Source organism: Protopterus annectens, chromosome 2.part1, assembly GCF_019279795.1.
Source record: "Protopterus annectens isolate FY-2018-M chromosome 2.part1, PAN1.0, whole genome shotgun sequence".
Taxonomy (NCBI): domain Eukaryota; kingdom Metazoa; phylum Chordata; order Ceratodontiformes; family Protopteridae; genus Protopterus; species Protopterus annectens.
In genome coordinates, this window is record NC_056729.1 from 1,393,689,043 (window position 1) to 1,393,761,131 (window position 72,089).

Below are 72,089 nucleotides of genomic sequence, written 5' to 3' on the forward strand. Positions count from 1 at the left end.
CAGCTAAGGCTATAGCCTATCCCATATCCATCCTTATCAATAGAACTATTACTGAAGGTACCATACCTGACATCTGGAAGATCTCACACATTATACCCCTACATAAAGGAGGTAACTCCAATGAATACTCTAATTACAAGCCTATAGCACTCTTATCTCCCCTAGCTAAAATCATGGAAAAATGTGTCCACTACCAACTAATGAACTACTTAACTAATAATAACATTCTAACGCCCTGTCAACATGGCTTCAGGCCTTTTCACAGTACTACCACTGCTCTTCTTTCCTTTACTGACTTCATAAACACAAACCGCAATAATAACATTCTTTCTTCTGCACTCTTTATTGACCTGTCCAAAGCCTTTGACATGGTTAACCACCCCCTCCTCATAAAAATCCTAGAATCTCTTGCTTTAGAACCTAAGGCTATCCTTTGGTTTACTTCCTATCTCACTAACAGGAAAAAGGCAGTCCTCTGGGAAAACAAACTCTCCTCTCTCCTTCCAATTTCTATCGGTGTCCCACAAGGCTCTATTCTTGGACCTTTCCTTTTCTCCCTTTTTATAAATGACCTACAAGCAGCTATTCCACAAGCTACATGCATACAATATGCTGATGACTCCACTCTTATTTGCTCAGCTAAAAACATTCCAGAGCTACAAACTATTACTCAAAATGTATTCCACACAGTAGAAGCATGGTTCTTAAAACGCTGCCTACTCTTAAATGCTAAAAAAACAAAACTCCTCCTCTTTAAACCTACTACTAGGTCCCCCACTTTAGACTTCTCCATCTCATCTATTAATGGCACCCTCATATCAGCTGACTCCACTACCAAACTGCTAGGAGTCATGATTGACAACAACCTTACCTATGATTGTCACATCAATAATACCATTAAAACTGTAAACAGAAAACTGGGCTCTCTCTACAGAATTAAAACATTCTTAACCCCTGCAGCCAAAGCTACTCTTGCCCACTCTCACCTTATTTCAACTCTTCTCTATGCCTCACCAATTTACACTAACCTGAAGAAAAACAATCTCTCAAAATTGGCTAACACATATAATAGTATTGCTAGATTTGTGACTGGCAATCAATTTAGAACTCACCACTGCCTGAACCTTCAGCAACTTCACTGGCTTGAATTAGAAAATATGTTGCTTCTTTCCCAACTCTCCTTTGTCCAAAGAGCTCTCTATCAACCTAATAACACTCCTGCACTTTCCAAACTTCTGACCCCCTACTCTAACCTGAACTCACTTCGTTCCTCCAGTAAACTACTAGTAACTTTAACTAAATCCAACAACCTTGCTGGTGACTCCCTTTTCTCTAACGCCCTTGGTAAACACTGGAATCAACTTCCTACTGAACTTACTTCTATTCCAACTCCTATTCTGTTCAAACAAAAACTCAGAACTTACCTTAAAAATCAATGGTTATGTCCCTGCTGTAACCCCGACTAGATCTCCATATTATCACCTCTACTCCTCCCTCTCCCTCTCCTTCGTCCCTCTTTTCTTCTTCTAGCTTTACTACCATCACTTGATAAGCGCTAGCTCTCTAATATCCTTCTCCTCCTTTAGTTGCATTTTCTTTTTACTGAAAGTATAGATTTTACTGATCTACTCACTCTTTTTCTGTATATTTCTCTTTTCTCTTTTACTCTCCTTATATAACCTTCCTATAAAATAATGTGAAATAAGTTTAAATGTTATTCTTATTGTGTGAGAATGATGAATCCTATTATATTATGTTATGTTAATATTAAATCTTATGATGTCTTCCTGCATATTTGCATATCCCCACCTCCTTCTCCTTTTTACCTCGCTCATTTTTTGTATATTATGTAACTGTGTTTATCTCTATGTGGAGCTTTTCTCCCCGGGCCTCTACTGAAAATGGAAATATATCCAGTTAGACTAGCCTGGTTAACAAATGTAAAATAAAATAAATAAAAATAATATCAGGGACAAGGGAAAACTTGAATGATTATCTAATAGCTAGAGGAGATCCAACAGTGACAGTAGTGGGAAAAGGCTAATAATGGTAGATTTGCAGCAGTAAGGGGTCTATCTCATTTCCATGAATGGCTACATTGCCAAACAACACTGCATCAAAAATGGAGTCCGTCAAACCATTCTGACTGAGACTGCATTACTGTGTGATCAGGAAATTTGTCCTTTTCCCCACTGTAGTGCAATCTCAGCATCGGTATATATAATTAGCGGGAGTGTGGGGGTTCAACGGACTGCATTTTCAATGCAGTGCCATAAGACAATGTGGCCATTCGTGAAAATGACATAGACCCATAGTAATGGGATTTTAGCAAGGTAGGAGGATTATGCTGGCATGTATTTATTTTCCACCAAAAACTGCTATTATGGAGTTTAATAACATTTTTGGAATAAATAATCAGCCTTCAGCAGGGAATATTACTTAAGGTGGGAAATGGAACTCTATTTACAGCAGTCAGCATGTATCTGGAGGACCTAGAAGGGAAGTTATAAAAAACAGGATACATTTCTGAAGAAATTTATGAAAATATTTGGTATGGAAGACATGAATTCAGTATCAGGAACTCAGAATTTAAATATCATTCCCCAAAGTACTATAACTGGGCTACACTAGATTAGATAGAAATTATATTTCACAGGAACATGTGTATTTAATTGAAAGCTTCGACATGCATCCAATAACTATTTCAGACCATGCACTGATTGTGAAGCCTGCCATCCTAGCTAGATAGAATTTTGTTAATAATTCTATGTCCTTGTAAATATTAATATGATCCACAGGCTTGTTTGACAAATGTAAGAAAACTATGTATGTTCTGAGCTTCAAAAATGCAACCACAGTGCACCCTGCTGGAAGAAAGCTAATGAGTAAAGCATTTTATGACTGTTTGATCTCAAGCTAGGAGTCAGGATGTCTGGGCTAAGAAATTCTTTCTATTGTTCTAAGACAAAGATAATTACTAGATTTTACACGTAAAGTGTATTTTATTGCTGTGGCTTCCTGGCAGGTGCAGATTACAAAATGAAATGTTAAAATTTTAAGTTCTGTGAGCCTGGGAAACTTAAGTAGAAGTGTCAAGAATGATGTAATCTGAAATGACTCAGCAGTACTGTGCATTATCAATTTAAGACTTTCTCAGAGAGAACGATTAAGCATTTTCTATTTTGTTTTGAATCTGACAACTCACCAGCAGTGTGCCTTGCTCTGTAAGTAGGATCGTACATCTTAATATTTCTCTTAGAGAGAGATAGAAATATAGCCAGATTAGTCTATTTGTTTTCTATATTTATGTCAGACTGTCCTACAATGCTGTTTTAAAGTATTTGCTGTGATTTCTGAACTCTCTAATGTCATTGTGTTGAATTAATGAGTATTGTCTTATGTTTTTATTATTTATTATTAAATATTTTAAACCTTTTAACTGTGGCTGTTTTATGTAGAGATAATTTAAGCCCTTAGAGTACTTGCATATATTTGGTGATACTGTATACGCCATTCATAAATAGCCTTCAAGTCTCAGTCACACTTACCAATTGGATAACAATAACATTGCACAGTAGAATTGGACACCCTTTGCTAAGGGCCTTTATAGTAGCTGATAAGAGTAGTTAGTGACAGTGGATTACTACATTATAGCCTGGGTAGAAGGGGGCATAGCTAGTGAACCTGTGTCAGCCTTCACCAGGAGTGTCTGTGTGTTTGTATATAAATCAAATCTCAAAGTGTGTGTGTGTGTGTGTGTGTGTGTGTGTGTGTGTGTGTGTGTGTGTGTGTGTGTGTGTGTGTGTGTGTCAGCTACTTGGGCAGGGACACGAAGCACTGCTTGTACAGAGAGGGTACTGGAGGTTTTGGCTTGAATACTCAGCTGAGATCTGAACCCTATAGCTGTACCAGTGGGAAGTCTTATTGGGGATCTGGAGAGAAATGGAGAAACCAGCCCCAGACTGACTGTGATCTCTGTGTGCTCTTAAGGGAACTTGTACTTTACTGTGTGTGTGCTTGTTATCCTGCCAATGTGGATGCCCCTCACTGGTGCTAGTGGTGAGGATTAATGCTCCTTGATTACTGGGCCACAACATGCGTGTCACGCTGATAAAAACTAAAATAAAAATGCAGGATAATGATGAAAAAATGAGACAATGGCACTTTCCCTCCTACCTGTTAAAAACATAGGAATTTAAGAAATGGGTAGTAGAAATCATTCAAAAATTTTTAGGGAAGATAGAAAGTTCTTCAAAATGTATAGCTATTGAGTGGGATAAAATGAAAATGGAGATAAAATAGGAAAGAAATAAAAGAAAAAGAGATATGGTTAAGGAGTAATATGAATTATTTAGAGGGTTTGACAAAGGTTAAAGTACTGCACTGCAGAATAAGGGGAATCTCACAGAACAAGAGGTGCAATTGCATGGTGCTAAAGAAAGAATAAGGGAGTATCTGGTTAATATGCATGAGATTAGAAAGATTGCTGTTAAGAAACTGTTTTTAATAACTCCAGAGCAGAAATCTTTTAGCGCAATGACTTAGGCAACAGAAAGTAGAAAGGGAAGCTGCCAAACTTAGGGACCTTATAACACAAAATATAACCAGAGATCCTGTAAACGAAATATAACCAGAGATCCTGTGGCGGTATTAGACATATTTTGGAAATTTTAAGACAATTTGTATAGAGCAGAGAAATATGGAAATCAAGAAAGAGCGCACTTGAAAATATTTATGGAAGACTTAAGTAGGACAAGTTTAGAAGTACATAAGGATCAACAATTAATAGGCAAGATAGGAGAAGATTAGATAAAAAGGTGATGTTTAATCAAACTGAAAGTAAGTTTCGAGAAACAGAAGGTATTTTTGTGGAAGTTTGTAACTTAGGAGAGAAGAAATTGATAAAGATCTGGAAGGTTTTGTTTACTGGTATTTTAAAAGGATGGAAGCACTGACATCTTTGAAGAAAAGCTGTGGTGATAGTAATACCTAAAGATGGTAAAGATGCATCAGACCTAAATTCATATAGACCCATTTCAATTTTAAGCCATGATTGCAAAGTGTTTATGTCTATAGTAGCTAAAAGAATGGCAAAAGTGTTTCCAAAATTGATAGATATATTGTAGATCAAAGTCTTTCCATGGGGGGGCAAATATTTGACAACATTAACAGAACAATGATGATCCAGATGGAAGCAGAATGTAAGAAAATGCCACTGTTGCTAGTGGGTCATAATGCAGAGAATGCATTCCACAAAAGTAAGATGGGATTTTACAAATAGGGCAATGGAAGCATTTGCATTTCTTGATTTAATAATAATAACTTTAATTCAGAGTATATATGAGGTATGGGAGGAAAGCATTAAAGTGGGAAGGTTCTTCTCAGAAAAGTTGTGTTTGAACAGAGGAAGCAGGCAGCGGATCAGGAATTCAAGGATATAATTGGTACGGTAATCGAGGAAAGTTGTCTTTATTTCTAGACAATATTATTTTGTACCTGATAAATCCAGAAAAGGCCATGTCAGTATTGTAGAATATTTTGAGACAGTTTCAAGTCTTTTCAGCACATAAAATTAATAAAGATAAAACTAAAGGCTGTAGATGTAAGTGATGTACCCATACATGAATTTGTTCAGCAATACCCATATTTATGAGACAAGATAAGATGAAGTATTTAGAAATATGATTAAAAAAGACTTCTGTTAAGCAGCTAATGATATTGGAAATAGACTAAACAGAAGATAATACAAAACAGAGAAACTGGAACCTCTTACTTATGGATATGGACAGTATGATACATGCAGTGAAAATGTTTTTAGTCCCTTTAGTTTCATATACAACTCAGGCATATTTCTATCTGCAAGAGGAGGTATTGTGGGCAATACTTAATCAAGAGTTGAATGAATTTATCTAGGAGTGGAAGAAGGCAAGGGTTAAGTGGGATAAGTTGATCCTTCTGATAGAACAAGGTGGTTTAAGATTGTCTTATACATACACAAGCAGAAAGTTATAATTCAAAGTGGAAAGGGATGATGATGAAGCTGGGGGGGGTCAATAAGTAGTATTTTTAATGTAGATCCTTATGAAGAATAACAACAGTCATACCGAATATTATATTTGTAAAGTAGTACAAAGTATACTAAGAGCTAAGCCAACACAGAAATGGGGAAAGGAGATTTTTCTGATAGGGATGACTGCAGTTAGGGGTACAGAGGACAGACAACAGGAGTCTGGAATTTGTTGGAGGAAGATGGCAAAGAAACCAAGGTCCTGGGAACAAATAACTAGAGAAGGGAAGGTGTTTGAATAGGAAGAGGAAAATAAGACATTTGCATTGCAGGCTAGTGATTGACTTCCCTATCAGGGATTGATATCAGAATGCAGACAAAGAAAAAGGGATAGGGGGGTCCTTAATAAAAGACCTGCACTGGTTGAGTTTTATTTGAATCAAGAACAGAAGCTGCAGTTAAAAAGGGATAATTAGTAGGGCATATAAAATACTGCACTGTAATTATAGTAATCAATCAGAAGAGGTCAGAAAAGATTTGAAAGCAAAATTAGATATGCAATTCACAAAAAAAACATTGGGCAGATATGTATGGTTCCCAAATGTACAACAAAATTTTGAAGGTTTAGGATTTTTGCCTGGAAGTATTTGCATAGATACTTTTATACCTCAAGCAGACTCCAAAGATGTTAGAGGTGTTATGGGGAAGAAAGAGGTATCTGGGACCATATACTCTTGAGGAGTGTAATGAGTTGGCAAACTTTTAAAATTACCTACAGAGTACTCTGTCAAGACTACTGGGTGAGCGAATAAGTGTAACTAAGGAAATTATTTTTTGACTTAGAATACAGGATCTGAACTGCCTAGACATAGAAAGGCCTCTGGTGACTGCCAAAAAAGCAGTTACTAGAAAATGGAAATCAAAGTCCAAACCAAGCATACTTGAAGTAGTGAACACTGTAACACAAATAAAAGAACAGGAAGTGAAATCTTTAGAAAAGGGTAGAAGTAAATCGCATAAAAAATATAAACTGTGGGAACAATACACACAGAAAATGTTTTGGAGGAGGAATGAGATTTCAGAGATGGCAGGAATTTAACAGTTTATGTAATAATGGTATGATTATATCATATAGAACTATATATGTGATGTATAATGTTTGTAAATGTGAACTTGTTAATATGGTTTGATTATTTATTTTATAAGTTTGCCTGTGTCACAAGTATTTAAAAAAATGGAATAAAGAGAAAAAGAGTGGGATTTTGGATGCAGACCCTTAAGGAAAATAATTTCAGCCATAAAGAATATTATATTCATAAGGTATTAGAAAGTTTTCTAAGAACCAAGCCAACACAAGAACGGAGAAAGGAGATTTTGCCAATAGGGATGACTTCAAGGTGGGATACACAAAACAAGCACAAGGAGACTGGAATTTACTGGAGAAGACTGGCAAAAGAACCAATATATCGAGAGTAAATAACTAGAGGGGGAAAGGTATTTGAGAAAGATGAGGTTAACATGAAGTTTGGACTGCAGGCTAGAGACTGCGTCCTCTACCAGGAATTGATATCAGAGTATTTTTTATTTTTATTTTATTTTACATTTGTTGACCAGGATAGTCCAACTGGATGCATGTCCATTTTCAGTGGAGGCCCGGGGAGAAAAGCTCCAAGGGTAAGCAGATACAGCATTACATAATACCAGCATTACATATTACAAACAGACTATTTACAGAGATTACGTAAGTAAGCAAGTTAAACAAGTTCCACAGGTTACAGTTAATCCTGAGCACAAGTCAGGATTAAATTAAATTACACAGTAAACTGGTTAACAGATTTTTACACATTCTAGAGAGAGTTAGCCAGGCTTGATACATTGACATAGCCAGTAGTGACAAATGTTGTTTGAGTCTAGTTTTAAATTGACCTAAGGTGGAAAGTAAGATAATATCATCTGGAAGAGAGTTCCAGGATCTACTTACAGAGTTTGCAAAGAGAGAATCACCGGCTGTGTTATTAATTTTGCTAGTCTGAATTAGTAGTTTGTTAGAGGATCGAAGCGGTCTAGGATTGTTATAGGGGGTGATAATATTTTTAAGTGCACGAGTATTGTCCGAATTATAGATGATTTTATAGGCCACAATCAGTTGGTTATACTGGATTAGGCTGGGTAGTTCAAGCCACCCAAGCTGATTTAGATTGATGCAATGATGTGTCCTAAAAGGCAGCCCAGTGGCAAACCTGGCAATGTGGTTGTAGCAAATTGAGAGTTTGTTAAGGACAGTCTTGTTTGAATTCGAGAGTAGAGGGGATGCATACAGAAGGGTTGAAAGAAGGTGAGAGCGAGCTATGGCAATTTTAGCTGGAGGTGTTAGGAAGGCTTTTATTCTGTAAAGTGACCCTAGTTTTTTATTGATGGTTTTGATAGTTTGGTTAACATGTAGGTCAAATTTTGGATTACTGTCTATGATGACACCCAATAGTTTTGTAGATAGGTCAGGGGAGATTATTGTGCCATCATTTGATTTTATGGTAAAGGTGAAAGCTGTAGACCTACGTGTTGGTGAAAATAACAGTATTTTAGTTTTTTTGGGATTTAGGATCAGATGATGTTCAGAAAGCCAGTTTTCTATTGTATTAAAGGTGGTCTGAGTAGCTGACCATAACTCTACTGGAGATGTGGCTGAGCAAATCAGAGTAGAGTCATCAGCATATTGGATACAGCTGACTTTTGGGATGACAGTATAACGGTCGTTAATGAAGATGGAGAACAGGAAGGGCCCTAGTATAGAGCTTTGTGGTACACCAAGGGTGTTAGGTAGAAGGTTAGAGAGTTTGTTCTGCCAGAGGACAGCCTGCTGTCGACCATTCAGGTGGGATTGAAACCATTGGAGGTCTCCAGTGTCTAGACAGAATGTTTGCAGGGTGTGGATTAAAAGTTGGTGATCAACCATATCGAATGCCTTGGAAAGATCCAAAAAGAGGGCTGAGGATGTATAATTATTGTTGCGATTATGGTTTATGGTGTTAGTAAAGGCTAAGAGGGCTGAAGTAGTGCTGTGATGAGGACGGAAGCCATGCTGAGTGTCTGCCATAAGGCGATTTTGGATTAGGTGGTGCATGAGTTGTCTATGAATACATTTTTTCCATAATCTTTGCAAGTGGAGAGAGTATAGCTATTGGCCTATAATTGGAGAATTCAGTAGAGCTGCCTCCTTTGTGAAGTGGGATTACATAGGATATTTTCCAGATGGTGGGAATTTTAGCTTCTACTATGGTTCGATTGATCAGTATTGAGATGGGGCAAGCAATAGCATCAGCTGATTTTTGTAGGTACTCGGCAGGGAGTTGATCAGCAGAAAGTGTAGTGGGTTTTAATTTTTTGATCAAGGTATGGATAAGTGAAGTGGTGCCTGGTTGGAAGCTGAACGCGAGTAGGTTTCTAGGAGTGCTACTTTCAGGACCAGGGGAGCTAGGAGGTAGATGGCTAGCTAGGGCTTGAATTGTCTCAGTAAAGAATTGGTTAAAACTATCAGAAACATCTTCAGGGGTTTTAACAATAGTAGCAGCAGGGATTGGAGTTGAAGTTTGTCGAGGATGTAGTAGATTATTTAAACCTGCCCAAAACTTCTGAGGGTTATTTTGATTTACTGTCTGTAAATTACAGTAGTATTGTTTTTTGTCTTGTAAAATTGATTTTTTGGTTTCGTTCCTGGATTGCCTGTATTTAATGTGATCTTGAGGGTCTTTAGAAGAATGCCATAAAGCCCATGCTTTGTTTCTAAGGGTAACTTTGAGTTTAGACTCTATAGAAAGCCATGGTGCAGTTTTTGCCTTGGTTCTCTTTGAATGAACAGGTGCATGCAAATCAAGGATCTCAAGGAATTTGTTGTTAAAGTATGCTATTGCTTCCTCTAAGGGGAGGTGTTTTAGAACAGACCAATTACATGAGTTTAGTTCTTGTTGGAATTTGGCAGGGTCATAGTTTTTATTTAACCTTTCTGAGTACGGGTTGTTGGGAATTAATGGTTTTGTGCTTAATTACATATGTGAGAAGGTGATCGCTTAGGACATTAAGGAGGGTACCAGAGGCGTACAGTTGGGGGTGACTGTTTATGAGTACCCAGTCAAGTATACTTTCTTTTTGGTTGGGTTTACCTATCCTGGTAGGGGTGGATATGATTTGTGTAAATGCATGCAGGTTAATATGAGTGGTTGGGGATTCTGAGGAACAGGTGCCCCAGTCTATGTTAAAGTCTCCAAGTAGTAGGGTTTCTTGGGGGTAGTGACATGACAGCCAGTGCAGGATATCTTCAAATGTAGATATATTGTTACCTGGGGGAATGTACATACAGATGATATTAATGCATTTATTTTTATTAAGTTGCAATTTGGTGGCAAGAATCTCTGAGTTATTAATCTGAGGAGGTTGTATTACATCTATGGTGACATTCAACTCAGATTTACAGAGTACAAATACCCCACCCCCCTTCCTCGAAGCATGATCCAGCCTGTGTATGTTGTACCCAGGTGGTAACACTTCATTGTCTTTAGTGTTAGGTTTTAACCAGGTTTCAGATAAACAGAGAATCTCAGGGGAGTGGACATCCAGAAGTGCATGCAATTCATGTACCTTGTTATTAATGCTTCTAATATTGAGATGACAGACTAGGAGAGAGTTAGTTGGCCTATTAATTGTAGGTTTGTAGCTTAGATTGCAAGTAGAGGGGGTATGTGTATTCTGAAGTGAGTGGGCCAGGGTTGGGGTGAATATCACCACCAAGTATTAGGTTGAGTCTATACTTGGTGATGGACTTCAGGAATTTGTTTATTAGTTTGTGGTAGTGTTTGGATCTAGAGCTAATGTGCCTGGAGTTGAGATGTTGACAGACTGAACAGGATGTTGGATAGGATCTGGTACTGTAAGTATGGCTGAAGGTGGAAGGATTTACAGCTGGGGTGATAGTATGGCCTTTTGAGACCTGAAATCCCGTGAGAAACTGGTTTTCATACAAGGTAAGGAGGTATGGTGTGAACAAGAGGGGTAGTAAAGAGGAGTATATCATTATCTGTGATTCAGCTAGTGAGTTAAGGAATTGTTTTACCTGGTGATGCAACACCAGAAGATAGAGTGGTGAGGTAAAGGTACTGGAAGGGGGATGGGAGAATGCCAGATGAAAGCTAATAGGTGTTATTAAAATGTAGGTAGTAGAATGGAGGTGGGTAGGGGTATAGGCAAAGAGAAAGGGATACGGGAATCTTAAGTGAAAGTCTTGCTCTGTTACTGTTTTTAGTTGAATCTAGAATAGAAGATGCTGTTAAAAATGGGACAATTAGTAGAACATATAAAATATTGCATGAAAAATATAAGAATCAATCAGTGGTGGTTAGAACAGATTGGGAAGAGAGACTGGAAAAGCAATTTACAAGAGAACAATTTAAGGGTATATGTATGGCTCCCAAGTATACAACAAAGTCCTGAAGGTTTAGGATCTTTGCTTGGAAGGGCTGCATAGGTATTTCTGTACCCCAAGCAAACTTCAAAGTACTTTTCTTCAGTTAGATAGCAAATGTTGGAGGCATGACAGAGAAAAAAGAGGTAAATGGAAAAAAAGAAGTTCTGTCTTTACCATAACGCTTCATCTGTGCTGTCCATTTTCATTCATCCTCAACCTTTGGGTTTCATATCTGACACTCGGATCCGACTCAGCCACTTTACAAGCTTTGGATCCAATGCTCAAGCTTCTACTCTCCATCCCATAATGCCTCATTGCCCTTGATTACCTCAGATTGAGTTTGCTGCTAATATATATATGCAGAAAAATATCTATACAACAAAATTAGATGTAATCCCATATCTTCCATACAGAACTAAAGTATAGAGAGCATAGAGTTCAGGGACTCAAAACAGGAGAAGTGGTTCCTACTAGTATCTCCATCAGGTCTTTCATAATTATGGATGGGGGAGGGAGGGCAGGGAGGTTGAGGAAGAATGAAAATGGACAACATGGGTGAAACGTTAAGGCAAGTACATAACTTCTTTATCTGATATTGTCATTTTCATTTGTTCCTCAACCTGTGGGACAGATTCCCCAGCTACACAAACCAAGGGTGGCCCTTAATCCAGGATATTCCGAAGAAGTGCAGAGCCAAAGGCAGCCCTATTCCTGGAAATGATGTCCAATTTATAATGTGTAATAAAAGTAAGCAAATTTGACCAACATGCAGCTGCACAAATGTCATCAATTGGCACCCTTGAGGAAAAGGCTTGAGATATCGCCATGGATTTTGTAGAATGAGCTTTGACATGTCCAGAGAAAGGAATATCTTTTGAAGAATAAACCAAGGAAATGCAATCTCATAGTCATTTAGCTAAAGTGGATCTGGCAACTGCTGCCTCTTTCCTAACATCTGAGAAAGATATGAACAGTTGATCAGATTTCCAGAAATATTTTGTCCTGTCTAGATAAAAATGCAACTGCCTATGAACATAAAGAATATGCAGGGTGTATTTTCTCTTGTTTTGAAAATTTGCAAAGAAAACTGCTAGATTAATAGACTGATTGATATTGTTTTCTGTCACACCTTTGGGTAAGAAGTAAGGGTTGGTCTGCAAGGATAACATGTCTTTATGGAAATTTAAATAAGGAAGTTTAGACAAAAGGCCTATCAGTGCAGAAGCTCTTTTCGCTGAGGTGATAGCTACTAAAAACCTGTTTTCCAGGAAATAAACTTCAACTCTACCTTAACTGCAGGTTTAAAAGGGAGGAGAACCAAAGCTCTCAACCAATCAGGGACAAATCTCAACAGAATCAGGCACAACTCCTCAAATAATCAGGGACATTTTTTAAATATTTGCACTATTAACTTGAAACATTTACAGAATAAGAAAATGTGAATTAATATAGATTTTGTGAAGTAATAACTCTAAATTACTTTCATTATTTATTAAGTGCAAGTCATCACCTTTTCTTCAGCAGGGTCCTGTTTTAAGAGAGATTAAGAGGGATAGACTTAAAATGTGAGTCTAAATCAGGGACGTCCCTGAAAATCAGGGACAGTTGAGAGATATGTGGAGAACTAATGCCTGTAAAATTAAAGTTAGGTCCCTGGGGGGGGGGTTGGATCTTTGCTTGAAGGGTGAAGTAAGAAGGTAACTCTGAGAAAAGATTTGCAGAGTTTTGATGAAGCTAGCGAGGAAGAATTCTCTTCAATATGAACATTTGAAATAGCTGCCAAATTAACTTTTACAGTGGAATAGCTGGCTCGAAGTTGGAAAAGGAAAGCCAGAAAATCCAGTAGTACTGGAACAGGAGCTGTAAATCTATTAGCTTCTATTGAGAACAGCTGGAAAATCTCTTCCACTTAACTCTTGTACATTTTTCTTGAAAAATCACATAGACCACCACACTGAAAAGCAGAAAAACATTTAATTATCACAAGGACAAGCACTTTCGGGAAAACCCTTCATCAGGTCCATAAAATCATAAAAGACATCTATACATTTATAATACTTTCAAACCAATCAGAATCAGAACTAAAATCTCCTCCCCTTCAAAACAGGTTTGATAGGAGTATACAGTTCAAACCAGGTATTTTATCTGCCAAAAATTCAGCTATCCAATAGGATTCAAAATTTTCTGTTTTATTTATGATGTCACCACCCCTGGCATTAATATTAACTACCTGTAAGACCATGAATGAAAATGTATGACTAGTATTAGAAGCAACATGTTGTGCTAATGCATTATGCCTTGCTCCTAACCTAATATCTCTTAGATGTTGTAACACTCTATTTTCTAATTGCCGGTTAGTCTTTCCTACATAGAAAGAATAATATGGTGCACATTTAGCTAAATAAATGAGGTTAGTTGTGTTACACTTTGCATATAGGTGGGGTTGATAAACATGATTAATAATAGGATGAACAAACCTATTTTCAGGTGCAATATATGGGAAAGCTTTACAACAATGGCATGGGAATGTCCCACTCTTGACAGACTGGGAAACCTTCTTGTGCTTAAGCCCCTTACATAATCTCTTCTTTAAGTTCAAACAGTTCTCAAATACAAATGAAGGTTGATCTCCTGTACATTTCTTTAGCTTCTCATCTGTCAATAAGATTTTCCAATTATCCCTAAAAAAAAAAATTATAGAGGGGGGTAATTTTTTTTAATACATAGGTTCATAGGTTCTACACTTTGGGGGGATTTTTAAATAGCCCCCGTTTTTTCTTGGTTTTTAGGGGAATAACCCCTTTTTTTTCTGGCCTCTGGAGGCATAAACCTGGGGATTTGTTCCCCCCAGGCAAATTTTTTGAATAACCAATCTTGCCTCCTGTAGGATTTTTTTAACTGGGGGGTTTTGGGTTAAACATTCCAGAATCCTTTTAAAATTAAGGAAGTCTCCCCCTTTTGGTTGTACTAGATTTTTGGGTGAACTATTCTCAAACTTTTAATGGTTTTAGTTAAAAATCCCCTGGCCGGTGGACTGAATGAGTGGAGTTTTTCATCGGGGCATGGCGATTTTGAACCCTTTACCTTTTTGGGAGTGGTGAGGTAAAGGTACTGGAAGGGGGATGGGAGAATGCCAGATGAAAGCTAATAGGTGTTATTAAAATGTAGGTAGTAGAATGGGGGTGGGTAGGGGTATAGGCAAAGAGAAAGGGATACGGGAATCTTAAGTGAAAGTCTTGCTCTGTTACTCTTTTTAGTTGAATCTAGAATAGAAGATGCTGTTAAAAATGGGACAATTAGTAGAACATATAAAATATTGCATGAAAAATATAAGAATCAATCAGTGGTGGTTAGAACAGATTGGGAAGAGAGACTGGAAAAGCAATTTACAAGAGAACAATTTAAGGGTATATGTATGGCTCAAGTATACAACAAAGTCCTGAAGGTTTAGGATCTTTGCTTGGAAGGGCTGCATAGGTATTTCTGTACCCCAAGCAAACTTCAAAGTACTTTTCTTCAGTTAGATAGCAAATGTTGGAGGCATGACAGAGAAAAAGAGGTAAATGGAAAAAAGAAGTTCTGTCTTTACCATAACGCTTCATCTGTGCTGTCCATTTTCATTCATCCTCAACCTTTGGGTTTCATATCTGACACTGGATCCGACTCAGCCACTTTACAAGCTTTGGATCCAATGCTCAAGCTTCTACTCTCCATCCCATAATGCCTCATTGCCCTTGATTACCTCAGATTGAGTTTGCTGCTAATATACATATGCAGAAAAATATCTATACAACAAAATTAGATGTAATCCCATATCTTCCATACAGAACTAAAGTATAGAGAGCATAGAGTTCAGGGACTCAAAACAGGAGAAGTGGTTCCTACTAGTATCTCCATCAGGTCTTTCATAATTATGGATGGGGAGGGAGGGAGGTTGAGGAAGAATGAAATGGACAACATGGGTGAAACGTTAAGGCAAGTACATAACTTCTTTATCTGATATTGTCATTTTCATTTGTTCCTCAACCTGTGGGACAGATTCCCCAGCTACACAAACCAAGGGTGGCCCTTAATCCAGGATATTCCGAAGCAGTGCAGAGCCAAAGGCAGCCCTATTCCTGGAAATGATGTCCAATTTATAATGTGTAATAAAAGTAAGCAAATTTGACCAACATGCAGCTGCACAAATGTCATCAATTGGCACCCTTGAGGAAAAGGCTTGAGATATTGCCATGGATTTTGTAGAATGAGCTTTGACATGTCCAGAGAAAGGAATATCTTTTGAAGAATAAACCAAGGAAATGCAATCTCATAGCCATTTAGCTAAAGTGGATCTGGCAACTGCTGCCTCTTTCCTAACATCTGAGAAAGATATGAACAGTTGATCAGATTTCCAGAAATATTTTGTCCTGTCTAGATAAAAATGCAACTGCCTATGAACATAAAGAATATGCAGGGTGTATTTTCTCTTGTTTTGAAAATTTGCAAAGAAAACTGCTAGATTAATAGACTGATTGATATTGTTTTCTGTCACACCTTTGGGTAAGAAGTAAGGGTTGGTCTGCAAGGATAACATGTCTTTATGGAAATTTAAATAAGGAAGTTTAAACAAAAGGCCTATCAGTGCAGAAGCTCTTTTTGCTGAGGTGATAGCTACTAAAAACCTGTTTTCCAGGAAATAAACTTCAACTCTACCTTAACTGCAGGTTTAAAAGGGTGGAGAACCAAAGCTCTCAACCAATCAGGGAGAAATCTCAACAGAATCAGGCACAACTCCTCAAATAATCAGGGACATTTTTTAAATATTTGCACTATTAACTTGAAACATTTACAGAATAAGAAAATGTGAATTAATATAGATTTTGTGAAGTAATAACTCTAAATTACTTTCATTATTTATTAAGTGCAATTCATCACCTTTTCTTCAGCAGGGTCCTGTTTTAAGAGGGATTAAGAGGGACAGACTTAAAATGTGAGTCTAAATCAGGACGTCCCTGAAAATCAGGGACAGTTGAGAGGTATGAGGAGAACTAATGCCTGTAAAATTAAAGTTAGGTCCCGGGGGGGGGGGGGGTTGGATCTTTGCTTGAAGGGTGAAGTAAGAAGGTAACTCTGAGAAAAGATTTGCAGAGTTTTGATGAAGCTAGAGAGGAAGAATTCTCTTCAATATGAACATTTGAAATAGCTGCCAAATTAACTTTTACAGTGGAATAGCTGGCTCCAAGTTGGAAAAGGAAAGCCAGAAAATCCAGTAGTACTGGAACAGGAGCTGTAAATCTATTAGCTTCTATTGAGAACAGCTGGAAAATCTCTTCCACTTAACTCTTGTACATTTTTCTTGAAAAATCACATAGACCACCACACTGAAAAGCAGAAAAACATTTAATTATCACAAGGACACGCACTCTCGGGAAAACCCTTCATCAAGTCCATAAAATCATAAAAGACATCTATACATTTATAATACTTTCAAACCAATCAGAATCAGAACTAAAATCTGCCCCCCTTCAAAACAGGTTTGATAGGAGTATACAGTTCAAACCAGGTATTTTATCCGCCAAAAATTCAGCTATCCAATAGGATTCAAAATTCTCTGTTTTATTTATGATGTCACCACCCCTGGCATTAATATTAACTACCTGTAAGACCATGAATGAAAATGTATGACTAGTATTAGAAGCAACATGTTGTGCTAATGCATTATGCCTTGCTCCTAACCTAATATCTCTTAGATGTTGTAACACTCTATTTTCTAATTGCCGGTTAGTCTTTCCTACATAGAAAGAATAATATGGTGCACATTTAGCTAAATAAATGAGGTTAGTTGTGTTACACTTTGCATATAGGTGGGGTTGATAAACATGATTAATAATAGGATGAACAAACCTATTTTCAGGTGCAATATATGGGAAAGCTTTACAACGATGGCATGGGAATGTCCCACTCTTGACAGACTGGGAAACCTTCTTGTGCTTAAGCCCCTTACATAATCTCTTCTTTAAGTTCAAACAGTTCTCAAATACAAATGAATGTTGATCTCCTGTACATTTTTTTAGCTTCTCATCTGTCAATAAGATTTTCCAATTATCCCTAAAAAAAAAAATTATAGAGTATATAAAATACTGGTTTGAACAGTGTACTCCCTATCAAACCTGTTTTGAGGGGGATGAGATTTTAGTTCTGGTTCTGACTGGTTTCATATTTTAATGATTCTGATCGGTTTGAAAGTAGTATAAATGTATAGATGTGTTTTATGATTTTATAGACCTGATGAAGGGTTTTCCCGAAAGCGCTTGTCCTTGTGATAATTAAAAGTTTTTATGCTTTTCTGTGTGGTGGTCTACGTGATTCTTCAAGTATTTTTTCTAGTTTTATATCATTGTGTACCTTTATTCCTTCTGGGCTTTCTTTTGTTGAATTTTCTCCTTGTATATTTTTCTGGTAAATATTTTGTGGGATGAAATCAGAATCCTTTGGACTGGGGATGAAAGACTGGAATGTCTAACCATCACTGGAAATGGAGAAACCATGTAGTTAATTTTAGGCCTTGAAAATCGAGGTGAGGCTGCCCCGAGGGATGGGACAGTAGATCTGGAAGTGGTTACAGTGTCCAATGGCAGGCAGATCAGGTGAGACCAAAGGAAGGTGAACCAGACCTGGTGAGGCCAACAAGGAGCAATAAGGATTACTTGGCTCTTCAACCTAATTTGGGAATTAGGGATACTGGGAGAAATGCATAAAGTAGACTGGGGGGGGGGGCAAGCATGGACTAGAGTATCTCTCGGTGACTGTCCCTGAGGGGGGATCAAGACAAAGAACCTGCTGCATTTGTTGTTGAGGGGGGATGCAAAGAGATTACAGCAAAGTTGACCCCATTAGAAGAAGATCATTTTTGCCACTGACTGATTTAGAGACCACTCATAAGGTATCAGTAAAACTCTGCTGAGCCTGTCTGTTAGAATGTTGTACTCCCCCAGAATGTGCATTGCAGTTAGAAAGCTGTTGGTAGATATCACCCATTGCCACACTCTCATTGCTTCGCAACACAGTGGGTAAGATCTGGTTCCTCCCTACTTGTTGATGTACCACACTACAGATATAGTCCATCTGGATAGCAACAATCCCTAGAGGGAGAAAGCTGTGTAGTTATTGCAATGCTAGAAGGACCACTCCAGGACATTGATTTCTCAGGAGAACAACTTGCACATCAATGTACCTTGGACCGTCCATCCCAGAAAATGCCCCCCACCCTATCTGAGTGGTGTCCGTGGTCAGCGTGACACTCAGTGAAGGAAGAAAAAAAGGGTCATCCTTGGTTGAATTGCAGAGAATGAAGCCACCGACAGAATCTTTGCATACATGTGAAAGTTTGATCAGCTGGTTCAGTGGATAATGATATAAAGACCATTGGACTGGTAATGTCCACTGCAGGATTGTCATGTGAAAGCACTCTGTAGCTAATAGGGTTATTATGGCAGCCAACAAACCTAATGCCATGAGCACCAATTTTGCTGGAAGGTCTGGAATTGCTAGAATCTGTGAGATATGCAGCCTTAAGGTTGGCACTGTCTGAAGATAGGTAAGCCATAGTCTTGGTTGTGTCCAAATGTGCTCCAATAAAGTCTATCAGTTGGACAGGTAGTAACTGAGATTTTTGCATGTTGACAATTATGCCTAAAGTGGGAGCTAGTTGCAACAGGTAGTCCCTTGCTTGGATAAGTAGATGCTCGATTGAAGTTGTTATGAGCCAGTCATCTGGATAAGGAAACACATGGAATCCTTGCAGTCTGAGATGAACTACAACTACTGCCATGCATTTTAGTGAACACCCTTGGAGCTGTGGTGACACCAAACCAGACCACTCACAATTGAAAGTGATTGGTTCCCAGCCTGAAGCGAAGAAATCATCTGGAGCATCTGTCCATTTTGATGTGGTAGTATGCATCCTTCTGGTCTGTCAAGCACATGCAGTCATCCATCTGCAGAAGAGGTAAGATGGACTGGATCATGACCATTCTGAATTTCAAGCTTCTTCTGACTTGTTTAGAGATGTTAGATCCAAGATTGGCATTACGGCCCCCTGTCTTCTTTGGGACTAAAAAGAACCTTGAGTAAATGCCCAATCCAACTACGTCAGGAGGGACCTCCTGGATGACTTTTTTTGCAGCAGCTTTTAAATTTCTATAGCTGCTACCTCCCTCTGATTGGGTGGTACATCTGGGAGGTAAGTCCTTGGTTTGGGGAGATTTAAAAAGGGAATGAAGTATCCTCTGGATGTCATTTATGATGGGTATCCAGGTTTCTGGGTGCAAGGATAAGCACCCCCCCCAACTGCCTCCAGAGCAGGGCAGTTGAACAACCTTTTAGGGGTGCTGGAAGGGTATGTCTAAAAAGAAATCTCAAGACCCCTGATTTTGCCCCTCTGCCCCAGGGGCAGTGCCTACCACTATAACTGTTTCCCCCTCTGCCGCTGGGGAAAAAGTCTCCCTGAGCTTCCTGTAAAGGACCTTGAGACTTCTTGAACCACATTTTTTTCCAACCATGCTAATTCCTGGAGAAGGATCTCTGTGGTGTGGAAGAACGGATCCCAACAGCAGACAAGGTCTTTCCATCTTTCTCTTTATGGGAAAGTGTGTACCTAACTGTTGGGACAAACAAGAATGAACCATCAAAGGCAAAGGGATCATTGACAAATGGCACCTTGAAGGGTTCCACAAAGTCACACAACTATATCCAGGCATGACGCCTAATAGCAGTGCCAGAACTGGAGGCCCTTGAGGTGCCTTATGCAGCATGGGGCATAGATCTCACAGATGAGTTGGATATTGATTGGAGATTAACCATTCTGGAGGAAAATGTCTTCTGCTCCTCATCAGACATGGGCTCAGGTACCGAGCTAGAGGGTTCCTTGATTAAGTCCCTCTCTAGCCCGGTGAAGTGGGATAAGTAGTTTAGCACTCACAAAGCTGAAGCGTAAACCCTCTTTTCAAATCTGTCCAAACCATAGACTCTCTGTTAGGGGGATGGACAGTGGAACTTTCCTGAGCCAGCTCCTTTTTTGTGGCTGCAGCAACAATCACAGCATCTACTGGGATCCCTTTTGTCCAGTGTAGTCTGTCTGTTTGGGAAATGAGTATCTTATCTATCCATTTGGGTATGGGCTCTATAGTGTCCGGTTCCTTCCATGCCCTGGTAGATACCAATTCAAGAAATGGATCCATGGGGATGGCGGATACCCAGGAAGTAGAAGGGTCACTGCTGAAAGCCACCAAAAGCATTGTCTCCTCCAGGTTGGGGTTTTGGAAGGACCATCCACCTTTCCTGACAGAGGATCTCTAAGATGTCTGTGAAGGAGACATCAATAGGTGGAGATCTGGGGGACCTCTCCCCTTCTTCAAAGTCAGTTTCAGTAGTGACTGATTTCTGGGGGAAATCTAGGTGTTTCCTTTTACACTTCTACTTCCAAGAGACCTCCATGGTGGGATGCTCCAGGGAGGTATCAGAAGAAATCAGGGGTTCCACAGTTGGAAGGGATTGGAGGCTTACCAGGACAGGCTGCCCCAGTGGTAAACAAAAATTCTCAGTCTCAGATCCTGTGAAAGTGGTGATCGGATCTGACACAGGGTGAACTGCGAGTCCCCTAGGGAGGGAGAGGACTCTCTTCACCAAATCAAAGGCAGATGAACTATGAGAATCCAAGAGTTGTCCATATGAAGCTGAAGCTGCCGGAGCAGACTTCTCTGGAGCCCCCACAATCCTCCACTCCAAAAGGGTAGTTGGAGCCGAGCTGTTGAACACAGAGGCCCTGATATAAACAACAGGTCTGAAAACTTTGGAGTCAAAGTAAGCCCCCCCGGACTCGACGTCTAAGCTTCGGCTCTGAGATGCATTGGGTTGCAGCCAAGTGCATCAGGGAGGTAGTCGGACTCAAAGTAATGATGAATACCAGATCCGACGTCTCAGTTCTCAGGGCCATCGGCTCCAACAACTCCAAAGCAGGAAGGTCTGAAGGGAGAATGTCTGCTCACAGATCCAGAAGAGGATGGAGCTGGCAACACCCCCATCTGGATCTGTGCAGTCTATCCATCTCATGCTCGGACAAGCTCCGGGAAGATCTGAGAGAGGAGGACACTGAAGCTGGCCAGGACACTCTCTTGGGAGAGGCTTCCTTGAGAGATCTCTGTGCCGATGCACCCAGCTCCAATGTGACTGAATGAGTATGGGGTGGTTGAAGAGGGATATGCTAATAATGTCGGATCTGAAGATCTCGTATCAGAGGTCTTCAGAGCCTTTTTGGAGGCTCAGAGGAGGATCTCTCAGGGGAACACTTTCTATGTTCCCTGGTCTCCTTATGTTTTTTGATGGGAGTTTGAACCCCTGAAGTAGAAGGCACAGAAGAAGTAGGAATAAGAAGAAAGCCCTTCAGGACGAGCTTGTTCCTACAGTCCACCAGCGCTCGCAGTTTAAAGCCTTCCCAGACTGCACTGGGCCTAGACAGTAAACGCATTCCCTGTGGGCATCAGATAAGGGAATCTTGCTACCACAATGATCTCAGCCATGATAAACCAAAAAAAAAAAACCACAGAAATTATAAAATGGAGAAAAGAGGAAGAAGGAGAAAAGGGACAGAACAGTACGTCAGGAACATATGGGAAGAAAACCTAGCTAAAGAAAAACAAAGCTTTTTTTTTTTTAATAATTTTGGTCTAAGTGGAAAATGGGAAGACAGGGTAACAGGAACCAAGGAAAAAGCATGACTCAAGACTGAGTTACAGTTTTTGACCACAAAAAACTTTGAAGGAGCTCAAAAGCAACGTAACAGTAATGCTTGTCAGACAAGTAGCAAACAAGATCTGAGATAATCAGGGGGAATGAGGCATTATGGGATAGAGAGGAAGAGCTCGAGCTTCAGATCCAAAGCTTGTAAAGCGGCTGAGTCAGATCCGAGGGTCGGATCCAAAACCCACAGATTGAGGAAAGAATGAAAATGACAAAATCCGATCATATGTTTTGGGAATGTAATGAGTTAACAGATTTTATGTGATGAATACAGCATGTAAATGGCAAAAATGTTAAAGTGGTTTGTTTTCTTTCTGTTAATATATGTTTGCCACTGTCTTAAGAGAGAATTTAATAAAGGTGTTAAAAAATAAAATAAAAATAATCTGAGAAAAAATATTCTCCAAGAAAGTATATGAGGACTAATTCTCCTTAACATAACTTTTGGGTATGTAAATCTGTAGGAGAAGAAGCCCTCTCTCTGTCTATGTCAGAATCACTTTACATGTCTTCTTCTGGAAAATTCTGATTGAGACAACTAATACATACTGTATTGTATATACCAGAATGAACTGTCTGTAACAATTTTTTGACTAAGGTAAGAAAGTTATATTTTCTTATTGATATTGTATCATGTGGTAAACAATGTTTAATGTTTTTGATTTTACTTTACAATAATTCTATGTGACTGACCTGGAGAAGGAGTATCTACCCCTTCAAGAGATTTCTTCCCCAGGTATATCCAGCAGACATAGGTCTCAGCCTCTTAAGAGGCCAATGTGGAACAAAGACTTCAGCAATGTGTGACAAACAGTCAAAATGTGGAACACCCGATTTTTGCACTGCGTGAAAACACACCATTTCCATGGGAACTGGCTGAAGTGGGCTTTCTGCCAGAAGTACTACGTGAAAACTGTATATTGTTAAAATTCAATAGGACACACGTCAAATAAAACAAAGTCAGCAGAAACCATTGATAAAATGCAATATACAGTGTGTTTCAGATAGCAGTGACCTATTCCCATTAATTATGATGCACACAACCTGGTAAAGATACTTTTACCTTCACAAGTAAAAAGACTACATTTTGTATCACAGTAAAGTTAGCTAGGCAGCTGCTTACCCCTAGTTCCTTTATTTATGTTAGTCATAAACAACAAATTCTTTCTACCTGGCTTCTCTCCTATTCTTCCAAATTATGATTCACCTCCATGCCAGACCCAAAAATACCTGCATCTTCTCTCTCACTCTAACTCCAATAATTTCTTACATTTGACCAACCCTCCTGGGGAATTACTTGATTTTTTCAAATAATAAAAGCTCTGTTTTTTCAGAAAAGTACTCCATTCCCAAGCTGAAGCACGAACCCCCAAATCTGTCACACACACACACACACACATATATATATATATATATATATATATATATAGATATAGATATAGATATCAAATGCCCTGCTAGTACCCCAAGAATACAAACATCCTTTGACTAGGTGTAAAGTTATTTTACCAATCACAATGTTCTCAGTTTAAATTACTATTCATTGTTAAGTGATTTAATCATCATGTTTTCATCTTTTTCATCATCTGACAAAAAAAGACATGACAAGCCTACAAGCTATACATTTGTGTTCTACTTTCATTAACCCATTTCCACAAGAACAATAATCCTTCCTCAAATGCTGATATGTTTGCATTTTTGTATTGCTCAGTTTTTATCCTCATAATCTTTTATTGCTTTGCCAAATTCCAAATTACATTCAGAACAAATGCAAGATTAAATAATTTAGTATTTTATTTTTTAGGGCAAGTTAATTTCTACTGAATCATTTATCAAACACTTCATTAATTCAAAATCTGTATGTAAAAAAACTTTGTTAATTTTGCTTGTAACTCTGGTTTGCCAGTACATATTATTTTTATAACATGCAAGCCAATGGGCACACTTTTAATAACTAGATACAATAGCAAAAGGTAAGCTGTATATATGACTTTCAAACCTGAATAACAGTCCCTTCTATTTTTAAAAAAGCAGTGTGTATGTAATTTACATTAGCCATGTCTCCATCAAGAACTAGTCGCTCTCTTGCATCTGCATTGGCGTGCGTGCATGCAATGCATGAAAGGTCCGCCTTAAAGGTGAAGACGCTTGTATCACAAAGTGAACACTTTTTTTATTGTCAACCAGCAGCTGTAAAAGTGGGAGGGCGCTCATCCCGCCTTGCTCTAAGGTTCCGGCACCCTAGAGACTCTGTTCTTCATTGCAAGCCTAAAGTCACAAAAAGAGGAGCAACACTGCTCATTGCGGAACAGAGGAACAGTGGGTTTAATCGATCACATATGTGGAGCATTACACACAATCTGGAGGACTTGGCTGCTCAGCCAGAAGAATCAGCCCGATGACTCTCCATATCCCAGTAAAGATAGTTCTCCCATACTAGAACATCCAAAAAATATGTGACTGACCCATGGTTCATGGTGGCTAAAAGGACTATACCAGTGGAAGCTGGAGAAGTAAGTGAGTGGTCTGAAGAACGACTTCTGGCCACTGCAGAGTCACCCACTATTAGCTGAGACAAAGACTGAGTCAGCAGAGATTGACAAGGGTTTTCTGGTAAGTTGTTTTTTTCTTTCTAGGAATAATAGAAGTCAGACTAGCAGGAATGGGGGAAGTGTCCATTGTTGACTGAAGAATATGCTTCAGATGCAGGTAATATCACCAGAATGAGTCAGTAGGAATGTAAGTTGTCAAATACTTTGCACAAACAGCACATTTACACACACATTAAATGTCTCCACAGCATAGTAATGTATAAGCAGTACCCCCCCAAAAAAGAAACTCTTTTACAGAAAGTAATGGCAGGTAAGTTGTCACAGAGTTGTCACAGAGTAGAGACCAGCACTACTTCACTCAACATATTCCCTGCCCGAAGTGAAATATTACTTCTTACAAAATGAGTTATAACACACTGAAGTAAGCATAAGTAGTACATTTTCCAACAAAATAAGCCCATGTCTTCGCCAAATCCAAAAAAAAAAAAAACTGGTCCCTGGTAGAAAACTTCCAATACTGAAGGGTTTTTAAAGGGCCAGAACTGCTAATTTAAAATAAAGGTAGAAAACACCTTTATACACACACACACACACACACATATATATATAATATATATATATATATATATATATATATATATATATATATATATATATATATATAGATAGATATAGGTAGATAGATAGATATAGATATAGATATAGATATATAGATATAGATATATATAACAGAAACCTGGTTTAAGGCTCCAGAGAACACCTCAGCACTACCAGGCTACAACTCATACCATACATTTCGGCCACAAAACCCGGACCAAAATACAAATGACGGGGGCGTATCCATATTCATCAAGGATGCCCACACCTCCAGGTTAGTGACACAGCACGATGCTTCAGATATCATCCACGTGCAACTAACAACGGGCAGAACTGCAATTCAAATTGTAGCTTGCTACAGATCACCCGCTATGTCCCGGGACCCCCATTCCAGATTTCTGGAAACACTGGGAAACATAAAGGTTCTACCAAACACCCTCATATTGGGTGATTTCAATTACCCAAAACATAAACTGGGAGAAGTACTCTAGTACTAACTCCCTTGCCCAACATTTCCTACAATTTATAAACTCAAAAACCCTGGATAAACTGGTCAACACCCCAACCAGAGGTGACAACATACTGGACCTGGTCATCACCAACATGGGTGACCGGTGTTCCACACTGGAGGTCAACCCCTCGCTGGTTAGATCTGACCATAAACTAATTACTCTGGATTATCCACATTCCGCCCCCACCCTCAGTCAAAGAAACCACCAGGAAAAACATTTCAAAAGCAAACTTCACGTTACTCAAGACCGAGGTGGAAAGTTTCAAACCCCCCATGCTAAAGGATAACGCTGCCCAAGCTGCAAAATCCTTTACTAATGCACACTACAGGCACCTACAAGAATGCATGGATCATGCTATCCCAAGCAAAACCAAGACTCACTCCTCCAAGAAAAGGAAATCAGTCTGGTGGACCCCTGCCATAAACAAGCTATACAACAAAAGGAGGAAACTAGTACAGAAAAGAGTAAAATCTCAAGAAGGGAAGATATCCCTGATCAGTATCAGCAAGAAACTACGATCCCTCATAAAATCATCCAAGGCTAGCTTCGAAAGAAAAACTGCCAAGGACTCCAAAGATAACCACAAGGCATTCTTTAGCTATGTCAAGAATCTAAGCGGCAATTCTCAGATCTGCTCTGAGTTCATGCAGAATCGCACAAAATACACTGAACCGACGATATCGCCAACTTCCTGGCAGACAGGTTCAGTGCAAACTTCACCCCCCTCTCACCCTCAAAAGAGCCCATAACCATACCAGAAGAATGTAGTGCCCCTGAAATCACAGACACTCAGGTTAAAACAGCCCTCTCCAAAGCCAAAAACACAACATCAATGGGATCGGATGGTGTCCCAGGCTGCGTCCTACACGAGCTCAAAGTTGAGCTAACCCCTCACCTAAACAAACTGTTCAAACTCAGCCTCTCCACAGGCTACGTGCCCATAGAGTGGCGCACAGAAATGGTTATTCTGCTCCACAAAGGTGGAGGCACAACAGACCCTGGGAACTACCACCCTATAAGCCTGACTAGCTTGGTCTGCAAGGCTATGGAGAGCATCATCATGGATCTCATTAGCAGAGACACTGGGAACCTCCGAACACTGGACCCTACCCAGTTCGGCTTTGTTAACAGCAGATCATGCCTCCTAAACCTGGTGGACTTCTTTGAGACAGTTACCAAGGCTATAGACGAGGAAAAGGTGGTCCACACAGCCTACCTAGAGCTCGCAAAGGCCTTCAACACCATTCCCCATCTGATATTATAGACAAGCTCACCAGCCTGAACAATGGCTCACAGACAGAAACCACAGGAGTGTGTGAGCAAGGTCTGACTCTCAGAGGTACAGGCAAGCACAGGAGGACTATAACAGATATCTTCCAACAGGGTCTCATTGAGACAGATACCTGGTGTCAAAACCATGGCCTCAAGCTAAATGCCAAAAAGTGCATAGTCATCCCCTTTGGAAAAAACAAAGTACCCACAAACTACCAGACAGGTGATAGCCCCCTAAATACAAAGACATAATAAGGGATCTGGGGACACAAGTATAATCACATTGCCAAAGTGGTTAGAAAATCTAATCACAAAAGGGTTTGCATCCAGATCAAAAGAGTCATTGTGTGTCCCTCTGCACATCATCAAACCCATCATGGGATGTACCTTAGAAGACACCTACAACAGCTGGAAAGACCACAGAAATACCTCACCAAGAGGATCACTGGCCTAAAACAGATGCCCTATGCAGCTCGACTGAAGAAACTCCAGATGTACCACATGCTCTAGGGATCTAAACCTCACCACAACAATAAATAGGACATGCTGGAGGGATAGATTTCTGTCTCATGCTCTGGAACAAGATTACAATTTACATTAGGCAAAGCTCCTCACTAACACTATTCAAGAGAAACCTTGACGAGTGGATGGGAAACAAGAAGTTATGTACTCACCATAACTTTTATTTTCTAGCACAAAGTCTCTAACTGGCTGGGCTAAACAGGTATCCTATGTTGCACTGCTCCATAGCCCCAGATCTAGTTTGCTGCAAAACCACAATCGCACCTCATGCATAACAACAACCCACTACAGTAGAACTCTATCAAGGGGAATAAGAAAAAACAACTGCCATTAAAGGGTACTCAAAAGCCAATTTCAGCCTCCAAATCCTCCAGAAAGGGGGCAGGTGGGAGGGTACATAAGAATGTGAGGCGAGATGGACTACATACATCGAACGTTATGGTGAGTACATAACTTCTTGATGTTATGTAGTCCAATCTCACCTACATTCTTACTCACGGGACAGCGTCCCTAGCACCTCTATCTTGGGAGGTTCAAAGGAAGATACTCCTGAGGACTGTGGAACCAAAGGAAGCCCGGCCCCTAGAAGCCACGTCCAGTTTGTAATGAGTAATAAAGGTGTGTGGGGAAGCCCACGTGGCTGCAGCACAAATATCATCCAAAGAAAGTCTGGCATGATAAGCTATTGATGCAGAAACAGTCCTGGTAGAGTGAGCCTTGACTGGGAATGGTAGATCTTTGCCCGCAGAGGAGTAAATAAAGGAAATACAACTTGAAATCCATCTGGAGATTGTAACCTTGGAAATGGGGGATCCCGCTCTACTTTCTGAAAAAAGACACAAACAATTGGTCAGCTTTCCATATTTGTTTTGTCCTGTGTAAGTAGAATCGTAACTGCCTGTTTACATCCAATTGATGAAATCTAAACTCTGCTTTGTTCGAGAATTGAGGGAAGAAAACTGGCAGCTCAATAGACTGGTTGAGATTAACAGTAGATGTAACTTTAGGAAGAAATGTCGAATTAGGTCTAAGAGAACCCCTGTCCTTATGGAAGATTAAATACGGGGATTTGATGGACAAAGCTTGAATCTCTGACACCCATCTAGCTGATGTGATGGCTATCAAAAAAGCAGTCTTCCAAGACAGGAACTTTAAGTCACATGAGGCAGCTGGTTCAAAATGTGGGTAAGTCAGGGCTTGCAAAACAAAGTTTAGATCCCAGGGCATGATAGGTTCTGACCCAGGAGGTCGGAGTAACAAGGTGCCCTTCAGAAAGGCCTTACAGAGTTTATGTGCCATAAGGGAAGGCTCGTAGGAGGTATGAAAATTCGAAATAGCTGCCAGCTGCACTTTAATGGTAGCAGGGGCAGAACCCTGTTGAAAGAGCATGGACAGAAAATCCAAAACAGCAGGAATTGGGGCTTTGTAAGGGTCAAGTCCTTGGGCCCGAGCCCAAATGGAAAATCTCTTCCATTTGCTGGAATAAATACTCCTGGTGGAAGACTTATGAGAAGAGGATAAAATGTGCACCACCTCAGGCGAAAAACGATGAAGTCTGACTAACAATGGAAGTGGAGTAGCCAGGCTGTCAACTTGAGGGTCCGCAGGGAGGGATGGAACTGCCCCGACATGTGCGTCAGTAGGCCTGGCATTGGTTCCAGAGTCCAAGGACTGTCCACCGTGAATTGATGAATAAAGGAGAACCAGACTTGGCGAGGCCAGTGTGGGGCAATTAGAATCATCTTGCTTCCCAAGGATATGGCTTTCTAAATCACTCTTGGTAACAGAGGAAACGGAGGGAAAGCATAGAGCAGACCGGAGGGCTAATCGTGGACTACAGCATCCCTGGTTGACTCCCCCTGTGGGGGGATCAGGGTGAAGTAGCTGCTGCATTTGGCATTGAGGAGACTGGCAAAAAGATAGCAGCAAGGCTGACCCCACCTGTTAAAAATCTGTTCTGCAACCAGAAGGTTCAGGGACCACTCGTAAGGCATCAGAATAGCTCTGTTCAGCCTGTCTGCTATCACACTGGCCTTCCCCAGAATGTGCGTTGCCACTATAAACTGTTGGAAAGACACTGCCCACTGCCACACTTGCATGGCCTCTCTGCACAGGGGGTAAAATCTGGTTCCTCCTTGTTTGTTTAGATACCACACAACGGACATGTTGTCCGAGTGAATTGCAATCGTTCCCAGAGGAAGAGAGCTCTGAAGTGCCCGCAACACCAATAGCACCACTCTCATCTCTAAAACATTGATGTGCAGATGTACCTTGTGATCTTGCCACGTGCCTTGGACTGTCCTGCCAAGATAATGCCCCCCCACCACATCTGGGAGGCGTCCGTGGTCACTGTGGTGATGGGTGATGAAGGAACAAACAGTTTTCCCTCGTCCAGGTTGGTGGGGCATAGCCACCAACGGAGATCCTGCTTGCATCGGTCCATGAGTAGGATCTGGTGGGAAAGGGGGAGTTTCTGAAAGGACCAATGGGCAAAGAGAAGCCACTGAAGAAGCCTCATGTGTAATCTCACTAGAGGCACTAACATAATGGAAGCTGCCATGGATCCCAGAAGCTGAAGCACCCATCTCACTTGTACTTTCCTGAGGGGTAATAAAGCATGAACCTGATTCTGCAATACTCCGATCCTTTCTTGGGGCAGGAAGGCTCGCATTTGGACGGTGTCTAGCTCTGCGCCTATAAATGTGACACGCTGTGAGGGCAGCAAGGCAGATTTTTCCCAGTTCAAGGTAATTCCTAGTTGTTGACAGAGGATAATGGTAGCGTCCCTGGCCCGGAGGAGAAGATGCCTGGTGGGGGTGGTAAGGAGCCAGTCATCCAGGTATGGAAACACTTGGAATCCTTGATGTCTCAAGTGAGCTGTCACCACCGCCAAGTACTTGGTGAACACCCTGGGGGATGTGGTGAGACCAAAGGGCAGGGCATGAAACTGAAAATGACTGGCTCCCAGCCGGAAGCGTAAGTGACTCCTGGATGCCCTGTCCATTTTGATATGGTAGTAGGCATCCTTGAGGTCGATGGAGCACATCCACACTTCTTTTCCCAGCAAAGGGAAAATGGACTGATGGGTGACCATTCGAAACTTGGACTTCAGAATGTAGTGGTTTAATCGGCTGAGATCTAGAATGGGTCTCAGGTCCCCTGTTCTTTTCGGCACCAAAAAGAGTCTTGAGTAAGTCCCTAATCCGAGTTGGTCTGAGGGGACAGGCTGGATGACTCCTTTGTTTAGCAGCTTTGAGACTTCTAATGCTGCGTGATCCCTTTGACTGGGTGGAACATCCGGGATCCTCCTGACTGGAGGGGGGGGGGCTGACAAAAAGGGGATGGTATAACCTCCGGAAACTATTCAGAGTACCCATCGATCTTGGGTGATGCTTGCCCAGGCTTCTGGGTACAGCAAAATGCAGCCCCCGACTGGCTCTGGAATAGCACAGTCGGGCAGCACATCAGGAACGATGGTAAGAGGAACCACAAAAGGAATCACGGTCTCCCGAGTTGCGGGGGCCTCCTCTGCATCTTCCAGAATAAACTCCCCCTCCTCTGCCTCTGGAAGGGAACTCACCTTGTGCAGCAGGGAAAAACTTCTGTGATTGCTTGAACCACATCTTCCCTCCTCTCTGAGCCTTGGGGTAAGGCCTAGAGGGAAGGGAAAAATGGACCCTATGGCAGACAGGGTCTTTCCCTCTTGCTCGCATCTGGTGAGGGTGTCTTTCACTTTGGTCCCAAAAAGTGAGGACCCATCAAAGGGGGCATCAGTGAAGGAAGACTTGAAGGCCTCCGCAAAATGACACAGGCACATCCAGGCTTGCCTCCTGAGGGCTACTCCTGAACTAGCTGCCCTGCTTGCCCCCACGGCTGCATACGAAATGAGCCTCATGGATGAGATGACAATTGAATTGAGGGTAGACACCTGGGTGTTAACCGTGTCTGCTAATGCCTCAGGTACATTACCCGTTAGAGTATCTCCTAACTCCTTGAGGAGATCTCTCTGGAGCCAAGTAAAATGACAAAGATAGTTCAGCGACCACAGAGTGAAGGTCGCTGATGAGAGGGTATGCTTCCCGTAGCGGTCCATGCTCCTGGACTCCTTGTTAGGAGGATGGATGGAAGAAGAAGACTTGGCTACTTCCTGCTGTGTGGCCGCCGCCACCACCATGGCATCTACAGAAACCCCTTTGGACAGGAACTCTTTCCCCGGAGGGGCAGAAAGAAACTTATTGGGCCTTCTGGGCACAGGTTCCACCGAATCAGGATTCTCCCACACCCTTCGACAAATTAAATCCAGGAGCTCGTCGAAGGGTGGAGACACCCAGGAGTAGGAGGGTTGAGCTCCAAAGGCCTTGAGGAATACCGACATCTCCTCAGAGGGGGGTTTGGACGGCCAGTCGCCTCTCTGTCTCAATATCTCCAGGATGTCGGAGAATGAGACGTCATCAGAGGACGACTTGGGGGACCCCCTCTGACTCCATGAGGTCAGTATCAGAAGTGAGAGACTCGTCCTGGGAGTCTATGTGCTTCCTCTTGCACAACTTCTTTCTGGGGGGTTCTTCAGGCACGGACTCTGAGGGACCCGCAGAAAGTTGGGGACCGCTCATGGGGGTATCCCCAGACCTTTGGGCTCCACCATCCCTGGATAGGGGGGCGTTAGAGGCTCTAGCCAGGGTGGAAGGGGACGGAATGACCAATCCGGGTGATGTAACTGAAGATCTGGCCAGTGCGCTCCTCATGGCCTCGAAGGCAGGTCCCCCCGAATCCAAGGATTGACCGGCCTCCGAGGCCACAACCGGGGTCGGGAATCCCCGAGCCGATGCGCCGAGGGGGAGGCTTGGAACCGACAGATGTCCCGAAGTATCCCCCTTGGGCCCGACAGAGGAAACCCGAGTACTGAAACCTGTGGACGGGACCGACATGGTAGGAGCCGATGTCGGCACCGATAAACCCTTGGGGGGTATCGGAGCTGGCACAAGAACATCACTCGGAGCGGAGCACTCCAGCTCTGAAGACAAGGGAGTGCTCAGAGGAGGAACAATCGACACAAGCATCGGGACTGGCTCCGGAGCCGACTGGGTCAGAGCCGAGAATAATTTAGTCAACACCGGCGACTGCAGGAGCCTCTGAACCACCCTATCGATATCCTAATCGGACAGCCTGGAGGACTTGGAGGACAGAGAGGGGGATTGGTATCTCCTATCAGGAGAGCCATGCCTGACACTGGGAGACCGGCTCCAAATGGGTTCCAATAAAATTGGAGACGAGGTCGATTCCAGCACAACAGATACCTCCTGCGGCCAGGAGGACAGAGGAGCCGAGGAGGCAGGGTCCAGTTTTGAAGTTTTCTCCGGAGGCTCCAAGGAGACAGACGAAGCCAGAGATCTTTTCTTCACCTTCGAAGCCTTAGATTTAGACTGAGTACTCGAAGTCGAGTCTAAAGACTCCTCAAACGAAGGTTTTAGGAGTCCCTTCAATATAAGTTTATTTTTTCTTTCCTGTAGCACCCTCGGACTGAAGGCGTGGCAAAAGCTACAGGATTCTTGCAAGTGAATTGCTCCTAGGCAATACACACACACGGAATGTCCGTCCGTAATAGACATCTTGTAGCTACATTTGACACATTTCTTAAAACACGAAGGTTTATGTTCCTTTTGATCCTTAGACATCTCAAGTAAGGTATTAAACACCAAGACGAAAGGGAGACTTAGCCGGGAAACAGCAAAGGTGGGAAACTATAGCTACACACAAAAACCCAAGAACCTCTAAGTAAAAACGGTTCTAGCACTACAACACACAACTCAACCAGAGAAAAAAAAACACACTGAAATACAGGAAGCCAAGCACAAGGTAAAACACTGCACAAAAAGGAGGACTAGGTCCTCTAACTTAAATGGGCCTAGCCCACCGGAACAGTTAGGGATACCACTCACGCACAGACAGCACTTCAACCAAATATATATGGTAAACAAGAAGAAATAGCTATTAAAATAGCTTTTGTTTGAATCACAACAATTTTCTGAAGAGAAAAATAGAAATTTTGAGGTACTTAGCCACAGCCAAATGAGACCACATCCTAGCTACACCAGTGGCAAACGAGCTCTGGGGCTATGGAGCAGTGCAACATGGGATACCTGTTTAGCCTAGCCAATTAGAGACTTCATGCTAGAAAATAAAAGTTGGCCGAGTCGGAGTCAGTATTCGGCTCCGAACCCATGAGTAAGAATGTAGGCAAGATTGGACTACATAACATCAGAAAGTTTACACCGGGGATCACTTCAGTGGCTCTGCTGCTAGACACAGGCACAGGGAACTAATCTAAGGGAGTGGCGAAAGCCAACACATTCTGGCTTGGCTTATAAATGCCAATTGGTTGTCTAATCAGCAGTCACAGTGGACGTGTAGGAGGCAGACTAAGCTTTAGAAGCTGGTTGGTTGCTGTGCCTTGGGCAAGGCTACTTCAGCAATGGGAATGATGAACATCAATATGTGCAGAATAATGTTCAGGAGGAGGACTGAAATACAGGGGAAGGTAGGGTTTGAACAATTTATGTAAAGATGGAGTGAATGATAACTGTAAAAAAGGAAACATATATCCAATGCATAATGCTTGAAAATAAAAACGATGTTAATATTGTTTTGTTTTCTCTTTTGTTAATGTATGTGTGCCTATGTCTTTGGTGAGAATTTAAGAGAAGTATTTAAAAAAGAAGATCCAACTAAGGAGTTTGTATCTTACATAACAAATACCAAGAATGTGGAAAAAGCTAACACGCCAGATACTCAGTACATAAGCTATAAAAAAAAAAAAAAATTAAAGAAAAACTTGATTGTTGGATGGGTAATTTTGCATATGACCCGGGATTAAAGGATCAGTGTTCCTTCATGGCCATCAAGCCTGAGCACTGCCACTGAATTTATGAAGCTATATATTTCCTGTTCTCTAAAAAGGATACCCATATTCTATTTATCTCTGATTTCTCATTGAGAAGAAAATGAAAACCACAGCAAGAACAGTATCTTGCTCATAATACATACATCCACCCAAAAAGCCATATTATTTGTATAGATTCATAGGTGTTTACTAGGCTAGCGACCACAAGGGGCCTTTTTAAATCTAGCTATGCATCCCAAATCTCTGACAAGTTCTGATACCCTTGATAAGTGCAAGCAGGGGTTTGGGAGCTGAAACATTTACAAGCAGGGCCTGGGAGATGAACCATTTACAGGTTGCTTGTGTCCATTAGAGACATGGGGTGCCAAATTAGGGATGTATTTCCTGTTCCCCATCTAACTGTCCAAGTTGCACTTAAAGCCGGTTAGGGAGGAACTCTGCTTCACATGGACGAGGAGCCTGTTCCATAGATGGGGTAGTCTTTGCAATACATACCTGTCTCTCCAGCAGGTCCTAATTATCGCAGGCAAGGTATAAGTCTTTAGAACGGGTAATTCTGGTGCTGTCTGTTTTGGGGATATGTAGGAGGTCCATCAGAGTGGGGTCTGACAATACCTTGTATGCCAGGCATAGATCTCCCCTCAAAAACCTGTAGGAGACACAATACAGGGATACAGCCATGTGGCAGTCTGTGTAGGACATTTTATTTATGCCCTGTATACTTTTAGTGAGAAACCTCTGTGGCTGTTCCAATTGTTGGATGTGCCTAGTTAGGTACATACCAAAGGAGGCATTGTATTCAATGATAGGTCTGAAGAATGCCAGATACAGTGGAACAATAACTTCCTTGCACTTAGATGCCATACCTTTGTTTATAAGTTCTGCAACATAGAATGAGTGCCTCACTACCGTAGGCATGTGATGGCCAAAGGCTAGATTGCTGTTTAAGTGTGTCCCTAAGTCCTTGATTACTGGGTCTGCTCTAATGGGTGTCTTGTCAATATGATATTTACCATGGGTGGATGAATTCCCAAAGGATCCTATTATGTATTTCTTGGCATTTAGTTTTAGTCCATGTCTCTGACACCAGTTGTTTGTCTGTATCAGCCTCTCCTGGATTTTTGTCAGTGTGCGATTCAATGATTTAGTCAGCCAGAGACCACTGACATTGGCCTTGACTTCACTGAAGTAAATGCCAAAAAGGAGCGATCCAAGGACTGATCCCTGAGGGACTCCACTTGTGGCTGGCATCTTTGTAGAAGTGGACTCCCCAGTTCTAACTTCCTGGGTCCTATGAGCTAGTTGGTTATCCACCGGGTGACATATAAGCTTGAAGCTTGTACCTAACCTCTTGAGTTTGCCAACAATGCCTGAGTCGGGTATTGTGTTAAATGCCATGGCCAGGTCAAGGTAGGCAGCGTGAACCATTTTTTCCTCATCAATTGCTTTGGTTACCTTCTCAAAGAAGTCCACCAGGTTGAGTAGGCATGATCTGCCCTTGACGAAACCAAACTGGCTTGGGTCCAGTGTCTGGAGGTTTACTATATCTCTATTGATCTTTTCCATGATAATTCTTTCCATAGCTTTACATATAAGACTAGGGACATTTAAGGGTCTGTAGTTTCCAAGGTCTGTAGATGGCCCACCTTTGTGCAGAGGGATGACTGTTGCTATTCTCCATCCATAAGGCACAAAGCCTGTTTGGAGGCTACAGTTAAACAGTAATTCCAGAGGTCCTGATAGGTCATGTTTCAAGCTATTTAGGAGGTAACCTAGGATACTGTCTGGGCCCATTGATGCAGTGCTCTTGGTCTTAAAGAGAACATTAACAACCTGTTCACTAGTGATAGTAGGGGTAGTTATATTTGATGGGATTTTCTGAGGGAAGGTTGAGGGGGAGACAGGGGAAAAGTGGAGTTGAATTTATCAGCCAGGAGGTTTGCTATATCTTCTGGCTCATTATAGGTTGTTCCATTTACATTAGCTCTGCACACAATTGTGTACTGCCTTTGAGGATGTGGACAAAGCTAAATAATGCTTTGTGGTTGTCCTTGGCCTGGGAGGCCAAACCTACCTCAAATTTGGCTTTGGTAGACTTTATTTGTCCTCTGAGTTGTTTGTTTAGTTTGATGAGAGTGCTTTATCCTGATGGGTGCTAGACCTCCTAATTTTTGCCAAGTTTTCTTCCTTCTGTTATACAGCTGATTCATTTTGTATCCCACCAGGCTGGCTTGTTTTTTGAGTTAGTTCTGGACTTCTTCCTGGTGGGTACAGTTGCCTCTATGCATCTAGTAACATGCTTGTACAGGGTTTCTGTGAACAGATCTAAATAGGCAGTGATATTCTCAGGGTTTTTGTGGACTTAAATATTTGCCAGTTTATCACTTAACAGTAAGAGGTTAGCCTTAGAGTAGTTCCAGAATATTCCAGATTTAGCTGGGGGTCTAGGTTTTATTTTTACTTCAAAGGAGACCATTTTGTGTCTGACCTTACCAGGGAAGGCATTACAGTAGGGGATGTGCACCACTCTCTCATATTAGTGACGACCAGATCCAGTATGGTTGCACCCCTGGTTGATGTATTGACTGTTTGGTTCAGGGAGTTTGTGTTTACAAAATCCAGGAATCTCCGTGCCTGTACGTTTGGTGACATATAGGAATCCCAGTTAATAGTGAGGTAATTAAAGTCACCCATGAATATGGTATTTGGTTGGATGGTTAGTGTTTCTAATAAGTTTAAATACATGGTATGAGTTTCCTGGGTCATAGAGGGGGGTCTATAGCTTGCAAGGAAGTGGTACTGGATTTTGAATATGGTGATTTGAACAAGGAGCAGCTCAACTGCATTGTCCTGTCTGACCAGCCTTGAAGTATATTTATTTTGACGTAAATAGAGACACCTCCACCTTTAGTCCCTGCCTGTGAAGTAGCAGCTCTAAATGTGTGGAAGGCATTATAACCTTGAACTGCCAGTGTGCTCTCGGTGGCTTTAAACCATGTCTCAGTGACTGCACAGACATCAGCACTTTCTAGGGTGAAGAAAGCTTCTACGGAGTGGGGTTTTTTGTTTATACTCCTAGCATTGAGCAGTAATACATTTAGATTTTCTTGGTTTTGATTTGTTATGTAGGAAGTACTTTCAGTCTGGCATTGCCTAAAAAATCATTATGGGGGAAGACAATGTTTTGGTTAATATTCAAAAGTCTAGGGGAGAGAGGTACAGACCATCCCTGGGAAAGCAGCATGGCCTGTTGACCATCTCCTTCCATGCTGACAAATATAATGCATCCATTAGAATGACACCAGAAACTAAGCCAATTATTATTTTATTCAATAGAGACCATGTAACAACCGTGTGCTTCCCCCCCACCCGCAAAACACTTCCAAATTCCATGTATAACTCTGATATTAGACTGATTGTGAGGAAAGTGAAAGCAGCAATGACCACAGTTATTTATTTCAAACTCTTGCTCCTGAGCATTTATATACACCCCTCCCTCCAAACCAGCCATATCAATGACCATTTGCATGACACATGTACTTGCCCTTTGCTTTTATTCACTGGCTGCCCACAAAACAGGAAGCCACTTGTGGCAATCACCCATTATGTGGGATTGCCAAAAGTGGTGAAATACCAGCCACAATAATCTATTTCCACTTTTGATATAGGGCACCCCACCCCCAAAATCAACTGCCATAACAATTAAATAAAAAAAGTATTGTGGGAAGGGTATATTCTTGCAACTGCCATACATCTATCAGGTTTCCTGCAAGAAAAATATGAAATATGGAAAAACAAACAATCTCAGTAATGTATTTCAGCTTTCAGATACTAAGCTCTGTCCCCATTCCCCACCAAGCTACAGCACTGGTCACATACTGTGGACAATTTCACTCTTTTCTTCCACAGATTGATTGAAAACAAATTGTGACTTCTAGAAATAACCTGTGATTGCCACAAGTAATAAACTATAGCCATAGTAATGTACTTCAAGTTGCAGCTACACAGCTGAAGGCGCTGTTACAGGACCTACTCCCTACAAATTAATTAGGATAAAAGTACATGAAAAAAAAGAAGTTATGTCCTTACCATAACGTTCATGTGAGTTGTTCATCTCGCCTTTTTGTTCTTACACGTGGGTTCGGAGCCGATCCCTCTGCTCCGAGTCGGCCGCTTTTCAAGCTCAGACTCTCAGAGAAGCTCGAGAACTAGTGTATTTCCCATGATGCTCTACTGTAAATCCCCAGATCTAGTATGCTGCAACCAAGACAGCCTACAGGAAGAAATAGAACTATAGTGCCTACATATCTAGGTAGCTATAAGTTTGTAGAAGGAAGAAACAGTCTGTTCCAGAAGACAGGCTGACAAAAGTCAACCAATCCACCAAGGCAACCATCTTTCTCAACCGGAGGGGGAAGGTGGGCGGGAATGTAAGAACAAAAAGGTGAGATGAACAACTCACGTGGAATGTTATGGTAAGGACATAACTTCTTTATGTGAAGTTGTTCTATCTCGCCGTTTTGTTCTTACATGTGGGTAGCGTCCCAAGCACCCTAATCCTGGGTGGCTCACGGGAGAACATTCCTGAGCACAGTGGAACCAAAGGAAGCCCTGTCCCTGGAGGTCCTGTCCACTTTGTAATGAGTGATAAACGTGTGAGGTTTTGACCAAGTGGTGGCTGCACAGATGGTATCCAAGGGCAAATGAGCTGCATGAGCTAATGATGTAGAAACAGCCCGGGTAGAATGGGCTTTAACGTTAGTTGTTAATGGTTGATTAGTGGAGGAATAAATTAATTTAATGCAGTCAGAAAGCCACTTGGATAATGTGATTTTTGACACTGCAAAACCTTTCTTATTCTCTGCGTAAGAGACAAAGAGTTGATCCGATTTAAATCCTTCGTCCGATCTAGGAAGAATCTCAGTTGTCTGTGTACATCCAGCTTGTGTAACATATATTCCAGTCTGTTGGTATGGTGTCTAAAGAAGGTTGGAAGCTCAATGGACTGATTTAAGTTAGTCTCTGAACAGACCTTGGGAAGGAAGGTAGGGTTAGTCCTGAGGGAGACTCTATCAGGGTGAAAAATCAAATATGGGGGCTTGGAGGACAAGGCCTGGAGTTCGGAGACCCTATGTGCAGATGTAATGGCTACTAGAAATATAGTTTTCCAAGATAGAAACTTTAAGTGACATGATGAGGCGGGTTCAAAGGGGGCGAGCATCAGTTGGGATAAAACCAGATTCAAATTCCAGGGAGAGGCAGGGAGTCTAATAGGCGGTCTGAGATGGTGGGTCCCCTTTAAGAATGCTTTACATAGTCTATGGGACATGATGTTAGACCTGTTAAACCCTACATGGAAATTGGAAATAGCAGCCAATTGAACTCTAATGGTGGCAGCTGCTGCATCATCATGGAACAAGGAAGACAAGAACTCTAAGATGGTATGAATAGGTGCCACATAAGGGTCAATGTCATGATGAGAAGCCCAGTGAACAAATTGTTTCAATTTGCTATTATATAGCTTCTTGGTAGACAGTTTATGAGAGGAAACTATAATATGTTGGACCACGGGAGACAAATCTTGAAGCCTGGTTAATATGGGAATTACAGCAGCCAAGCTGTCAGTTTTAGGGAGATGAGGGAGGGATGAAGAACTCCCGACGAATGAGTCAGAAGATATGGCACTGGGTCCAGGATCCATGGTTCTTCCACTTGATACTTCTACAGGAAGGGGATACAAATCTGCCAAGGCCAAGATGGGGTTATCAAAATTACAGTCCTTCCCAGACTTTTGGCTTTCTGTATGAATTTGGGAATTAGGGGAATTGGCGGGAAGGCATATAGGAGGCCCGGGGGCCAATCGTGTATGAGAGCGTCCCTCAGGTTGCTCCCCGGTGGGGGATAAAGGGCAAAGTAGCTGCTGCATTTGGCATTCATCGGAGATGCAAATAGGTCGCAGCAAGGCTGGCCCCATCTGCAGAAAATCTTGTCCGCCACCTGTTGTTTGAGAGAGCACTCGTGAGGCAACAGCATGGCCCTGCTTAGCTTCTCCGCTATCACGCTGGATGACCCCGGGATGTGCGTTGCTATCAGAAAGTGTCCGGTGGATACAGCCCATTGCCAAATTCTTAAGGCCTCTTGGCATAAGGGATACGATCTGATTCCCCTTTGCTTGTTGATGTACCAGACTACTGGCATGTTGTCCGTCTGGATAGCAATTGTACCTGGAGGAAGAGAGTCATGAAAGTGTTGCAACGTCAGGAACACCGCTCTCAGCTCTAGGACATTTATATGCAAATGTGATTCCATGTTTGACCAAGTGCCTTGGACAGTCTTTCCCTGAAATAGCCCCCCCCCACCCTATCAGGGAAGCATCCATGGTCACTGTGGCTGTGGGTTGGGGAAGAACAAAGGGACGTCCGATTATCACTTGGTCGCTGTTCAGCCACCAATTGAGATCCTTCTTGCAAAGATTCGTTAACCGGATCTTGTGTGACATGGGCAGTCATTGGTAAGACCACTGTGCGAAGAGTAGCCACTGGAGTATCCGCATGTGCATGCGCCCTAACGGGACTGCTATCAGTGTTGCTGCCATTGTGCCCAATAGCTGCAGTATCTGAGATGCAGGAGCTTTGTTTTGTACCAACAGACTGGATAATTGACTTTTTAGAGCTACCATTTAGAGCTACGATTCTTGCTTGAGGCAACCTGATCCTTGAATTGACAGTGCTCCTATAAATGTAATATGCTGCGAGGGCGATAACGCAGATTTTTCAAGTTTAAGGTTATGCCCAACTGGGAACACAGGCTTATGGTGTAGTCACTTGCTTGGATTAGTTGATGCCTGGAGGTGGCGGTGAGGAGCCAGTCATCCAGATATGGAAACACCCGGAATCCCAAACATCTCAGGTGAGCCGTGACCACTGCCATACATTTGGTGAACACCCTGGGGGCTGTGGTGAGACCAAAGGGCAGGGCTCTGAACTGGTAATGACTGGCCCCCAGCCGGAAACGCAGGTGATCTTTGGATGATCTGTCCATTTTGATGTGGTAGTATGCATCTTTGAGATCTATAGAGCACATCCAATCGCCTGTTGCTAAGAACGGAAGAATCGATTGAAGCTTGACCATCCGGAACTTTTCCTTCTTGATAAAGGTGTTGAGTTTGCTGAGGTCCAGTATGGGCCTCCAGTCCCCTGTTTTCTTTGGAACTAAAAAGAACCTTGAGTAAGTTACTGATCCTATTTGGTCTGCCAGGACTGACTGGATGACTCTTTTGTCTAGCAGTTTTCGGATTTCTATGGCTGCTAGCTTTCTCAGACTGGGTGGAACATCTGGAAACCTTGTACACAAGGGGGGGATTTTTGTAAAAGGAATGTAGTAACCTCTGGCAATGATGCTTTTTACCCAAGAATCCGTTGTAATGTTTAGCCAGGCATTTGGGTATAAAGCCAAGCGACCCCCGACTGCCTCCAGAGAAGGACAGCCAGGCTTCCTTTCAGGAACGCTGATAGGGCTTACCAGAGAACTGCTCCCTGTCGCCCTGGTTTGGTGGACCGCCTCTGCCGTTTGGATGGCGTCTTCCGTTTCTGCCCCCTCCTCTCCCCCTAGAGAGGGTATCAGTAGGTGTGGATTGGAAAGCTCCTTGGGGTTTTCGGAACCACATTTTTCCACTTCGTTGCCCTTTGGGGTACGGTCTACTTGGAGTGGAAAAACGGACTCCTACAGCAGACAGAGTCTTTCCTTCTTGTTCACACCTAGTTAGTGTCTCCTTAACTATGGGTCCGAATAAGGTGGACCCATCGAATGAGGTATTGATGTAGGAAGATTTGAAGGCTTCTGCAAAGGAGCAAAGGTGCATCCAGGACTGTCTCTGAAGAGCTATAGCTGAGCCTGCCTCCCTACTCGATCCATCAGCAGCATAAGAAATGAGTCGCATGGATGAGTTTACTATCGAACTGAGGGTGTTGAGTTGCGCAGTCACCTTATCAAAAACTGCATCAGCTGTGTTACACTGGAGAGTATCTCCCAGCTCTTTAAGGAGATCTCGTTGAAGGCGGGTAAAATGTGTCAGGTAGTTGAGCGACCTCATGGAAAATGTCGCAGAACTAAATATGCATTTCCCATACCTGTCCATCATCCTAGAATCCCTATTAGGAGGATGGACAGAAGAAGAGGTTTCCGACATCTCTTTCTTGGTGGCTGCCGCCTCCACCATGGCATCAACCAGGACTCCCTTTGTAAGAAAAGCCTTGTCAGTAGGGGAAGTAATAAACTTGTTGGGCCTCCGAGGGAATGGTTCCACTGAGTCAGGGGACTCCCACGCCCTTCGAGCAACCAGCTCCATCAATTCGTCGAAGGGAGGGGTAACCCAGGAGGTGGATGACTGAGATAAAAGGCCTTCAGGAGGACCAACTCATCCTCAGTAGGGACAAGGGACTGCCAATCACCCCTCTGTCTTAAGATCTTCAAAATGTCTGCAAATGAGGCATCCTCTGAGGGGGATCGTGAAGACCCTTCTGATTCCTCCAAGTCGGTATCCGATGTCAGGGATTCCTGTGGGGAATCCAAGTACCTCCTCTTGCACAGTCTCTTCCTAGGTACTTAATCGGTGAGAGCATCCGGTGAAGTCCCTAGAGAGGAGGGGCCACCCAATGGGGATACCTGTGGCCCTGGATCTCGACGCTTGGTGGAGACCTGTGGGGAAGAGGTAGAATGAGGCCCTTTAAGGGGAGGGGAAGACAGATCTGAGGAGGTAGTGGTCTTAGCAGACATGACCTTCCTCATGGCATCGAAGGCACCAGAATCTTGGTCCGAGAAGTCTGTTGGCTCCGAAGAGGCCAGCAGCTCTCCCTGAGCCGAGAACCCCCGCTCCAATCCAGAGGACGGAGCCGAAGCCACCTACGCCGAATCCCCGAGGGGAAGGGTCGGAAAACAGAGGTATCGGTTCGACTCACCACCCCACAGCCAGCGAGGGACTGTCGGCCCCGAGACTCCCCGGTCGGAACCGAGGAGATCAAGGTCGATGGAGCCGAGGGAGGTGAATCAAACCTCGGCTCCAAGGGCTCTACCAACATCGGTTCTGCCTGCCCCAGCTCTGAGAGCTCGATTGGCTTCGGAGGAGGAGGGGGGGGAGAAATTATGGCTGGGGTTTCAGGCTTCGAAGCCGAATGGCTCGAAGCGGACAGCATTTTGGCCAGGGCCGGATTCTCTAAGAGCTTCTTAACCACTCTGTCCAGGTCCACATCAGAAAGCCTCGAAGAATGCGTCGAGGGATGGCTCGAAGGAGCCGAAGATGGTATCGATTGAAGAAATGGAGACTGAGGAGTCTCCAATATCGGATCCACAACTGGGCTCCGAGGTAGAGGATCGATACATGGCTCCAAGGGCTGTGGAGCCGATGCACGAACCATAGAAGAGGAACTCAGAGCCGGTGACTTGGGCTCCGAGGATCCCTTGGAAGACTTCGACCCCTTCGAAGCCTTGGGAGAGAGGTCAGCTTTGTCTAAAGTAGCCTGAAAATCAGGCTTCAGAAGTCCCCTATCTACCAGCTTCCTGCGCCTTTCCAAGAGAACCCTAGTGCTAAAGGAGTGGCAGATAGAGCACACCTCTTGTAGGTGAAGAGAGCCCAAACAGAACACGCAGGTGGAGTGGTTGTCTGTAACAGACATCTTCTGACCGCACCCACACCTTTTGAATCCTGACTTTTGTTTCTTTGACATATTTAACAATAAAAATTCAGGTCCCTGAATTTTAAATATAATAACAAACAGTTATCTGTGTAAATATTACTACAACACTAATTTAACAAAGAACTAACTTGTTATAGGATATATGCAAATATATATATAAGTAAATACTATAGATTATAAAAAGAGAAAGGAGAGTATACACACACACAAAAGTGACAGAGCCCTGTCACGCCCAAACAGAAAAGAGAGGCCTAACAGCCCTGAATAGAACTACTTCAAAATTTTTAAACTAGAGCTAAATAAACAGGCTATAGCCCGATACTACAGATAACACTTCTAATTTTAACGATATATAATACTATTATTGAGGAAAACTTCTATTAATATTGAAAAAGAATAAGTCACTGGCCCGAGCTTCCTCCGACGAGCTGTAGATCCGTTGCAGCGGCAAACTAGATCTGGGGATTTACAGTAGAGCATCATGGGATATACATTAGGTCTCAAGCTTCTCTGAGAGTCTGAGCTTGAAAAGCGGCCGACTCGGAGCCGAGGGATCGGCTCCGAACCTACGTGTAAGAACAAAACGGCGAGATAGAACAACTTCACATTCTGTATTCTGCTGTAGGCAGTGTATACTACCACTATCCAGAGAGCTATTTAGTTTCTTGTGACAAATCAAAATAAATTTTACCTGCAAGAGAAAACTGCCTCTGAAGATCCATGCAGTGATATGGCTACAGAATGCTGGAAAAGTACTGCAAACAGCTGCAAAGAGCAAATGACCACAAATGCTTAGACTACACATTTATAGGATATGTACTGGCCAGTCATGTCCTGTTACTATGAATACCATGACCTCTCAATTCAGTTAAATTTCCATTGCTTTTAACGGGAGGATGTGGGATAATTAATTGACTAGCAGCATAATCATACTATACAAATAATTAACTTGCAGATATAAAGCACAACAAGAGAAAAAGTTGTTTAAAGAGTGAAAAATACACTAAAAACAAATTAACTCAGTACCTCCACCCATCCAATCATCAACTAGCCTTAAAGGCAGACAAAGCAAAAATATGCTTGATCTATAGTGGTAATTTATTCCACACACTGAAAATTCATAGAGTTAGGAACTTCTCTCCAGGGAGTCCTGTTTTTACTGATGAAGATTTAGATCGCTAGTATGGATGTTTGTAGAGGCATTGAATTTATGAAAAAATATTAGGTCAAATAGAAATGGACCTTTCATGGGTTAAAAAGTAAGACAGATCACCTTAAAGCAGCCAGTATGCTACTCATTATAAGGACAGTTGTGTTACTCTACTGGGTTAATTGAAGGATTCACAGCCTTTAACTTTTCTTGGTGAAGGATCACTGGTATCTTGCCAGTTGAGTGACATGCTTGGATTTTCACAAAGTATTTGATTATACAGAAGAAAACAGTGATAAGATGACTTCTTCAGATCTTAAAGATATTCCCATGGAAAAAAATGGGCTAGACAGAAAGTTTTCCTGACTATGGTGGGCATGCGATGACTCAGAAACAGAGACTTGTCCATATAAGTATTAAGGTTTCTTATAACCATATCTGTCCAAAGAGGACTGACACTTATATATGAAATGGGAACACTACTATGCTACCCCCTTCTGCTTTTAGCTTGGGACCATTTTCAATACACCAAGTATGTGTATATTCCAGGTCATGCTGGAGCAGATTAATACCAGTGGATGAACAGACATCAGCAAACATGATCATCCACACTTCTGGTCTACTAGCTTAGATGACTACAAAATAAATATGAAAGAGAAGTGGCTTCCACTGTGACCTCCCCCGCGTTGTAGTCCACTAATTACTATTTTAATATAAGAGAGAGTATCATCAACTTTCATCTCTTGGACTCTGCTGAATAGGTAGTTTGCAATCCAGCAGAAAACAGGGATTTATATTTAGTGTGTGTGATTCTTCAACAATACCAGCACATGGAATAATGTCAAAAGTCTTGACCACATCAGGATAAGTTGCACAGAGTGACCTGTCTTCACAGCCTCTGAAACCTTTTCAAAGAAGTTTACTAGGCTTAGGAGACAGTATCTGCCTTTTACAAAACTAAACTGAGTGGGGTCTAAATCAGATTGCCTATATCTGTACACATAAGGTTGGTGAGGCTCATGGGCCTATAATTACCTGGGTCTACTCACATGCACATTTGTGTAAGGGGATCACGCTGAAGACTCCCTGTAGCTACTAAAAAGGCTGTTTTCCATGAAAGGAATTTTAGGTCACTTTTTGCTGAAGGTTCAAGGGGTTCTTGAGTTAGACTTTATAGCACAACAGGTAGATCCCATGGAGGTGAAGGATCCTTTACTGGTGGTATAAGGAGAAAAATGACTTTTATAAATGCTTTACATCATTTGGAAGAAGCCAAAGAATAATTTCTGTCTCTTGTATGAAAATTGGAAATGTCTGCCAATTGCAGTTTAATCATATAAAAGCTGGCTCCTTCTTTAACTCATTACAACCGAGTACTCCTCCAGGTATTTCCGCAGTTACCTCCTACTGCTCCTCTAGGCATCAAATATTAATTGTTCATACTTGCATTAATAATTCCAAAACTATGCTACATACAAGGTATCAGAATATTTTATCTTGAAGCATATATGATGGCAAACACAACTGTATTGATATCTGACATCTGTCAATGAATATTTGTTAGAACTGTAAGGCAATAACTTCATTTTTAAAGGCTCAAGCCACACCCCTCATGTGCAGTTCTTTTGAGTGTGTACCTTTAACTCCTAGTGTGTGTGAACCCAATTCTAGATCTCCTCTCACACCACTCAGGGATGAGGCATCCCAATATCTAGACCCACAAACTGACTGCATGGTTTCTCCATTTACAGTGATTGTCAGACAACCCAGGCTTTCTCCCAACTGCATACCATTATGTTAGCTTCACAAAAAAGATTCCAACAAGAAGGTTTACAAGAGCAAGTGGAAAAGATCCTCCCTTTGGGCATTGAAAAATTATGTTGACCCTTTTTCTGTTCCAATTTCTGCTGTCCTTGAATTTTTAGCTGCTCCGGAGAACCACAGGACCAAATGTTGCCTTGTTTCTGGACATGATATCCAACTTGTAATGAGCAATAAAGGTATGAGCATTAGACCAAGTGGCAGCTACACAAATATCATCAATAGAAGCTCTGGCCTGACGGGCAGCTGACATAGCCACTGACCTAGTTGAATGTGCTTTAGGTTGGCTTGGCAAGATTAAACTTCTCGAAGAGTAAATATGAGAACTTTAATCTGTTACCCATTTGGCTACTGTAGTTTTTGAAACTGGTTTTCCAAATTTGTTATTGGCAAAGGAAATAAAAAAAATGGCTAGTTTTCTAAATTATTTTGTCCTATGAAGATAAAAACAAAGTTATCTATGTACATCTAAAAGGTGAAGTACGTATTCTCCTTTATTGTCAAATTTAGGAAAGAAAACTAGCAAGTTGATGACTTAACTGATGTTTGATTCTGAGGCAAGTTTGGGTAAAAAGGAAAGATTAGTATGTAAGGTAACCCTGTCATTATGGAAAATCAAATAAGGTAGTTTTGAAGAAAGTGCTTAGAGTTCAGAGACACACCTCACAGAAGTTATAGCCACAAGACAGACTGTTTTTTTTAAGAAAGAAATCTGAGATCTGCTGTAGCCAAGAGCTCAAAGGGTACTATACTAAATTTTGTAATACAACAACAAGATCCCAATGTACAGTATGATCCTTTATCAGGGGTCTAAGTAAAAAGGTACCTTTAAGAAATGCCTTACATAATTTGGATAAAGCTAAAGGGAAAGCATTATCTCCAATGTGGAAGTTATCGATGGCTGCCAGCTGAACTTTGATGGTGGAGAAACTCACCCCACCTTGAAAAACAGAGGCAAGAAAATCTAAAACATCAAGGATTGGAGTGGTAAAATAATCCAACTCTCTCTCTGTTGACCCAAAAAGAAAACCTTTTCCATTTACTTTTATAAATCTTTCTTGTAGAGGGCTTCTGACATGAAAAAAAAAAGTCAAACAGAAGAGGAAAGCCTGGAATATCTAGCCATTATTGGAATTAGAGAAACTATTCAGTCAACCTGAGACTTACAATGTCTGGATGAGTCATCCCTGACGGATGTGAAAGCAGGTCTGGACTGAGGTCCTGTGTCCAAAGAAGCCATAGTAGATGAGACCATAGGAAGGGGAACCACACTTGCCAAGGCCAAAAGAGGGCAATGAGGATTACCTTGCTCTTCAATCGGAGTGCTTTCTGAAGGAATTTGGGGATTACAGGCAGGAGAGGATAAGCATAAAGAAGACTGGAGGGCCACACATTGACTAAAGCATCACTTGGTAGCTGTCCCTGTGGGAGCTGAATAGACTGCAGCAAGGTTGAACCCATTTGTGGAAGATCATGTTTGCCATTGATTGACTGAGAGACCACTCATGAGGCTTCAGGACTGAACTTGTCTACTAGAATGCTGGATTTCCCAGCTATGTATGCCACTACAAGAAAGTGGTTGGAGGAGATTGCCCGCTGCCAAACTCTCATTGCTTCTCAGTAAAGGGGATAAGATATGGTTCCCCATTGTTTGTTGATGTACCAAACTACTGACATATTGTCCATTTGGATAGTAATTTTCCATAGAGGAAGAGGGTTCTGAAAGGCCTGCAATGCTAAAAGGACCAGTCTCATCTCCAAGACATTTATATGCAATTTGGTCACTTCTGGGGACCACGTGCCTCGAACAGTCTCCCAAAAATGCCCCCACCTCATTTGGTAGACATCCATGGTCAATGTGGGATTTGGGGAAAGAAGGATAAAGGGACGTCCTTGACAAATCTCATCAGACTGAATCCACAAAAGTACTGAGTCCTTGCAAACCCGAGATGGTTATATAGGATGATCAAGGGCTGTCAAAGAAAAGACCATCATACTGCCAGAGTCCACTGAGGATTTGCATATGAAGACAAGCAGTAGGTATCAAGGTAATTGCAGCAGCCATCAATCCTAGGGCATTGAGAATCAGTTTTTCTGTGGGAGAGGGTGAGAAAGAACCTGTCTGACATGTAATCTCAAGGAAAGAATTCTGTTTTATGGTAACAGAACCAGACAACTGACTGCATCTTGAAGAGCCCCTATAAACTCCATGTCTTGAACTGGTTGAAGGTGGGACTTTGAAAGCTTGATGGTGAATTGTAGATATTGGTATAATTGAAGTAAATAATCCCTGGCTTTTTATAGGCGATGCCTGGTTGCTTCCATGAGTTGCCAGTCATCTAAATAATGAAACACCCTTAATCCATGCTGTCTTAGATGGGCTGCTACCATTACCATGCAATTAGTGAACACCTTGGGGGCCGTGATGAGACCAAACAGCAGGCGTCTGAACAGATAATGACTGGCTCCCACATGGAAGACCAGGTATCTTTGAGAGCATCTGTTCATTCTGATGTTATAGTACGCATCCTGAAGATCTACAGAGCATATTCAATCATCCTTCTGTAACAAAGGCAAATTGGACAGAACCATGACCATCTGGAATTTGGAGTGTTTTTACAAACTGGTTCAGATAACTGAAATCCAGGATAGGTCTCAGGTCCCCTGTTTTCTTTGGAAATAAAAAGAACCTTGAGTAAAATCTGTATTCTCTTTGGTCTGGTGGGACTTCTTGGATGACTCTATTGTCTAGCAGCCTTTGAATTTCCAGAGCTGCTGACTCCCACGGATTGGGTGGAACATTTGGGAAACATTTTCTTTTCATTGAGGGAACTTGTAAAAAGGGAATGAAATATCATCTAGATTCTTTGCACCCAAGTGTCTTTTGTGATGACTGCACAGGCTTTTGGGAGCAAAGACAAACACCCTCCAACTGTCTCCAGAGAAAAACAGTCAGGCAACCGTTCATGAGTGCTGAAAGGGTCTGTCTGAGAAGGAATCTCAGAACCCTTGATTTTGCAGACCCTCTCTGCCATCTGAGCGGTGCCTTCCATTGTTATTATTTCCTCCTCTGCCTCTGGGAGAAGAGTCTCTGCATGATTCTTGAAAAGATCCTTGAGATTTCCAAAACCACATCTTCTTACCACTGCACTGATTTCTAGAAAAAGGTCTCTTCAGGTTAGAAAAACAGATTCTCAATGGCAGACAATGCCTTTTTCAACTTGTTCACTGTGAACAAGTGTCTCTTTAAAAGTGGATCCAAACAGAGAAGATCCATCAAGGAGCATTGCTGAATGATGCTTTAAAGGGCTCCACAAAGTCACACAATTGCATCCAGGCATGTCTCCTAATGGAGGATAGGAGGCACATCTCTTCTCAGGATGCCACCCTTTCCTCCCTGGGAGGATGGAGGGCACTCCAAGGTGCACTTCACAGCAGATGGAACCATGACGTGGGCACCCAGTCCACATTCATTCCCCTCATAGCAAAGCTATAGAAGTATGCCAAGCACAGGTGGATCCTGCACTTGCCCCTGCCACTTCCACCACCCCTTTCTCACCCACCTTCAGAGGCAGAGGGGGAACTTGGGGTGGTGATGTCACAGTACAGGGGTAGAAGGTTAGTACCCAACCAACTACTGTGCGGACAGAACCCTTTCATGGCCAGAGCCAGAGAGGAGCATTCACAAGGCTCACCCTTGGAGTCGTGGGCTTGGCCTTGCTGGCATCAGCCAGGGAATTGCTGGGCAAGAGAGAGGAGCAGCATCCCTGGGGAATGCCATCCTAATACTGCAGTGTTAATGATTCTTCTGCAGATTAATCTATGGAAACCTTGTTATGACTTTTACTTACTTTACATAATAAAGTCGGATAATCTTTGTGCACCACCTGGGCCTTTGCATACTCGAGTGTAGCCAATTAGAGCATCTCATTAAAGCATCCAATTGGTAATAGCAACTTAACTGATATCAGCAAGAAAGGCAATGTACAACACTAAAACACTTTCTTTCAAAACTGAATTTAAAGTAATACTTTTAACTGGAAACCAAACTGTACCACAACTGACGATACGAAAACCAAGAAAAATAGAAGTGCCAGTACCATCAAATGAAGCAGACAACGATTGTTTAAGCGCTTTCAATCACTTTTAATATATTGTGACCTTCCTCAGAAACAAACTTTTCTAATTATCACTTCTTTAAATACTCTTACACAGGAAGTTACATCACCGTTTGTCATTGGCTTTACAATTAAATACATATAAATTCATATAAAATCCATTAAATATTGTAAAAAATAATGAATAATGATTAATAAAACTTATTTGAATTACCTGTATAGTAAAAAACATTTTAAATTTATTGTGTCATTTAATCCTGGGGGCTTGTCAGCTCCCAGGTACAATTGCCAATAAGCCTCTTTACACTCTAATATATTGTTTAAATCCCCGCTAAAACTAACATTATCCACTTTATCCAACACAAAGAATTCAAACTTTTTGAATTCCCTGCAACTAATGGAATGTCTGAATAAAGCATTTGATTTGTCATTTTTCTTTATGGCCAAATTATGCTCATAAATGCGCCTTTTTAAATGTCTCTTTGTCTTCCCAATATAATACTGTTTGCATGTTACACAACTTGCTGCATAGACAATATATTCACTGTTACAATTGTAATAATGTTTTGCCCAAAATGTCTCATTACATTGTCCTAAAGTAACGAAAGAAGTGTTGCTAATGTACCTACACTGTTTACAATTATTACAGCTATAGGTTCCCTTTTTTATTGTGCATGCTCTTGATGATTTTCTTATTGGTCCTTCTTGATGTTCTAACATACTTTTAATATTTAAGACCTTTTTGTACGTGAACATAGGAGTTGGACCTACAATGTCTACCAAATCTTTATTACCTAATATAATTTTCCAATTTTCTAAAATAGTATTCTTAATTTCCCACATTTCATCAACAATGGGAATTGGAAAACATGTTCTATATTCATTCTTGACATCTTTTTTATTTTGTATTTCAAATAACCCCCCTGCTTCCACCATGATGTCAATGGACTGTAATATAGGTTTAGCTACATTCTTTCTCTTTTACAATTCAAAATTGGTAATTTCGGTGAGACTACAAATTTTTTAGACATTAATATAACTGTTGATAGTGAGTTTAAGACTTTCACAAGTAAAATACATAGAAAAACATGTTTTGCAAATCAGTATTTACATAGTGAAAGCCTACATCCAACACACATGAAAAAAGGTGTCATCAAAGGACAGTATATAAGGCTTAGTAGATTGACATCTAGTGAAGACACATTTGTAAGTGAAGGAAACATTTTGAGTAAATTATTCCAAAGAAGAGGTTATGACAAAAAATGGATTAAACAGATAGAGAAAGAGGTATTACTTTTGAGAAAGAATGTAGCTAATCCTATATTACAGTCCATTGACATCATGGTGGAAGCAGGGGGGGTTATTTGAAATACAAAATATAAAACATGTCAAGAATGAATATAGAACATGTTTTCCAATTCCCATTGTTGATGAAATGTGGGAAATTAAGAATACTATTTTAGAAAATTGGAAAATTATATTAGGTAATAAAGATTTGGTAGACATTTTAGGTCCAACTCCTATGTTCACGTACAAAAAGGTCTTAAATATTAAAAGTATGTTAGAACATCAAGAAGGACCAATAAGAAAATCATCAAGAGCATGCACAATAAAAAAGGGAACCTATAGCTGTAATAATTGTAAACAGTGTAGGTACATTAGCAACACTTCTTCGTTACTTTAGGACAACGTAATGAGACTTTTTGGGCAAAACACTATTACAATTGTAACAGTGAATACATTGTCTATGCAGCAAGTTGTGTAACATGCAAACAGTATTATATTGGGAAGACAAAGAGACATTTAAAAAGGCGCATTTATGAGCATAATTTGGCCATAAAGAAAAATGGCAAATCAAATGCTTTATTCAGACACTCTATTAGTTGCAGAGAATTCAAAAAGTTTGAATTCTTTGTGTTGGACAAAGTGGATAATGTTAGTTTTAGTGGGGATTTAAATAATATATTAGAGTGTAAAGAGGCTTATTGGCAATTGTACCTGGGAGCTGACAAGCCCCCAGGATTAAATGACACAATAAATTTAAAATGTTTTTTACTATACAGGTAATTCAAATAAGTTTTATTAATCATTATTCTTTATTTTTTACAATATTTAATGGATTTTATATGAATTTATATGTATTTAATTGTAAAGCCAATGACAAACGGTGATGTAACTTCCTGTGTAAGAGTATTTAAAGAAGTGATAATTAGAAAAGTTTGTTTCTGAGGAAGGTCACAATATATTAAAAGTGATTGAAAGCACTTAAACAATCGCTGTCTGCTTCATTTGATGGTACTGGCACTTCTATTTTTCTTGGTTTTCGTATCGTCAGTTGTGGTACAGTTTGGTGTCCTGTTTATCGAAGTTCCAGGCTTATCTCATGGCAGCAGAAAGTTTAACACAGGACGTGTTACTTAATTTGTCTACATACTCAATTGAAGACGAACTAGACCACAAGAGAGAAAAACAAGGTCTCTCTAAGTTGGATCTACAGAATTTAATCATCGGGGCTGTAAAAGAATGCTTTTCTGAATTAAAAGCCAAGCAAGCCAGTATTTCGGAAGTTAGGCAATCTTCTAATTCGGATGTTACTTCCGCACTAGGAGACAGAGTTGGGCGTGGAGACGTGAACTCTGCAACAGAAGGCGTTTTAAAGCATGGAGGACTGATTTTGGAGTCGTTTAGACAAAACGATACTAACACTCACAAGGGATTGTCCGGAACATTGGTAACTAAGGGAGACGTTTGGAGATATGTTTCAAAGGAAATTTTTAATCCTTTTGCTGATATAGAAAACATTAACGTGAGTCCAAATGTAAGTACTGATAATTCGGACTATGTAAATTGTCGTAAATGCATTTATGAGCTAGAAAGAGTGGTTGCTAAATATGTATCTTTAAACATTGAGGTACAATACCTGGAAGAATGTATTAAACGCCAGGTAGTGCCTCAAGGGTTACGCACAGCAAAGTTTCCGAACTGTGTAACACCCGGTGACAAACTTTGCTTAGATCTCATTAAATTATATAATGACACCGGAATAAGAATGATGGCGTTATTAGTAGAACATTACAAAGGTGAACTTGAAAAGTTAAAAGAAATTATTCAGAACTTGGATCTAAAAATAAAAAGTCATATTTCTTTTAACAATTTTCTGGTTTTATATAATGGAGTTGAAGTGAAGGCCGAGAGGCAAAAAGCAACCATTATATCCAGAAAACAACACAAATTCAAGAGAGACTTAATGGCCTACAATAACAACAAGGCTTATATAATAAAAGAAGATGTTGGCAGTGAAAATACAAATCTAACACATGCCAACAATATTGAATCAAACTGTAATATGATTGAAAATGTTTCTAATCAAATCATACAAGATGAATGTGAACTTATAAATGAAGGTGTGACTTTTGAAAGTAACATCAAAGAAAAACAAGGTACTAAAAATAAAAATAATGGAGACAACATTAATAATACTACCTACGCTGAAATAGCAGGTACATCAGCCAGCAATTCAGCGGTTCCTTTTCAGGGGAACAACAACTCAAACAAACGGACTACACGGTGGTACAATGCCACTCAGAAAAAGTTCAAGCCGAAAGGCAAGAACAAGAGAAAATGGTAGAGGACATTGATTGTTTTGAAATGAACATTTTAAATGTGTCAAATATTGAACTAAGTGAGGATGCATTAAGTGTGTTAAGAAAAGGTTTCTCCTTTATTCCATCAAACAAAGTTAACATCGGAAAGTTATTAATTGACTTTAGGTTATATTTGAGAAAACTGAATTTGAACTATATTTTGCATGATATTACAAAGAATGACAAAGACAGAGGTTGTATTAAAAAAACAAGTACATACAACCCTCCATTATTGAACACACTACAGGTTTTTCAGAACTCATGTGAAAAAGAGTTCAGAAAAATCAAAGTTAATAAGTATGAAAAAAATTTGTCTGACAATGAAATAAAAGCTTTAAAGTCTCTAAGTGATGACAAAAATGTCAGAGTGATGAGAGCAGATAAAGGTGGGATGATAGTAATTATGAATACAAAAGAATATGAAAAGAACATAGAAATGTCTTTGTCAGATAAAAACACATACAAAATTATCAGTTTAGAAACTGTTAGGTTGAAATACAATGCCATAAACAGTTTTTTATTTGATATGTTCAGTCAGGGAGAAATAGATATGAACAGTTATGATTATATGGTAGTAAAAGAGCCCAGAATGCCAAAATTATTTGGAATTCCAAAAATTCAAGAGAACAATAGCAATATACCATTCAGACCTATTATAGCAGCAAGGATGGCAAAAACCGAAAATATCTCTGTTTGGTTGGATAAAATATTGAATCCAATAGTACAATAGTCAAAATATTATTTGAGAGATTCCTGGCATTTATTGGAAATTCTCAGGAATCATACCTTGAATGGAACACCTGTATTTTTTGGGACTTTAGATGTCAAAAGTCTTTATACATCAATAGACCAACAGACAGGAAAAGAATACATGAGAGAATATTTAAATAATAACACCACATTAATAAGTATTAAAATCAATACTTGCTGCAGTTTGATGGATTTAATATTGGAAAATAATTTTTTCACTTTCAATAGCAAAATGTACCAACAAATTTCGGGTGTAACTATGGGTGCTAGGGTAGCTCCCGCTATTGCAAATATTGTAATGGCAAACTGGGAGCAAAGATACCTAGAAACACATCCAAGTTTTGTGAAGGTGAAGATTTATTATAGATTGATTTATAGATGATTTGATCTTTTTATGGTCAGGAAATCAATTAGAATTCCAAGAATTTGTAAATGATTTAAACAATACGACCTCTTTTTTACAATTCAAAATTGGTAATTTCGGTGAGACTACAAATTTTTTAGACATTAATATAACTGTTGATAGTGAGTTTAAGACTTTCACAAGTAAAATACATAGAAAAGCATGTTTTGCAAATCAGTATTTACATAGTGAAAGCCTACATCCAACACACATGAAAAAAGGTGTCATCAAAGGACAGTATATAAGGCTTAGTAGATTGACATCTAGTGAAGACACATTTGTAAGTGAAGGAAACATTTTGAGTAAATTATTCCAAAGAAGAGGTTATGACAAAAAATGGATTAAACAGATAGAAAAAGAGGTATTACTTTTGAGAAAGAATGTAGCTAATCCTATATTACAGTCCATTGACATCATGGTGGAAGCAGGGGGGTTATTTGAAATACAAAATATAAAAGATGTCAAGAATGAATATAGAACATGTTTTCCAATTCCCATTGTTGATGAAATGTGGGAAATTAAGAATACTATTTTAGAAAATTGGAAAATTATATTAGGTAATAAAGATTTGGTAGACATTGTAGGTCCAACTCCTATGTTCACGTACAAAAAGGTCTTAAATATTAAAAGTATGTTAGAACATCAAGAAGGACCAATAAGAAAATCATCAAGAGCATGCACAATAAAAAGGGAACCTATAGCTGTAATAATTGTAAACAGTGTAGGTACATTAGCAACACTTCTTTCGTTACTTTAGGACAATGTAATGAGACATTTTGGGCAAAACACTATTACAATTGTAACAGTGAATACATTGTCTATGCAGCAAGTTGTGTAACATGCAAACAGTATTATATTGGGAAGACAAAGAGACATTTAAAAAGGCGCATTTATGAGCATAATTTGGCCATAAAGAAAAATGACAAATCAAATGCTTTATTCAGACATTCCATTAGTTGCAGGGAATTCAAAAAGTTTGAATTCTTTGTGTTGGATAAAGTGGATAATGTTAGTTTTAGTGGGGATTTAAACAATATATTAGAGTGTAAAGAGGCTTATTGGCAATTGTACCTGGGAGCTGACAAGCCCCCAGGATTAAATGACACAATAAATTTAAAATGTTTTTTACTATACAGGTAATTCAAATAAGTTTTATTAATCATTATTCATTATTTTTTACAATATTTAATGGATTTTATATGAATTTATATGTATTTAATTGTAAAGCCAATGACAAACGGTGATGTAACTTCCTGTGTAAGAGTATTTAAAGAAGTGATAATTAGAAAAGTTTGTTTCTGAGGAAGGTCACAATATATTAAAAGTGATTGAAAGTGCTTAAACAATCATTGTCTGCTTCATTTGATGGTACTGGCACTTCTATTTTTCTTACTTTTAACTGGAAATAACTTGAAAACTGTTCACAATTAAAAGTGGAGTGATATGCAAAGAAATGAAGATGGTGTCTGGTGGTAGCCCTCATCAACAAAGTTATGACAGCATACCCTCACCTGGGCCCACTGGACATTATGGTACTCCCACTGACTGACCAGGGTGGATCTTCAGCATGAGACAGGTGTTAGCCTCATGCAGAGGGTCATCTGATTGCTAAGTAAATAGAAGACTGAATATTACAAGCACTGACATGTGACTCTTCCCAGAACAAAAATTAGTAGGATGATAAAGGGAATATGGTATCATCCATAAAAAACCCAAACTATGCAGTACTATGAAAAACTTGCAGGCACCCCTTAAGAATTACACTACACCATTATTCATTATAACAACTTCTTGAAAATGCAGCCAGAAGCTAATATTGCTGTATTTATGAATTCATCTGCAAGTCATATCAGACCAAGGGGCTAAAACAAGAAAAACAAAAAACAAAAATTGAAAGAAATTCTCAAAAATAACCAAGGATACCAAGGGTAATGGCTAGAACTCTTGAATTGCTTCCATGTTGTATTATCCTGTAAATCTACTTAAAATATTGCACAACATTATAAAATGATAATGCTTTCACAATCATTTTTACATGTATGCCTTATATAACTCATTACATGTTTGTATACATACTTATTTTATGAGTGACTGATAATAAAAATTACCTTTGTCCTGCAATAAAAATCATTCACTGATAATCTCTTCACAAAACCTGACATAGTCTGAGTACTTCTGTGTACCTCATCAGGTAATGCTTGAGTTTCACTAGTGTGTGTTACATTTGTTGTTTCTATAACTGAATGTTCCTGTTCCTTTTGTTGAATTATCTTGCGCTCAATGTAGACTTCTACTTCCTGAGCAAAATCTTCCATCTTGATCAACTCACTGGTTATCCTGTTATATGACTTCTGTTCTAAGAAAAAATAAAACATTAAAATTAAATTTCTACTGTTACAGTTTCCTAAAATGTTTAAAATCACAAAGTGTAACAGGAATCATTTGAACAGATTAATACACACAGAATAATTAATCTCAGCATTCACACTGTAGAACAGGAGAATGAAATGGGGTTGGGAGGGTGGCCTAATGGTGAACGTGTTTGCTTTACAAACACAAGGTGCAGGGTTTGACTCTCACAAGGGATAATTGGCTAGGCTTAAAATGGCTCACAAGGGCAGTTAGCTTAGTACTAACCTATGAACCAAGGAGAACAAAACTACATATTAGAAGGCACATGCATGAATAAACTTAGGTGACAAGATGGATAAAAAATCAGTTCCTGTTTAGTAGGATAATGTACAAGTTGAGGGGTTCTGTGTTTTGAGATGGCAAACTATGTTAGAAACTGTTTAAGTGTTGTTATCATTGTGTAGATGGATAAAGACCTGACTGTGACCCAAATGACTAGAGTTAGATTACTGACCAGGCCAAACATTAGAAGAGCTGAACAAGGCCATGGGAGTGAACAGATGATGCTAGTTTACTCATCCTAAGAGAAGAGAGGCAGTCTAGTTCACTGCAATGCAATCTCCTGCAGTATACTGAGCAAGGATGTGCAATGGCTCTGCCAAGTTGTGTTAATGCAGTCATATTCTGGGGAAGGTGTACTGAACTGTGCATGCATATGTTGGACAGGAAGGCATTGTATACATGACTGTGCACATCACCTATCAGAGAGAGGAACATAGGATATATATATATATATATATATATATATATATATATATATATAAGCAGAAAAAACTGACAGTTGCCTGGATGAAACCCTCCATTGATCAGCTTCTCTCCTAAGGGGAAGGAATGTATGGCTCAGAATTTTGGTGGATTGATGGTTAACAGGCAGTAGGGTAGTGAAGCAGACAGAAATTATAAACAACTGCTTAAGTGACAGGAGATAGGCACTGGAATGTTACGTCATACAGCCAATTCTCCATCAGTTGTAATTGTAAATTAAAATGTAAAGGAAATGGAAGTGAAAGCATCTACCCTTGTAGGTAGTACTGCAAATCGGCAGCTCAGTAGGCAGTACACACATGTCTAATGCTAAGAAGCTTCAGAAGACTCTAGGTTCAATTCACACCCCAGCTGCTTGGATTCACGTTTGACTACTGACAATGTAATGCAGGACTGCTACACTCCTGAGGTACTGTCCTTCTGATGAAACATTAACTAAACTAAGGTCCCATCTGCCTGAGATAGTTGTAGTTCAGGTGGATTTAAAAAGTCCCAGTGCAGTTACAGAAAACATAGCATGATAATTCTCCTGGAGTCGTATCTAAATTCCCCTACTAAACAAGAATACTACATCAGATCTCAGCTACAAATAGGCCACAGGCCTAGTGGGACTAACCAGGTCAACAAAAGAAACACTGGGACAACACAGTAAGCATTCTAAGAGGAGTGAGTAAATAAATGAAAAGAGCCATGGTTAAATGGATGAATGTCTTGAATTCCAGTTGGTAACATAGCAAACAATCAAACAAATGAAATGCTAGAACTTAGAGGATGACAGTTATTTATTCATTGCTATCTATAATTAGAATTAACTAATTTTTACTTCCATTTAACATGTGCATTGTTAAAGTAAACTGAATCAAAATTCTAAGGGCAGAATTCATAAAACTTTGCCACGCTACATTAAATGAATATGTGTGATGAGTGGCGACATGCCAAGTGTGTGAGATTCAGAAAACCAAGCAACACAATGCAGCCAAACAAAATAACATGGTCTGCAGTGCTATATGCTAATCGCTGTTTAATGAAGTGACGTATATGGCAATAAAACAAAAAGCATAATAAAATGATTCAGAAATGTTTAAACACCATGCAGCCTGCTTTAGATTCAGAAATGTTTAAACATCATGCAGCCTGCTTTACTTCTATTCATGGCCAGCTGCTTCTGTTCAGGCAGTGTAAGGTGTTGTACATTGTTTGGGGTTCCCAAAGCCATTGTAAACATGTGTCTACAAAAGGCTCTTAGAGCAGTCTCTGGTGGGTGATATCTCCACAAGAAGAGATAGGTTTTCTGACCACACCTAACATTTCATGCCATCCTTGACAATGGTATAGTGGACTAATATCATTTGCACAGGGACATCATACAACAAGTAGTGGACATGTGCCATTTTGTTATTTACGTTTCATTTAGAACCAGTGGCAAAGAAAATAAGGAACTCAGAAATTCAATGATCAAATTGATATGGTGTTCAAGAAAAGTTGGCTTTACTTGCAGATGGTACTATTTTGTACCTAATGGAACCAGAAAAGGACATTTCAGTGTTATGGAATATTCTGAGACAGTTCCGGGTTGTTTCAGGATATAAAATTAATGAAGATAAAACAGAGGCTATAGCTATAAACTGCATAAACAAGTGAATTTGTAAAATAATACCCATATTTATGGGGGCATGATAAAATAAGTATTTAGGAGTATGGATTAAAAAGGATTCTGTTATAGCAGCTAAAGATATGTGGGAACGGGTCTACTTTACATTACCGAAACGACACTTCACCGACACACAAAACACCGACCCCAAATAACCGAAAACACACAACACCGACAACTCACTAAACCGAACACAATTACACCGACACAAACAACGTAAACTACACATGACACACAATGACATATCCACTAACCCTAACCCAAACCCTAACCCTAAGGTCCGACACTACCGCACAGTTACCCTACCCGCACCCTAACCTTAACTCACTTAACCCACCCCTACACCTAAAGACTGTCACTATCGCACACTTAACCTACCTGCACCCTAACCCTAACTCACTTAATCCACCCTAAAACATAAAGCCCGTCACTATCGCATACTCACCCTACCCGCACTCTAAACCTAACTCACTTAACCCGTCCCTAAACTACAGTCCGTCACTATCACACACTTACCTTACCCGAGCCCTAACTCCGACACTACCACACACTCACCTTTCCCACACCCTAACCCAAACTCCCACAATATTGCACACTTACCTGACCACTCCTAAGTCCGTCACTATCGCATACTTACCGAGTCGCGCTCACACATTACCCTTGTCGGTCTTTCGGCTGTCGGCAAATCACCTTTTCGATCAACTTGCTTGTCGGTCGTTTCGTCTCGGTCTTCTGCGTGTCGGTGAAGTGTCGTTTCGGTAATGTAAAGGGGACCCGTGGGAACATACTAAACAAAAGATAATACAAAAACTGAGAAACTGGAAATTCTTGACAATGGATATGTATAGCAAGATACAAGGAGTACAAATGTTTCCATTTACTTTAGTTTTGTACACAGGTCAGGCATATTTTTGTCAACCAGAGGAGAAGATGTGGATAGTAATTAACAAAGAGTTGAAGGATTTTATTTGGGAGGGGAAAAGGCCAACAATCAAGTGGTATATGTTGATCCTCCCAACAGAACAAGGAGGTTTAGGATTATCTGATTTGAAGGAATATGTTAGAGCTACACAGTTAAGGCTCTTCTACATGGACATCCAAGATGGCTGCACATTGAGCAACAGCTTCATTTCAACTCTCCCAGTGTGAAAACAGAAACTCAGAAGAGAGAGCCAGTAAATTTGTATTTTGGGGTAAATTTCAGTAACTTGCTAGTAAGTGCACTGACTGGATACCAGCAAAAAAGAAATTCAGAGAACCAGAAAGAAAATCAATTACAAAAGGTGAGGAAAAAACACTGACTGGGAAGAATTCTGTAGCTGTTCAGCAAAATGCGGTGCATGCTCCAGCTTTGGTGCAAGACATGACTTCCAGTAACCTAGAGGAAAAAATAAGTCAAATGTACTCAGAGCTGATTAAAATAAAACACTGATGGAGTATATCAACTCAAATAACAAAATGCAGGAAAAATGGAAGAATCTTTAAACAGATATTCAGATGAGGTGATAAAACTGCAAAAAATCAGAAGTCAAAATGAAGAAAAGGCTGGTTGAATATGAAACTTCTCAAAAAGAGATGTTTCAAAAAATAATAGAATTAGAGGACAGAGCATGTAAGGAAAACCTGAGATTGTCTACTGTACCAGGTAAGCTGGGAGGAGCGGACTGTACTAATTTTATAAAAACACAAATAAGCAACTGGACTGGTATTCCACAGCAGGACTTGTTAATTGAAAGGGCACATTGTTTGCATGCTGCAAACCTGGACATGTGAAAGCAACATAGACCTTTAATAGTAAAGATGCAATCCTACAAGCAGAAGGAGTTGATTCTGACAAAACTGTGACAGAAGGACAACATACTAAAGGTGGGAGACAGTAGAGTGGGAGACACCAGGCAGAAGAGGAGTAAATGTATTCCACTAAACAGGGAATTTCGAGAAACAGGGATGATATTCAAACTGCTGTACCCAGCTATCTTCAGAATGTTCTTTCCTGGCGGGGCAAAATCATTTTTTCATGTACAACATACTAAGCAGGAAATACAAAAGTTTGTCCAACAAAAAGTGAGCTGTGAAACAGAAGGGGATTCTCTTTCTTGTTGTTCTGGTATTAAAGGCCACAGAGAGACAGTGCCAGTGAAACATTTTCCAACGCTTCAATGGAAATGCTTGAGAGACTGAAAAATGCACAAGAGTTGACTAGAAGAACCAAGAGTACACCGGAAATGAAACAGAGACTGGATTTGAGGGATGGAGATAAGCAGGAATAAAACCAGCAACTCAGATATTGACAAATAAATCTAGGACTACAAAGCATTAATTATATTTGTAAAACATGACAGATCAAGAACACCTGGAAATATTGGATGGTTTTGACTTTGTTAAACTTGTAGGGGACTCTAAAGCATATACCCTACTACATGCCATTAATGTTTGGAAGAACACTTAGGAGAGGGGAAGATGAGGGAGAGAGTTAATTGTAAGTAAAATAATATTTTGTTCTTAATAGTAACATTTTTTATAATGCATGATATAATCTGCATGTTATAAAGTAAAGTTTTCTCAGTTATTTTCAAGTGTAATGGGGACATTAAAGTAAACAGGTGCCTCTGTTTTTCCCTTCTTCTCTCTTTCTCTTTGTTCACTTTTAAGAAATGTAGACACAGCAACAAAAAAGAAGAAAATTGTAGTCAAAATAGCATGATACAAGAAAAATTGCTGTGCTTTATCTCATTCTTGCATAGGGGAATGACTGGATTAAGACCCTTGGCGTGATCTAGTAAAACCTTTTAAGAAAAAGCAAATATTTAAAAGAGAACAATAAATATAATAAAGCTTTCCTCTCAAAAATAAATAAATGCTTGTAGAACCAACTCTATATCTGGCTCTCATGTCTTCATGGAGACAATCTTATAAAATAGTAATAAAAATAGAATACTTCTTTCTTTCAATGGCTATGAGATAATGTTTTCTGAAAGCATTCAAATGTTTTCCCAATCTGGGAGAGCAACAAAGATATGACAGACCAAACAGCACTTAGTAAAAGCACATGCTGTACCATGCTAAGACGCATGGTACAGCACTTAGTAGAAGCACATGCTGTACCATGCGTCTTAGCATGGATAACCTCCCTTTTAGCATAACCTAAGTCTATGAGTTTGGGTGTCCTATTAGGAGGGTAAAACTTCAATATATGGAGATGTACATAGTTTTGTGTGTTAGTATTAAGTTAACATACTCACTCCAGTATTGCTGTTTTGAGTGTATACCTTTAACTCCCACTGGGTGTGTCTTGAGCCTTTAAAAATGAAGTTATCACCTTAGAGTTCTAGCAAATGCTCATTGACAAAGGTCAAATATCAGTACAAAATGTTTGCCATCATGTATGCTTCAAGATAAAATATTCTGCTAACTTGCATGTAGCATGGTTTTGGAATTATTACTGCAAATATGAACAGGCAATATTTGACACCAAGAGGCACAGTAGGAGGTAACTGCAGAAACCCCTAAAGGTGCACTCAGCTGTAATGAGTTAATAGGTTTTAGGGGCATTTTGGGGGTGTTTTTGTTTTTTATATGAGGGCTTTCACTAAAAGAAAAAAAATTTGTAAGATGTGACATAGGCTCAAATGGATATGACAAGAAACTATAAAAGATCAGCATTCCAAACATCAGTGTATACATGTAACACAGACTCTGGAACTACAGCTGTATAAAAGATCAACCTTCTAAACATTAGTGTATGCTTCTAACACAAAAGCTGGAACTAGATACTTAACAATAAAGGTGTTACACATAGAAGGTGGGAATAATAACTCTTTAACATAATGACACTTCCTATATTATCTTTAAATATAAATGGTTTCACAGATATATACAAAAAAGATAGAGTTATGAACTACATTAAAAATGTAGAGTGCAAATATCTTTGCTACAGGAGACCCATTTGGAAAGAACTGAACATGTGAATTTAATACAGAAAGGTTTTCAGGATGGTTATTCAGCAGAATACCTGGGGCAAAGGAAAAGAGGAATACTTGTATTAATTGCAAGAGGAGCTCCTATAGTGATAGAACAGGATAAAAAAAAGATAATAATGGTAGATTTGTAGTACTAAGGGGCTACTGACAAGGGAAGAGGATTACACTGGCATATATTTATATTCCACCTAAAACTGCTATAATGGAGCTTAAGAAAATTCTGGGAGAAATAATCAGCTTTCATCAGGAAATATTATTTATAAGTGGGGACTGGAATTTGATTTGCAGCAGTGAAGATGTAACTGGGGGCCCACAAGGGAAAAATATAAGAAAGGAGGGTAGAAGTCTGAAGAAATGTATGAAAATATTTGGCATGGAAGACATGGATTCAGTAGTAGGAGTTTGGAGTGAATTTCCATATTATTCCCCAAGATACAAAAACTTGGCTACACTAGACAGAACTTACAGGAACATATGTATTTAACTGAAAGTTTTCATACTCCTCCAGTAAATATTTCAGATCACACGCAAGTAATAACTAAAATAAAAATGCAGGGTAATAAAAAATGAGACAATGGCACTTTCCCACCTATCTGTTGAAAAGAGAGGAATTTAAGGAATGGGTAGTGGAAATTATTCAGGAGTTAATAGAGAAGATTTACATTTCTTCTGAAAATATAGCTAGGGTGTGTAATAAAATTAAAGTGAAGTTTAAAAATAGGGTAGAAATAAAAGAAAGAGAGATGTGGTTAATAAGTAAGAATTATTCAGAGGAACTGACAAACGTTAAAGTATTACAGAATAGGGGGAATCTCATAGAATAAGAAGAGGTGCAATTGCAGAATGCAAAACAGAAAATAAGGGATATCTCAATAATATGCATGAGTTTAGAAGGATTGCTGTTAAGCAACTGTTTTTTGATAATAACTCCAGAGCATAAAAACTTTTAGCACAGCGACAACAGAAAGTAAAAAAGGTTGTCGCCAAAATTAGGGAGTCAATAACAAGGAAGATAAGAGATCCTATATTGATACTAGTAATATTTCAGAAATTTTATGAAAATCTATATAAAGCCAGGAAACATGGAAATCAAGAAAAGGTACATATGGAAATGTTTATGGAAGAATTAAATATGCCAAGGTTAGAGGTAGACGAGTTTGATTGCTAGCAGGAAAGGAGGAGATGAGATAAAAATGGTGATGTATATTCAATCCACAGGAAAGTCTCCAGAAATAGATGGTATTCCTGTGGAGGTTTAGAAGCTAGGAGGGGAAAAAACTGATAAAGATCTGGAAGGTTTTATTTAACAGTATTTTAAGAGAAGAAGCTACAATATCATGGATGAAAGCAGTGGTGCCTGTAAAACATAAAGTGGGAAAAAAAACATCAGATCCAGCTTCATACATGCCCATTTCAATCCTAAACCATGATTATAAAGTGTTTATCTCTATAATGGCTAAAAGAATGGCAAAGGTGATGCCAAAACTGATAGATATGGATCAATGTGGTTTTCTGGAGCAGAGGCAAACATTTGACAGCATTGGCAGAACAATGATGATCCAGAAGGAAGCAGAATTCAAGAAAATACCACTGTTGTTGGTGAGTCTTGATGCAGAGAAAGCATTTGAAAGAGTAAGCTGGGAGTTTATGAGCAGAACAATGGAAGCATCTGTACTCCCCTGATAAAATTATAAAGTTGATTAGGAGGACATATGAGGGATCAGAGGTGAAATTTAAAGTGTGTGGATTCCTCTCTAATAATTTCTATTTGAGCAGAGGAACCAGGCAGGAGTATCCTCTTACCCCTTTGTTATTTGCATTACATTTAGAACCATTGGCAAAGAAAATAAGGGACTCAGAAATTCAAGGATATAATTCGTATGGTAGTCAAGAAAAGCTGGCTCTATTTGGAGACGGTATTATTGTATACCTGATAAAACCAGAAATGGACATTTCAGAGTTGTGGAACATTTTGAGGCACTTTCAAATCTTTTTGGGATACAAAATTAATGAAACTAAAACAAAGGCATTAGCTGCAACTTATGTATCCACACACAAATTGTTTCAGCAATATCCATATCTATGGAGACAAGATAAAATGAAGTATTTAGCAGTATGGATTAAAAAGGATTCTGGTGTGGCAGCTAAGGATATGTGAGAACAGACTAAACAAAAGATGATACAAAAACTGAGAAATTGGAAGTTCTGTTATATGGATATGGATAGCAAGATATAAGCATTTAAAACATCTTTAGTCCCTTTAGTTTTATACACAGGTCAGGCATATTTTTATCAATCACAGGAGAAGTTGTGGATAGTAATTAATAAAGAGCTGAAGGATTTTATCAGAGAGGGGAGGATGGCAACAATCAAGTGGGATAAGATGATTCTTCCAACAGAACAAGTTTGGCATTACCCAATTTGAAGGGCTGTTTCAGAGCTACACAGTTAAGGCTCCTGTACATAGCACAAACAGAAACTTATAATTCAAAGTTGAAAGAGGTGATGATGAAATGGGAGAAGCTTGAGAAACTAGCAGAGACTGGGATTTTGGATGCCGATCCATAAGGAGAATATAACCATACAGAATATTATATTAATAAAGTAACAGAGAGTATTCTAAGAACTAACAAAGACAACGATGAAGGAGGCAAGGTGCTGACCAAAACTCAGAACCAACAAAAACAAAGCACCAGTCCTTAGAGGTAAAAATAAATAAACCAACGGTTGGAATGAACAGCCATTTATTCACATACACATAAATGCCAAATGTATAAAAAATAAGCGTTTTCGTCTCCCATGGACTTCATCAGATAGAGTAAGGATAAAGAATAAAACAGCCCTCCTTTCTTTTTATATAAACCCTTCCCCTTTCCTTTAATTGAACAATTAACCCAGTGCAAACTCATTAACAATCACAAAACGCTTACTAAAATTCTGCTTGGTTTATGTGTAAAATCCTACTTGATTTATACATATAATATTTTAATTAAAAATATATTAAAAATATATATATGTTGTTAGTGAAAGCCAAGTTTAAAACCACAAAATAAAACTTGAATGTTAAAATAAAAATAGACTACAATATACAAGGTTTTTGAGACAACTTGTTACCTAAGAATCAACCAAGCTAATCCACCTTGTTGCTGGTCAAAACTGCCATCTAGTGGCCGAATCCCTATATTACACCTACAACTTAGCAGCCCTCATCTTCAAAATTGGAACAATGGATATGTGTTCATTAAGACCAGGGAATTGACTGGCTTCCAGTACCAGCTGCCAATAAAGTTCCCTAACTTCGATTCTGGTCTCCCAGGGGCCACCCCGGGGGTCCTTTTCCACCTTTTCCAGAACGAAAAAATGCCATCCTGCAATTTGTTACTCCCCTTGTTTTTAATGGTATTCAGATGTTCATAAATTCTTCTCTTGGCTTACGTGTAGTCTTGCCCACATAAAATGCCACACAGCTTTTACACGTGGCAAGATACACCACACCTTCACTATTACAATTAGTAAATGAATTAGCTCTAATGGTCCTGTCCCACACTTCAACATGCACACTCCCCTGATTCAAAACATAGGGGCATTGTGCACAGGTACCACATTTGTAAGTACCCAGCCTCATATGGTTATGTGTTTCTTGGTTGCTATTCTCTAAAAGCTCCTTCATATTCTTTCCTCTTCTATAAGTAAACTGTAATGGGTTTCTAAACAACATATCCAAGATTGAATACTCTTTAAGCTTTTCCAAGTGCTGATTAATAATACTCCTAATTCTATGGGTATCGTTGTCATATTTCATAACAAATGCCCCTGTAGGTGCTGAGTCCCCCACCTGTTCTGCTCCATTCCCTTTATCTCTACCACTTGTACTTACAGTGTTTTCACCATGGCCCAAAATAGGGCAAAATCTCCCTTTTCTCTCATCTAATACTTCTGCCATAACCTCCTCAATTAAATCTAAGGGGTACTTCCTTCCCAAAAACGTGTTTCAGATTCAAACTTTCCTTCTCGTAATCTGAATCTTTGGATGTCATCCTACTGCTATGGGGTGTTGACTAGTAAAGTACAGGATTTGGACCACGGTGGGGGAAATCCTGAAGGACACCTGGGACTTTCTTAGAAGTATTAAGTGGGATTTATACACTGATTCGCTTATTTTTGTGACTTTAGACATTCAAGATTTGTTCAATGTGATTCCACATCAAACTGGGATGGAATGGTTTGAGGTGGCTCTACACACTTATGGAAAATTGGAAAGGAAGGAATTCTTGGTGTGTTTAGAGCTTATGGAACTTGTACTGAGGTATAATTTCCTGTTTTTCGAGGGGGAATTTTTTAAGCAAACTAATGAGGTAGTGATGGGGGTATGCTGTGCCCCCACATATGCAAATATTGTTCTTATGGTATGGGAAGAAAAGTTTGTCTTTTCCTCTGAATACATACAGTATTGGAATTATTACAAGCATTATTTGGATGATATTTGCATATTTTGGACTGGCACAGAGGCTAAATTGATGGAATTCATCCACTATTTACACCACACTACTGAATTTTTAAAATTTACATATTCTATCACACATCAAGAGATGGATTTCCTGGATGTGACCCTGAGGAAAGTGAAGGAGAGGCAGGGGTTTGAATCAAGGGTTTACAGGAAGAGTATCTTTTCTAACTCCTACCTGTACTAGAATTTCATGCACTGGGACTGAGAAAGGATCCAAATTTCCAGATTCTGCCCAGTAAGAAAACCGTTTCCATTTACTAGCATACGTTTTCCTCATAGTAGACTTATGTGAGGAAACAATAATATCATGGACTGCTGGGGAGATATTGGAAAGCCTGGCTAAGGTTGGAAGTGGAGTAACAAAGCTGTGAGCTGGAGGTTTGAAGGGATTGGTGCAACCTGCCCGATTGGTGAAGCAGAAGATCTGGAACTGGGTCCAGAATCCATGGTTGATCCAGAAGGTGGAGGTGTAGGAATGGGAATCATATCTGTCGAGGCCAATATGGGGCAGTGAGGATAATTTTGCAACCCAACGATTTTGCTTTCTGTAAGAGTCTTGGAATTAGGGGAAAAGGGGGAAAAGCATAAAGGAGTCCCTGAGGCCAATTGTGGACTAGAGCATCTCTGTGTATATGACCTGGAAGAGGAAGTAGGGAGAAGTAGATGCTGCATTTGTTGTTGAGAGGAGTGGCAAATAGGTCACAGCAAGGCTGTCCTCATTTGCAGAAGATAAGATCTGCAACTTCCTGATTCAGAGACCACTTGTGAGGCATGAGGATAGCTCTGCTGAGCCTGTCCACTATGACGTTGGATTTCCCAGGGATGGGCGTTGCTATCAGAAAACGTTGGGAGGAAATCACCCATTGCCACAATCTGAGTGCTTCTCAACACAAGGGGTAAGACCTGGTCCCACCCTGTTTGTTGATGTACCACACCACTGACATGTTGTCCGTTTGGAATGCAATGGTCCTGGTAGGAAGAGAGTCTTGAAGGGCTTGAAACGCTAGGAGAACCACTCTCATTTCTAGGACATTGAAATACAGATGGTATTCATGAGGTTGCCAAGTGCCTTGGACTGTCCTGCCTAGATAATGCCCTCCCAACCCTATCAGGGAGGCGTCCGTGGTCACTGTGGCTACCGGAGGGGGTTGTATGAAAGGTCTGCCCTAAATTACTAGTGGGGAGACCATCCACCAAGAAAGGTGCCTTTTGCATGTTTCTGTGATCAGGATCATGTGGGACATGGGTAGTTCCTGGAAAGACCACTGCGTGAAAAGAAGCCACTGAAGGATTCTCAAGTGGAAACGTGCTAATGGGACAAAAAGAATGGCAGCTGCCATGGAGCCTAGAGCTTGGAGGACATGTCTGACTTGAACCCTTTTGCTCTGCATTAGAATTAACACTTGTTGGCAAATAGTGGAAACTCTTTCCTGTGGTAATCTTGCAAACATTTCTTTTCTGTTTAATTCTGCTCCTATGTATGTGATAGACTGTCAGGGCAACAAGGCACATTTTTCGAAATTTACTGTAATGCCTAGTTGAGTGCATGATGTGATTGTATAATCCCGTGCATCTAAGAGTTGATGCCTCGTGGTAGCAGTCAGGAGCCAGTCGTCTAGATAGGGAAACACCTGGAATCCTTGACGCCTCAGGTGAGCCGTGACTACTGCCATACACTTGGTGAACACCCTGGGGGCTGAGGTGAGACCAAAGGACAGAGCTTTGAACTGGCAATGACTGGCCCCCACCCGGAAGCGAAGAAATCTCTTGGAGCGTCTGCCCATCTTGATATGGTAGTACGCATCCTGAAGATCTATCAGGCACATCCAATTGTCCTGACCCAGAAAAGGGAAAATGGACTGCAGTGTCACCATCTGGAACTTTTCTTTTTGTACAGATTTGTTCAATCTGCTGAGATCCAGTATTGGTCTCCAGTCCCCTGTCTTTTTTGGTACTAAAAAGAATATTGAGTAAGTTCCGGATCCTAGTTGGTCTGCGGGGACTTCTTGAATGGCTCTTTTTTCTAGCAGTCTTGAAACTTCTGTGACTGCTTGATCCCTTAGATTGGGTGGGACATCTGGGATGGGCTTTTTTGATTCCATGGGGGATTGATGGAAGGGAATTTTGTAACCTCTGGATATGATGGATAGTACTCATCTGTCTCTTGTTATATTTTGCCAGGCTTTTGGGTACAGCTAAAGTCTTCCCTCGACTGCCTCCAGAGGTGAGCAGTCAGGCAACCCTTCAGGGATACTGGAAGGGTTTGGCAGAGAAGGTTTCTCTGTCACCCTGGTTTTGCGGTCCCCCTCTGCCATGAGGGTGGCATCTGTTGTTTCCCCCTCTGCCCCTGGGAGAAAAATCACCACATGTGTCAGGCAAGGGTCCCTGGGATTTTCAGAACCATATCTTTCCGCTCTTCTCATCTTTGAGATAAGGTCCGGAAGGAGTGGAAAAACAGACTCCCATGGCAGAGAGAGTCTTGCCTTCCTGCTCACATCTGGTCAACATGTCGTTCACCTGAGACCCAAAGAGAAAGGAGCCATCAAAGGGAGTATTCATGAAGGACGCTCAAAAGGGTTCCGCAAACTGACACAGCTGC